Here is a 72,089-nt window from a genome sequence, read left to right as displayed (position 1 = left end):
AATGAAATCATCGACAAAATGTCATTAAAGAAGTTGATACTTCTCACACTGAGCAAACCAAAAAAATCTTATAAAATCCTTGTGTTTTTAAACATACTGTTGGCACTGAATTTTTGTAAATGTATGCCCTCCAAATAAAATTTCTGACATAAAAAAATACCTAAACAAAAAATTTGAGTACTGACTGTGTTAGTTAATGCAAAAGAAAATACAAGGTAGATGATCTAGGGATTTCCTTTTGCTTCCCATTTTATTCATTAAATTTCCACTTTTTTCCATCCATCGATCATCTGGTAGCACTCTTGCTTCTGAATCTCAAGGTTCTGAATCATAAGGTTCTGGGTTCAAGTCTCACTCCAAAGGCAAAATTTTCCCATTGGCATGTGGGGGCGGGCAAGTGTCCCAACATCACTGCACGCCATCACAGCTATATTAATTAATGGGCCACTGAAGGCCCTTGAGGCGCCAACTGATGGTGATTTACCAGAGCTCGTGCGATCTTTGGGTCAGCGCATGGGCGCAACGGGCAGACGGGTAGGACACATTTGTATAAACCTCATCCACGGGTGGGAGAAGAGAGCTTAGTGGGGTCATGAGTGTGCTCTGTCAAATATTGATTTTTCAAAGTTATTGATACTTGCCTGTGTGATCTGCAATACTTCAAAACGCATTCCAGCTGCTTGGACTGGACTCAGAACCTTCAGATCAGCACTCTGCAGTGGGGAATCTTTTTTGCACCTGCAGGTTTCAGAAAGCCTTCCCTTAGCCTGGGAATGGGAGTTGAACTTTCCACTGGCGGCACCTCCTCTGAGGAAGAAGGGAGGGATATAAGGGGGAGGAGGCCAGGAGTGCACATTCAGCCTCCAGGAGAGCCACCTATGGGAGGACAGGCGCAGGCAGAAGGGGCCAATAGGTAGCCCAAGGTGGAAGGGGTCGCAGAAGATGCCACTATCCTGCTGCCAGGATATATAGGTGGCAAAACAGCTCCCTCAATATGTCTGAGGTGCAGTGCTGAAGGAGGCTCCATCTCTCAAGGGAGACAGTCAACTATATCTGTCAGATGATTGGGCCTAAGATCTCCACAAACTGTGTGGGTGGACACCCAATGCCAGTGGCTCTGAAGATCACAGCTACCCTCAACTTCTATGCCTCTGGCTCCTTCCAGGGGTCGGTGGGTGATCTTTGCGGTGTCTCCCAATCAGCTGTCCACACTTGCATCAAGCAGGTTACAGATGCTCTGTTAAGGCAGGCATTGACCTTCATCCACTACCATTGGGACCAGGCAAGCCAGACACAGTGAGCCAGAGGCTTCACGGCCATTGCTGGCTTCCCCCATGTCCAGGATGCAATAGACTGTACACATGTGGTCATCAAGGCGCCAGCAGGTGAGCCCGGTGCCTTCGTCAACAGGAAGGGCTTCCACTCCATGAACGTGCAGATACTGTGTGATCACAGGATGCTGATTCTACAAGTTTGTGCAAGGTACCAGGCAGCTCCCATGATGCCTACATCCTCAGACACTCCCAGGTGCTGAGCTCTTCAATGCTCCAGCCTGGTTTGATGGATGGCTACTGGGTGACAAGGGCTGTCCCTTCAGAAGGTGGCTCATGATACCTCTCTGCCATCCAAGAACAGAAGCTGAACAGCGGTACAATAGGAGCCACATCGCCACAAGGACTATGGTGGAGAAAACCATCGGTCTTCGCAAAATGCGCTTCCGATGTCTGGACTGCTCAGGGGGCGCACTCCAGTACCTCCCAGATCGCATGTCACTGATAGTGGTTGCAGGCTGTGCTCTCCACAATCTTGCACTGGAAAGGGGGGACACAGTGGATGATGAAGACATCAGCCCTGTGGCTGTGGCTGCACACGATGAGTCCAGCAGTGAGTCCGAGGATGAGCATGCACAGGGAGATGTTGAGAGGGTAGACACTGACCCGGGCGTACACCAGGGAGGCAAGGACAACCGAGAGGCTTTAATCAAATGAACCTACAACTAGCACACCGCATATGGACCTCCAGGATAAGCCTGGGTTGTAGGCTCCACACTCGATACCTGAGTGCAAAATCTGCCTGGATTAGAACATTAACTAAGGGCCTTGTTAATAAAGCTGAATGTCCCACAAATCACTCATAACATTATTGGTAATTATCCACCTGCAGAAGAAAAGAGGAACCCTCAGCCATGGTCACATGTCTAAATTTAATATCACAACCAAAGGATCTTAAGAAAACAAAATGACAAAGCTGTTAAACATCACACCAACTCATAATGACCTCATCTCGGGCCAACACAAAAGCACCAGTGATAAACCTGTGGTGTGCCTAAGGTGCCTTATGTTTACGTTTCCGGGTAATACATCTTGGTGCTGCCCCCTTGCTGGGAATGGCATCTGAGACAGCCTGCAGACTCTGCTGTCCTGTTGACCTCGATGACCTTGGTGATCGTCCTCTGGCCCATGGAGCCTGTGCTGGCCCCACCTGGTAAGGAGCTGCCAGTTTCGCAGCTGGCGTCTCCCCAGTCATTGCAGCCTCATCGGATGCAACGGTCACTGGTGGAGGGGCGGAGGAGCTGCCACCCTCATCCGGAGCACCATGAGAGGAGCCTGCAGAGACAGCAGGCAGCTGCTACGCTGACGTGAAGTCGCTTCAGACCTCCCTGCTCACCGTAGATGGATGGGCAATGAGCTGGGAAATTTGGTGCCCTGACCATTTCCCACACTGACACTGACCAGCTGAGGTCAATGCCAATGTGAGGGTCTCATGGGTCTCCTGGAGGAGCCTCTCCACTCTCTCCATGGAGGACACATGACGCTCAGCCATGAGGCTCATTGCATCGGTGATGGTCCGTGTGGACTCCTCCAGCATGGACACCAACCCAAGCATAGCCTCATGTATCACACCCAGATGCTCCCAAACACCCGGCCGCATTTCCTGCGTTTGCTGCATCGCGGACGACACCAGAGGCACATCGTCAGCCACCAACTGAGCATTTGCCTGGCCCCCTGCAGTCCTCTGACTGCTGGCGCCATGGGCACTCTCTGTCTCTGCCAGCTCTTCCAGCAACTGTGAAGTGCCCTCACTGCTGTGCCTGGGACACTAGTCGATGTTCTAATTCCCACCGAGGTGCTAGTATCTGCGCTGGTGCCTGCCTGGTAGAGATGGTGTGATGCTGGTGAGTCCGAGACTTCAGGGACCTCAGGTGTGAGAGGGAGCCCCTGCTGCTGCTCCTCCCGGCCCTGCTCCACTGATGCTGAAAGGAAGAACAAGGACATTGGATCAGTTAACGTGGAGACAACATCAATGTGCATCCCTGTTCCCCGGATCATGATTCACTCATGATCAATGGTCAAGCCATGTTGCAAACTTCAATCACTGGACATTCAGCACTGCCATGGCTGTTGGGAGGATAATGGAGATCTTACTACTGGGCTAACATAACTGCCCATGGCACCCCAGCCTCACCGACACCGGTGGACCTGGGCACATGGCGCCTCTCCAGATCTAGGGCCTCCTGCTTGAAGTGGCTGAGAATCACCACCTGGGCCGGCCCTCCACCAATCCTCACCCACTCGGCTGCATTACGTGCATTCTTCTCCTGAAAAGGAGAGAATAGCATTGATTCGTGCTAATTGTACCTGGACTCTCTTTGCAGATGGCCCACCCCAACCAGAGTGGAACATTGCAGGGCTCCAGGGTCTTCTCACCCCGCTGCTGCCGAACACTCACACAAAGATGCTAGGCCTGTTTCCCCCCACTGCCCCACCTTGCTGCCTACATCCCATTTGGCACTACGCGGTCTAACCTTCCATAGAGTGGAGGCGCAAGCACGTGGAGCACAGAGAACAGCAGATTGATCAGTGTCCATCACCCTGACTTTGCAGTTCCTCCAGGTTGCCCCCAAAACAGTAATGTGGGTCTCAGTGTACCATATGTTGCGGGTGCAGAACCCAGCTCTTCACCAACCTCTCAGGGTGACCTCGGCATGGGAAGTATCTGCTAGCCCACCCAGTGAAGGACACATGCCGTCAATGATTCAATGCAATCACTACACTCAGACTTGGGGGGTGGGGCGCCAGGGCGGAAAGCCTACCTGCTGGGCTAAGTGACCAATGCCAACATGGTACTCACTCTTGCCGAGCGCAACAGGTTGTTTAAGGGCTTGTGACACTGGGTCCAGGTGTGTCGCACCACGTCATGAGAGCTCGCAACCTCCACCACCTCCTCCAAGGCACATTTGGTCATGTAGGGTTGGGGGGGGCCTCCTCCTCCTGCCCTCGGGTTTGAGGACTTCCCACCCATGCTACCACCTCCTTGAGGAGGGCAGCAAGGCAATCGTCAGAAAAACAAGGGGCACAGTGCCCACCTGCCCTACCCTCCTGCCTGGCCTGCTCACCAGCAGCACTCTGGGGACCCTTCCACTGGCCATGATTCGCAGCCTTTAAAAGGCTGCAGGAGCTTTTTAAGGCAGGCTGCCAGGTCGCCATTGGACCCGGTGGTTGTTGCAGTCCTGTCACTGCCCGCCCACTCCCGCTGTTCTCGGGAGCCACGATTCACACTGGCCAGGCCTTAATTGGCCTGCCTGCGTAAAATGGCGGCATGGACCCGATTGCTGGCAGCAATCGAGTCCACTCCTGCTCCATCCATCAACAGGCAGAAAATTCTGTCCCAGGACTTAAGCACAAAAATCAAGGCTGACATTTCTGCACTGAATACTATTCCAACAGTACCGAGGAAGCACTACACTGTCAGAGGTGCTGTCTTTCACATGAGACATTAAACCAAGGCTGTCCTGTCTGCTTGAGTGAATGTAAAGGCCCAGTGGCACTATTTCTAAGAAGAGCAGGGGAGTTCTCTTTGGCATTCTAGATTTATCCCTCAATCAATGTCACAAAAAGGAATAGAGAATCTGGTCATTATCATTTTGCTGTTTGTGGGAGTTCACTGGGTGCAATTGGACAGCTGTGTTTCCTACATTATAATAGTGACTAGACTTCCAAAGTACTTCATTGGCTGTAAAATGCTTTGAGATGTCCGGTGGTCTTATTAAAATGCTACATAAATGCAGTCTTTCTAACTAATTGAATATGAGAGAAATGAGGCTATTTGGCTTTCACAAGTGTACAATCTCCCCATCTTCCTCTTAACTATAGCCAGGGCATTGATATTGGTTCAGTAAACCTCAACATGATAATTTTATATCAAAGCCATTCACTGCAATATAAATCATTTTGATAAGGGTGATTGATCACAAATACTAGAGATGCACTTGCTGGGCTGGTTCAGATACAAGTGGAACCACACAAGGGTAATCTCCAGGAGGTGGACAATGGAGAAAAGTGAATGGAGGTATGGTCGGCCGTATCAAGCACTGCAGGGGGGTCCAAGAAGACACAGTGACAGAGGATGTTATTCATGACTTTGGTCAAGTACTTAATACTGTGAGTAGGGTTGAAACTGACTGAATTCAACAGAGTTTAGTAATATCAAGGATAGGTATAGAAATGCAAGTTTGGCGTTGTCATCATCAAAGGTCCCTTTCAGAAGTTTAAGATTGATACCCACACAACCTGGGAGAAGCTAATGAATGAACTGTGAAAATTGGGAAACCTGTCCCTTTAAAAGACTTTTAAACAGCAACACACAATTTTCTTTCCATTCTCCATGAGAAAGTTCGATCAAAGTGTCATTTCAATTTTTCTTCTCCTACAATCAAATCAGTTGCATTGCTCAATTCTAGATAAATTAATTCTGTAAAAAGTAGGCTAGGATTGCTAAGAGTCGAGTCCTGAGTGAACAATTTTATGAGTTTTTTAAAGATTTTTGACAAGTTATTCTTCTTCAGCAATTGTTTTACGTTGTGTGCAAATGCAGAATGGCAAGTTACCATTTCAGGTATAAAACCTGTGTTCCCTGAGAAAGTTTCACAAGCTGGATGCTAACATATGTTATAAAATAGTGTCAATCTGTATCACCAAGTGTATTAGGCAAATATTGCTTGTTAACAGTGGAATAGCTTCATTACATTACTGGAGCTATTTTAACCCTCATTTGGGATTACTTATTTAAAATTGAAACAGCTACATTTTATCTACACATCCTAGGTGGTAATCTAATAGAACAGATAGGTCACTCCTTGTAGAACCCACCTGATTTTCATTTGAGTGCGGCATGAAAATGGGGCATGATCTACAGTAGATGGTGATCAAGTCTTCTGAAATCTTGATTATTGTTACCAATAATTTTCAGTTTAGGGAAAACATTTTCAGAGCTAATCAACAATAAGCCCACCAGATCTTTAAAGGTGGAACCAAAGATACTTTGACAAGTAATGATACAATTCCACTACAATGCCTACAACAGAACTTGTTCTGTTAATATGCCATGGTCAGCCATAGTTGCAGTTAAACGTTTAACTTTGACAACATGGGTTGGATTTAACATTCCCCTGCCGGTGGATTTAAAGATGGATAGGCACGTTAAATCTGCAGGGTGACCTGCTCACTGCCTATCCACCCACTCCTGACCTCACTGCAATTATACCAGCAGCAGTGGAGGGAGGTGGTGTTGGGTGGCCTGTCCACATGAGCCAATTGAGACAAGTTTAAGACTGGTACCCATTGGGCAATTAATTCCTCATCCTGTTGCCACTGGAATTTAACTGGTAGCAGGGGAGGCCCACACCAAGCGCATAGGTTGGTGGTGGGAGAAACAGGGTACTTCCTTAACATCTCCCATTTGTTATTTAAAATAAACAGGCAACCTTCATTACAATAGAGGACTAAGGAATATTGTAAGGATGTGTTAAGTGACCATGTGCTAATACTGTTGATGGTAATTTGCACAGGTTCTGTGCTGTAAATTCTGTTATATTGTTAAATTATTGGAAAAGAGTCAAGAACTATATTGTAATGCACATACATACATAAGTATCCAGATTGCTACTTCACTCTCTATTGTGTAGGCCTATGTTCCCAACTAACAATGCATCACTCCACAGAAGATGTTGAGATGTGTGAAATACATTCAATGTCAGCTCCTGTATGTGTTTAAAATAGTGTGATTATTTGAACTTTTGAGGACCAGAAGGTATTACAGATTCTATATAACTGTAGAATAGTTTAATTTCCTGACTCATGTAGACATACAACACTTTTTGGATGTACTGAAATAGGTTATTGATTTTTTTAAAAAATCAGAATCATTAATCTCCAACATTCCACTGATATTTTCTGATTTCATTACTTACTGTACTTGCACTCAAGAAATATAGCTGCAATACTTGATAATTACACACAGTAGGGTACCACAAATAGCAATGTGATGCATGATCACTTCATCTGTTTTGTTGATGAGATCAATTGAACAATAAACATTGACCAAGACACCAAGCAAACTAACCTGCTTTCCTTCATTCTATCCAACTGAGAGTAGGAAGACATTTAGTTGAAGACTGCACCTTTAACAGTAGAATGTTACCTCTGCTCTGCAATGAAAAGGCTGGTACCGATAAAAAGGCCTTAAATTTTTGACCACAGCACATTACTAATATTCAAATTATAGCCAAAAATCTGTTCTTATGATCCACAACTGAATATCAGTAATGCATTTGGTTGCCTTGCCCTTGATGAATAAACTTGCCATACTTGAGTTTTAAAAATTGGCAGGGATTGAAATCTCTGCACTTTAATTTTAACATACAGCTGGTTGTGATGCTGGTCTGATCAAATTCCTAAGTGAAGTGTATAGTGTTTTTGACTTCACTTCTGTTTGGTCGGCTACATATGATGTTTACTGCCCATAAATTGGACTGTGGAATTCTCCAAGCAAATTTGGATTGGGTGAGGATTCCTGAACTTCTTATTCTTACTTAAATCAAATAGGAGGTTTTGCTACTTACTTTGTTGTCAGTACTGTGACACTTCAATTTAAACTGGAGTCAAAATAGAATTGATACGATTTATTGTGTCCTTTTGCATTAGCAATATTCTTGACTGCATTTGAAACAAAATGTAGGCAGGTGTAAACTAAGATCACATGGATTTTAGCTTTGTTCAAATTCTCCTATGCTCCAAGAAGAAGCATTTTAATCCCACATTTTTTTACATGAACCATGAAACCAGAGAGCAAATTTAATAGATAAAAATGTGGAATAGTCCATTGGATTGTGGCTATTAGCTATGACTTAACATTATCTACAATTATGTAAGGATATTTGTGGGTGAGAATTTTAACTTGGAGAGTTTCCCATAAGCGGGTTTGGGCAGGTGCCAAACTACGTAAAGGCACCGATTTGAGGCTGGAGCTATTTTATCTCCTGAGACTCAGTTATTGATATGGGGTAAGATGCAGTCAGCTGGTTAATGGCTGATGAAGTTTGGAAAGTTTTGACATCTCCCAGTTGCCACTTAGGGAGATAACAGAAGGGGTTTTTAGAAGGGTCACTTTACTAGGAAAGGGGAAAGGATGCAGCCTGGGGAGCAGAATCTTGATTTTCCTACGGGATCCACAGGGTCCTCCTGATGCCACAAAGGTGAGTTTAAGACTTACCTTTTAGGGCCTCTGTTTCTTCCTTGACACATTCAATAGAGCAGGGTAGCTGGTAGCTCAGTTGACATTTAAAATGCCCCCAGGGTTCTCTGCATCATAGGACCCAGATTCACATTTATTAATGAGGCTTCTGCCAGAGCCAAGCAGACACCTCAATCACCTACAAAAAGGACACAGTTAAATCAGCAGCAGGGGTGAATAGTGTGTAAATAGGGCAGCAGTTTTAACTATGCAGCTATCCTGTTTCCACCAATTGGGGTGGGTGAAAAGTGTCCATTCAGTCCCCATATATTAAAAGTATTTAGTTCTTATTAGAAGTCAGCTGTCTCTGGGAATTATTTATCCCTGTAGATATAGGATTTTGAGAGAAAGACTAAGTTACAAATCTTCTTTGCCACAGATGGTCCTTGCAGCCCTCACCAAAAAGTCTTCAAAGTCATCTGTAGCAGATGTTTTTTATTTCCAATATGCAAATTGTTTATTGCAAGCAGGTTATCCATCATATGTAAACTGATTTCTTAAGTGCACTATTACATTAGCTTTCATTGGTCTTGATCACCTTCGACTGAAGTGAGAACTTATGAATAGTAACATCAAGCTGAAGTAATGCAAACTGTCTTTTTATGGTAGCCATTTCTCCACAGGGAGTTTTGTTTTGTCATTGGCAACAACTAGTTCCTTTCTTTACAAGGTAATTAAGAGTAATGAAGCAGTTGTTGAGTTGCTGTGGGCTGCTTGTTTGTATGCAGCCTTGGACAGATTTCAGGAGTTAAAAATAGGGATGTCCTTGCAAAGCTGATGGCCTCCGACATTAGATACATAACCAGCAGGCTATTATACGCTTAATTCCTTTTTTTTTCATCAGGCTGACACATGTAGCACTGGCATGAGGGATGTCTTGTTCGAGCTGAGCCAGAAACTGAGAAAAGTCTGAGATTGCAAAATAACCTTGCCACAGGGCTGGGACCTACGTGACGGAAATGTTTCCATTCCTGTCTTCATTTTGGTTACATTGCTCGTTCTAATTTTTGGCTTGTAAGGTGCTCAGAACAAAAACACACATATTGCTTCATTAGTTAATTGTGCAGCAAACAGCTATTTAGAGATGAGCAGTGAAGACCATTTGTTTGATGGCTTCATGCTTTCTTGCTGTATGTTACAGCCTAATGATGGTAGTAATGGGGGGGGGGTGGGGTGGGGGGAGACCTACCAGAGTCATCAGTCAAATTAACACTTTGAATTATTTATTGCCCTGATTCAAAGTATAAACTTGTTCTGGACTGCCAGATGAGGCAGCTTTTGATGCCTTAAAGCATTGGTTCAAATCTGAACCTGAGATAGTAATTATTTTGCAACAAAAGCACAGGGCCCTGAAAATGTGATTTAATGTGAAGAAACACTTCACTTGTGTCTAAATGTAATATGTAAACACTTGAGTATCTGAGTTCTGACTGAAAGTAAATCACACACTTTTCTCAGGAAGCTTATATGTTGATATTTTGCTTCTTATTATGAAAATCTAAAATCAACATGGACTTGCCTCAAACACAGCTATACCAGAGATTATCATCAATACAAATGATCAGGATATATTAAGGTATATTTTCTGACTAGCAATATTTTAGCACAAATACTGAATACACTTGTGTACCAAAGTTCAAATAAAATGGTTAACATTTGTGTCCAAACAGCACAGGGAAGAATTTGGTGTAAACATATTATGGATTTATTCTAAAGTAATGCCAGTCAAGAAATATGGTTACCTTTAACTAACTCCACACAATTCTTTAGACAAATGAAAACAAATACTTAAATTTATATCCCGCCTTTAACATAATGGGCTGAAACTTCCGGTTGGTGTGCGGTGGCGGTCTGACACGCCGATGCGTAAAATGATGTTGGGCATGCCTCCCGATGTCGTCGCGTCTCATCTCGATATTTTGTTTGGCAGGCGCATGCCAGAGGTGGCTGCACGCCCACTGAAATGTCAACGGCCTATTAAGGCCATTAAAAAAGTAATTAAACTAGTTAGGAACGCTGGCCTCCGTGCCCGCCCTGCCCACTCCTGCCCAATGTGCCCACCATAGGAAAAATTCTCCTCAATGAAAAATCCCAAGGCACTTCACAGGAGTATTATAAAAAAAAATTTGACAACGAGGTACATAAGGAGATGTTTGGTGAAACATTAAATTAAATTTATCCCAGTAAAGCAAATTATTGCAAAACAATCTTACTAAAGATAAGTGTTAGATTTGGCCTTCGGATTTTCAAATCATGATATAACTGCTGGACCAGGGGAATGCCTTAAAAAAGAACACCTTTCAGTTTCCGAACAAGATAGTTCAGTAGCAGCAGTTTATGGCCCACACAAGCCTCCTCCAATCCTACTTCATCTAAACCTATCTGCATAACCTTCTATTCCTTTCTCCCTCATGTATTTATCTCGCTTCACCTTTTAAATGCATCTATGCTATTTGCCTCAACTACTTATAGTTATTGAAATGAAGTATGATGTAGCATGAATGCTAATAATTTTCTAGCACTGCTCTTCTTATTAAGTCCCAGTGGAGCCTCAGACCATCAAGCATGTACAGCAGAAACCCCTGTCTGTGTGTTGTACTTGACTATAGCCCAGTTAAGTTTACAGAAAGCCTTTCTGCAAGGCAAAGCTGCCTGCTTTAGTAAAAATTTTACCCCTTACAGAACATTTAGTGTTGGTGGATAGTGAGCCTGTTGCTAAACACACATTTAGAGCCTGAAATTCCCAGGGCTTTGCTCCACCACTAAAAGTTTGGCAGGATGGGATTTCTGGCTGCCAATGCCTCCGAACCCATTTCACATCCTGGAATAGAGGATATTTCATTATGGCTCTGGACACTTACATCATGTGCAATAGTACCAGCTGCCTACCTCTGCTGGGAAAGGTGGAGGGATAGGAAATTCACTACAACCTTTGAACCCCCACTTCTGGCAGATAGAAACATAGATTATAGAAACTAGGGCCAGAATTTTCCCGTCGGCAATTTGGGGGCGGGGTCCCCACACCGATGGGAAAATGATGTGGGATGACGTTGAGAGGAACCCCCAATGTCATCCCGGTCCCTTTAAATTTTCAGGAAGGCGGGCGGACAGTGAAATCAGCTGTTCACCCGCTGACCTGTCAATGGCCAATTAAGGTCATTGACAGAATAATTAAGATAATTAAAGACCCTGCCCGTCCAACCTTAAGGCTGGCAGGCAGGCCAGGAGCCCCAGCGGGCTTCTGATAAAACATGAAACCTCATCCACTGGCGGGATGAGGTTTCATGTCCGTTTTTAAAAAGTGTAATAAAGGTTCTGTGTTTCTTATTAACATGTCCCATCTCGTGTAACATTGTCACATGAGGGGGGCATGTTAATAATTTTAATATTTTTCTATTTTTGGAGTTTTTTTTACCTATCACTAATCTCCCTGAGACAGCACTTGGTCTCAGGGAGCAGTGTGCTCTTTCACACGCATGCGTAAAAGAGCGCACTTTGACAGATGGAGAATCCCTCTCCCCCCCACACAGGAAGCACATAGCGCTTTCTGTCGGGCAGGCCACTGGGCAGGCTGTAATTGGCCCACCCACTCAAAATGGTGGCGGGCCCCATTTCGCTGGCGGAGTTCCGCTGCCCGCCGCCGCCGAGCCAGTGGGGCCCCCCCCTACCCACCAATGGCAAAATTCTGCCCTAGGAGCAGGAAAAGGCCATTCGGCCCTTTGAGCCTGCTCCACCATTCATTATGATCATGGCTGTTCATCCAACTCAATAGCCTGCTCATGCTTTCTCCCCATATCCTTTGATCCCATTTCGACCCAAGAGCTATATCTAACTCCTTCCTGAAAACATACAATGTTTTAGCCTCAACTACTTTCTGTGGTAGCAAATTCCACAGGCTCACCACTCTCTGGGTGAAGAAATTTCTCCTCATCTCACTCATAAATGATCTACCCCGTATCCTCAGACTGTGACCCTTGGTTCTGGACTCCTCCACCATCAGGAACATCCTTCCTGCATCTACCCTGTCTAGTCCTGTTAGAATTTTATAGATTTCTATGAGATCGCCACTCATTCTTCTGAACTCCAGCAAATATAGAGCTAACTGACTCAATCTCTCCTCATACGTCAGTCTTGCCATCCCAGGAATCAGTCTGGTAAACTTTCGCTGTGCTCCCTCTATAGCAAGAACACCCTTCCTCAGGTAAGGAGACCAAAACTGCACACAATATTCCAGGTGTAGTCTCACCAAGGGCCTGTGCAATTGCAGCAAGACATCTCTGCTCCTGTACTCAAATATTCTGGCTATGAAGGCCAACATACCATTTGCCTTCTTTACCGCCTGCTGCACCTGCATGCTTACCTTCAACGACTGGTGTACGAGGAAACCCAGGTCTTATTGCACAAGCCCCTCTCTCAATTTATAGCCATTCAGATAATAATCTGCCTTCCTGTTTTTGCTACCAAAATGGATAACCTAATATTTATCCACATTATAATGCACCTGCCATGCATTTGCCCACTCACTCAGCTTGTCCAAATCACACTGAAGCATCTCTGCATCCTCCTCACAGCTCACCCTCCCACCCAGCTTTGTGTCATCTGCAAATTTGGAGATATTACATTTAGTTCCCTCATCTAAATCATTAATATATATTGTGAATAACTGGGGTCCCAGAACCGATCCCTGTGGTACCCCACTAGTCAGATTGCAGCAACAATAAAACAGTGTAATTGTGTATTGCCCCAAATACCACTCACTGTGTCCCATAAGCCCAGAATAGTCTCCGTGTAAAATTCAATAATGTTAATTTTACTTTATTTTCCCTTATGTGCTTTTGGTAACATCTGTATTGACAAGACTTTGAACTCCTGGACACACAAAGGAATTCACAGTACTTATTGCTGATGCTAATGCAGGGAAGTTTTTTTTCTGTAAAATATATGCAGTTTATTGAATAGGAATAACCTATTAATGGTCCAAAAAGATTCCCTCCATTTATTGCTCCAGACATTTCATGTATTTCTTTATCCCCATGTATCCCTCTGTTCGGTCTATATACCTTTCGTTGTTCCTCTCAAAGCGTCTGGTGTGCATCCTCCTTTAGATCTAACTTCTATCACTTCTTTTCTCCTGGTGATATACATCCTGTGTTTTTAGGCTATTTTTCTTAGTCAAGTGACTTCAATAACGGTGTATCATCAGCACCATCTGTAAAATAGGTAGAAACATAATAAATATTGATGTTAAATCATGATTTCAGACATCTGCCTTTTTAACATTAATGAGCTTCTGGAGTCTGAAGAAAAACTTTCAGAGGTTGCCATCTGGTATGTCTTCCTAGTATTTTTCAATATCAGATTCCATGAATTTTAAGGAAGGATCCTTCTGATTTCTGAGTTTTAACAAGGAACAAGAGCTATTCTAGCATTAAGGCTTATACAAAAGAATGTCACATCATAACAAATAGGACTTAGGTCTCATGTTTTAAAGCAGTCCTGTTGTTGGTAATTCCCCTATAAGCAAGGAAGTTTCCGATGAATGTGCAGACTTTTTTGCAACTCAAATGAGAGTGTATACTTGCTTGCCAGAGCTGACAACAAGCTGTTCAACTTGGCAAGACTGCACAACAAGACCAAAGTGTGTAATGTCCTCGTCCATTCATTGCTGTTTGCTGCATACCTGGAATGAGCGGGTTGTCTTATGAGGAAAGGTTGGACAGACTGGGCTTGTTTCCACTGGAGTTTAGAAGAGTGAATGGTGATTTGATTGAAGTATATAAGATCCTGAATGGCCTTGACAAGGTTGAAAGATTGTTTCCTCTTGTGGGCGAGTCCAGAACTTGGGGGCACTGTTTTAAAATTTGGTGTCACCCTTTCAAGCACAGAGATGAAGAGAAAATTTTCTCTCAGAGAGTTGTGCGACTTTGAATTCTCTGCCGCAGAGGGTGGTGATGGTGGTGACATTGAATATTTTTTAAGGCAGAGGTAGATAGATTCTTGTTAGGCAAGGGAATAAAAGGTAATTGGGCGTAGATGGGATTGTGGAAATTAAAACACAAGAAGATCAGCCATGATCTTATTGAATGGCGGAGCAGGCCTGAGGGGCCAAATGGTCTACTCCTTTTCCTATTTCTTGTGTTTGCTGATGACACAGAAGCTCACTTGCAACAGTTTGTAGATCGATTCCCCCAGACTTGCAAGGAGTTTGGACATATGAACAGTGTCATGAAGACCAAAGTTATGGGCCAGGACGTAGAGACTCCACCTTCCATCAACATTGACAACCTCACTCTGGAGGTTGTTGACAGCTTCACATTCTTAGGTCAACCATTACCAACAATCTGTCCCTCAATCAGCACCAGGTTTGCCAGGACCGCAGCTGTCATGTCAAAGTTGAGAGGTTGAGTGTGGACTTACAACAAACTAACCGAAAATACAAATCTCCTCGTGTACCAGGCTTGTGTTCTCTGCACCGTCCTTTACAGTAGCAAAAGCATGGGCAACTTTTGCAAGCCAAGAAAAGTGGCCGAACATCTTACACCCCCCTGCCTCAGGCAAATTTTGGGCAACTCCTGGAGTGCCGAATATATAAGTTTACCAGCATGCGGGGATCCCCAGCGTGTGTGCTGTCTTGATTCAGCGGCAACGCTGATGGCTGGGTCATGTGCACATGCCCAAAGAAATGCTCTATCGCTCTATGGCGAGCCTACTATCAGCACAAGGCCAACAGGTCACCCATGTCTGTGATGCAAGGACACCTGTAAGCGAGACCTCAAGCTGACCTGGGTCGGTGTCGATGCATGGAAAGTCCTCGTTGCTGACTGAAGTGCCTGAAGACAAACTGTCAAAAAAGTGTGTGGAAAAAGCAGAGGACAATAGAAATGACAAGATGGCAGAAAAGAGAGCCTGCCAGAAGGAAAACAACATCAATCAACTTCGGACCAATGACATTCATCTTTGCCAGCTGCAGAAGGAACAATCACTTGTGAATTGGCCTCTATAGCCACAACAAATGATGTCCAATCCAGAAGCGATTTACACCCTGTGCAGAGTCCACCATCTCCTAGACAGACGGATGCCGAAGAAGAAAATGATGCAGTGAGCAAAGGGACCTGTTCTTTTACTTGGGATTATTCTTCAGGTAAGTTTGAATCAAGCCCTTCACACCAGATTTGCATACATGATAGAGAAGAAATTGAACTGAGCCCTTTTTAAAGAGAATCCTTTTTCAAATTTTTAAAAGGTCGAAGTAATATTGAACATTTGAATAATAGTTTTGTATTTGGCAATCGACAAACATTTCCGGATCATCATTGTATTGGATGTGAAGATCTTAGGAACATCCTGAAGGTATGACAATATGGCAAGACGTTATATAAGCTTACTTTCTTTCTTGTTTTCTTGCGGAGCGATTAGAATGTCTTTGTGAGCTGGAGAGGTGGAGCACTGACTGGGTAGCTTTTGTGTCAATGAAAGTATGATTGGTCTGCTGATAATTCAAATCTTACTTTGCTTTCTTTTTAAAGTTGTAAGTGCATTAATTGTGAAGCTTAAAATTGCTTAAACCTAACCAGAATACATCATTTTCCATATAGAAACTCATTTTTTTTCTGCATGAGCAAGTCCTGTACTCCACCTAGAAATACAAAAATTGAATTTTCCCTTCAGCCGTTCATGCACCTATGTATTTTTATTATTCCCCTAATACTAGTGAAGCAATACTGGGTATAATTCTTGCTTAAACAAATCATTTTATGGGCAGTCATAAAGTCATAATGGCACAGAAGGAGGCCATTCGGCCCATCAAGCTCATGGTGGCTCTCTATAGAGCAATCTGTTCCTCCACTCTATCCTGCTGGCAGTGCAAGTTTATTTCCTTCAACAGTCCAAACATTTGCATTTTGAAATCACTGTCATAGGCAGTGAGTTCCAGATCATTTCCATTCATGGTAAAAAAGCTCTTCCTCACATTGTAGTGATTTTAATCTTTCTAATTTGTTGTTATCAATATCAGTCAATTAAAATCTGATTAAACACAACATGCATACTTGCTACATAGCAAAAACCTATGGCCACACCAAGTGGCAAGTCATAGTCCAGGTCGGGCAAGACCACTGGCATAAGCAATCAGCTCTTTAGTTAAGCTGAAAAAAAGAGACATGTTGTCGAAGATTTTTGTCTTGCGCTCATTAGGACTGAGGCAGAGGCCAAATTTCAAAGGGAATAACAATTCATATTACATGAGAAAAGAGTGTTGATTAGTTGGCAAGTTGACTCTGATTGGTCAAGGCATTACTATGGAGAATGCATCAGTGAACTATATTACCCCATGCATTTGATAATTCAAAAGAAGCACAATTCCTGGGCATGGTGCTTTTTCCTGCAGAAGGGAAGTCCCTGCATATGAATATATATAGCTTCTAGCATGGATAAGTGAGCCACATCGCGAGCCCATCTAATAATCTTAAATTTGTTGTTAGTGTAACTCATAGCATACTCAGGATTGCTCAGCCAGTGCTGCTCAATGCAGAATCATATCTAATGTTGGACATTATGTTCTGAGTTTCAAAGCATGGGCTGGTTGAGCATGGTCAATACACAGTCTATTGTGAACAGCCAAAGAGACATACTGTTTGATTCAATCTGCTAACCATTGGGACATACAGCATCACATCAGGACTGAAATTCATATATCACACTACTCATTTGCGTGGTAGGCAGAACATCTTTTTGCCTCGATGGCAGCATCTGCTAGTGGTAAATACCACACATGTTGCTACTACATAGTAGCAGCTTGAAACAACCAGCTTCATATGTTGCTCAAATTTTTGTGATAACTTCCATGGTAATTTGAGGTAGACTGGGAACTTTTCAGGTTCAAACGAAATGACTTTAGGCCCCTTTGTGGCTATGTGTGATACGCAGTGAGCAATGATCTCATCATTATCCTGCAGGATAGCTTTGATGCACTCTGTTTCAATATCAAGCTTGCCCAGTGAGCAAATGGCTCGGGCCCTATTTAGATAATTGCTAATAAAGGCAATTTTAAAGCGGGTGGAGCTGTAGGAATCCAGCATGTATAATGATCAGTGAGAACCCATCAGTGGATTTCTCAATTAGCACACTGAGGAAAGGAAGCTCATAAGGCTGCCCCATTTCAAAGGTGAATTTAAGCTTGGAATGGAGCGCATTAGAATGGTTAAGAAAATACTTACACACAGCTGCAAATTCAAGTACAGCAGACTTATTGGCATCTATACATCAGAAGTATCCAAGGGGTAGGAGGTTAGGAGCCATTCTACCGAAAACGGGTTTCTCGTGAAACTGACAAAAATGTTCATGAGAGCTGGTTCTAGAGGGGATGCCCTGGCACCACCATCAATTTGGGCATACGTGGTGTCATCAAAGCTGAACGCAACTGTGTGAGTTGTTAAGTTTGTAAGTTCAATGAATACAGATTTACTACATAGTGACGCATCTAGATTGCAATGCCATAGTGATGAGGCACAAATGTCTATGGCTTCCTTGAGCAACACATTAGTAATAGGCTAGGAATGTTGAATGAGCACATAGACACATCATAGCTATCCATATGCAGGTCACATATTGTCTTCATGAAGGTGAAGAAATCCATGTATGTTTAAAATTCACTCATCACTGTTGTAGCAACTCATTCAACTATTTGACCAACTCATGTTATGCAGAACCAGTCAGAGATAAAATAGGGCATAATGGGACATCACTTTTGTGTGTCTTGGGCAGCTCATACATAAGTGGACGCAGTGAATCATGAGGATGAATCCTATTGTATATGCCACAAGGCAGCACTTACCTTTTTGCAAATCTAATAAATATTTTTGTAACTTGTTTTCAAGCATAGCTGTGTGGTCATGCATAGCGATGGGTCCAATGGATACAAATTTGGATGCATCATTAAGAATGGGGTATGCATTTTGTGAATATAGTCACATTTGTTAAGGATGACCATTCCATTCCCTTTGTCAGGCTTGCAAATATGCATGTCTAGGTTAGCCTTGAGGCCTCGCAATGCCACCAAGCACTTGCTCTGCATGTGAAAATCGGACAAGTTATTGGGTATCCTGCAATATGCATGCACTAGATCAGCTAGGCATCAGATCATGTACATTCCAAAAGCAAGGAGTTTGTCCCTGTATACAACTTCAGCTTTGGTATTCATATGTCCAACATCAAAATGGAAGAGGTATTTGCAAAGTTTGAACTCTTCTATTCTCAGCTATCCCATCACAAGCAAATATCCAATGACAATGCTGAATCCTTGAAAGTACCCCTGACCCTCATCCCTGGAACCATATTTTCTGTACCCTTTCAAAAACCCTCACGTCCTTCCTAAAGTGTGGTGAGAAGAACTGAATGAAATACTCCAGTTGTGACCTAACCTAAGTTTCTAAACGTACCGCATAACTCCACTGCTTTTCAACTCAGTACATCCATTTACATACATACATATGAACATAAAAGTAGGCCATTTGGCCACTTGAGCCTGGACTGCCATTTAGTAAGATCATGGGCAGAATCTTCTGGTTGGCGTGCGGGGGCAGGCCCTAATGCCGATGCGTAAAACGACACACGGTGACGTCAAGCGTACGTCCTGACGTCACCGCGCATCATTGCAATTTTCGGTTCGGCGGGCGCGCACTGGAGTTGGCTGTGTGCCCGCAAAACTGTCAAGGACCTATTAAGGCTATTTATCAACTAATTGAAGTGCTTGTCAGGGCTGCCTGTCCAACCTTAAGGTTGGCGGGCAGGCAAAGAGCCCAGGCGGCCTTTGCATTTTTCATGGAACATCATCCATGGGCGGGATGAGGGTCATGAAGGGTTTATAACTTTAATAAAATTTTTTATTAAAATTCATAGACATGTCCCAGCTCAGGGGACATGTCTGAATAATTTTTAAAATTTTTTTTTCCATTTTTCACAGTCAAATTAATCTCCCTGAGGCAGCTCTGAGGTCTGGGTAAAGATATGTAGGGATCCACTAGCTGCACCCATATGAACAGGTGAAGCATAGCCACTTACACTGCAGTCTACCCCAGCAATCCCAGTGGTTACCTAACAGGATATTAGCTCTTAGGTTTTATAGTGATATGCCCCAGGGCTAATGGTGATACGTTTGGCACATGCAGTAATGAATTATGTATATGCTCAGATTTTAAGTGATCATTCACCAGAAATGCGTGCTTAGTAAAGGTGATCTTTTATTACTGGAATTTTCTATGATCAATTTGATGCTTTTTCTTGGTTTTAACTGTCAATAAAGAAATAATTTCCTGCAGTTATGTAATTAGATTAGATGAGTGTTCAATCAGCCATGATCGTATTGAGAGGCAGAGCAGGCTCAATGGGCTGAATTGCCTTCTCCTGTTCCTATGTCCCTAGGCCTATATAGTTGTTCATCTAAGTTTCACTTCATTTGCCAAAACACAAAACAGACAAAGTTTCATAAAATTTCAAATATATCAAGCAGGATAGTCTTCTCAACACTCTTTCGATCTCAGAGATATCAGCTTCTACCACAATTAATATAATGATAGTGCTTTCAATGCTCTAGCTTGAGATGGTAATAGTGTAGAGAATAGCGTAAAATAGTATAGAGATTTAGATCACATCTATCTGTCTCCATTTTATCTACATGTGGACCGAAGGGTTTTACTAAGGTTAATTTCTTGGGCCAGTATAGGTCCAAACAAAAACAAAAAATGCTGGTAAAGCTCAGCAGGTCTGACAGCATCTGTGAAGAGAAAGAGAGAGTTAATGTTTTGAGTTTGTATGACTCTTCGTTAGAGTCGTCATACAAACTCAAAACGTTAACTCTGTCTTTCTATCCACAGATGCTGTCAGACCTGCTGAGCTTTTCCAGCATTTTTTATTTTTGTTTCAGATTTTCAGCATCCGCGGTATTTTGCCTTAATCTAAGGTCGGAACAATCATAGCTTTACTGCCTCAAAGTTACCCGATAGTAATAAACAGGAAAGAACATTAATATTTGTTTTAACATCCAAATACAAAATTATGCCATACTAAAGTAATATATTTATATCTATTAATCTTTCTCCATATTGGATATATAGATTGATGCAAGTTAATTACATGGAACTACATAATAATTACAGCATAGAAGCAAACTGTTTGGCCCAAGCTGTCCATGTTAATATAAAAAAATAGGAAATGCTGGAAATAGTTAACAGGTCATGCAACATTTGTGGAGAAAGGAACAAAGTTAACTTTTCAGGTCAATGACAGTCTATATTGATGTTTATCCTCCATGTGAACAGTGGTCTTAATGCCACCCACCTTTATTTGCTTTTCTTCAACTACTACCTAACCTATTCTCTAGGGTATACATGGGATTTTTCAGTCAGCGTGCGGGGATGGGCCCGACACGCAGACATGTAAAATGACGCGCAATGACCTCGGGCATGCATCCTGACGTCATCATGCAGCCCCTCAATATTTCGTTCGGCGGGCGCGGAGTCGGCTGTGTGCCCACCAATATGTAGATGGCCTATTAAGGCCATTAAGAAAGTAATTCATCTATTTTTATGCTGCCCATCCAACCTTAAGGCTGGCAGGCAGGCAAAAAGGCCAAGTGGCCTTCGTGATTTTTAGGAAACCTCATCCATGAGTGAGATAAGGTTTTCTAAAGCGTTTATTAAATAAATAAAAAAATTTGCCTAAAAATATAAAAACATGTCCCACCTCATGGGGCACAGTCACATGAGGGCATATGTGTAAATACATTATTAAACCATTTATTTAATTGTTTCAACATCGATTCAATCTCCCTAAGGCAGCTCTGTGCCTCAGGGAGATTGAAGCCCTGTTTCTCGTGCATGTGCGCGAAAGAGCGCTGGCCCTGACTCTCCTCCTCCCCCCGTCCGCACAGGTAGCACTGAGCACTACAGCTGGCGTATTACACTGGGTGGGCCTTAATTGGCCCACCATGTACAATAGCGTTGCAGAGCCGATCGCAGGCGGCGATCAGCTCCACGGCCGTCCCCGCCCGCTCCCGCTGAGCCCATCTGCAGCCTGAAAAGTTCAGGGCCAGGACCGCATTCCCCATCCTTGCAATGCTCTGTGTTAAGCAGTTTCACCTGCTGTCTGCCCTAAACCCCTTCCATTTAACCTTAGCCCTACATTTTCTTTCAGTCTAGACTTCTTAACCCATGTACCTATTTCCCTTTTAAAAATTGTTTACTTGACTCAGTGGTAGCACTCTCACCTGAGTCTGAAGGCTGTAGTTTTAAATCTTGAACGCAGAATTTAGGCTGAAAAACTAGTGCTACACCATTGGAAGATTGCGATATTATAGGGAAATGTTATGGAGTTGCCATCTTCCAGATGAGATTTTAAACTGAGGTCCACTCTCTGATGGGCATAAAGGATCACATGGCACTATTTTTAAGTGTCCTGGCGAATACTTACCTCTTAGCCAACATTACTGAAATGGATTATCTGGCCATTATCACATAGTTGTTTGTGAGACTTTGCTGTGTGTGAGATTTCGCTGTGTGCAAGACTATGTTGTGTGCAAGTTGGCTGCCATGATTCCCACATTATAAAGTTGACAATACGACAAAGTCCTTTGGGATTTCCTGAGGTCATGAAGGATGCTAAATAATATGTAAGCCTATCTTTTTTTCTCCCTGTGGTGGCTCCTGCTGAGCTTCCACTGGATTCATACCAGATATTTTTTGCCAAGTATTTTACAGCAAACGATAAGAAGCTTACATAGTATTGAGCAATTGTGTGCCTTTCTCATATTAAAAGGCAGATAACCCAGCCCAGCTGTTTCTAAGCAATGCATGTTATCCCAGTAATATGTATTAAGTGGCTTATCAATTTGTTTCCATCTCTGGAACAGATGAATAACACAAAATAAATAAGAAGGAAGATTGAAAGGATCAAAAGTTTCCACAGCCAATGTAAGCAGCATTAACCTGGTGATCCCTACTATTAAAAAAAACCCATTTTTTAAAAGTTGCAATATTATGTAGATGGCGTAGCTGTATAACATGTTAAGTGCACTTTTAACTTTTTGACACATCTGTTCAGAACATGAAGGAAAGATAATCATATTTCCTGTATTTACCATTTTTCTAAAAGATCTTCTAAATTCTCTTAAAACACAGAACCTTACCAGTGATCATCAGCTATATAGTTATAGGTATAAAATACTTTGAGGCTTCGACCTTGACTTTTCCTCTCCAGCCCCTAAAGAAGCAGGGGCATTACTAACATGTGGAACTCAGTACAAATATTCAATGAAGATGCATAATGAAAGTTAGATGGGTTCTTGGCAGTCTAACACCAGCAACTTTAAAAACTGTTCTAGTGCTCTTCCTATGATAAATCCACAGATGAAGGAAACTTAACATCATATCTCATATGATTTGGCTATGTTCACCAATGCAGCAGTATTCAAACTGATAATTAGGCTACTTTGCTGATGCATGATAGAGCCAGATTTTGAAAGAGCCAAAAGTGATAATACATTCAGAGTTCACGACTGGATGTTGTAGAGGCCCCACAACTTCTAAAGTGATGTGACATCTGTGTGCACTAATCTGAAAGTAGTGGTGTGCCAGTTAACGCTACACCGAGGGTTTGCTACTTCAAGGGGCGTGTAAGGAACCAGCATGAATTTGTGCTAATTTTAACCCTTAATTGTTTGTCTATTGTATCATTTTTTGATACGATAGACAAACAATTGAGGGTTAAAATTACTTTAAAGCAAAGTTAAACCACTAGGAAACTGAAATCCTCTATGTGGAATTTAAATTATGCCTAAACCAATAAAAGGCATACTCCCGAAGTGCAGCAGTGGAGAAATAGGCTTTAATAGGGTGCATCTCTCTTATAAATTTGCCCCCCACTTACTTATCCATTGACATCTCAGCCCCTGCTGACAATTATGAGACTGCAGCTCATCTTCATGGCTGCTCTGCACCTTAAATGGCCCTTCACTGCTGTTGTGGTACCAACAACAACACTACTGGATTCTTTCCAGTGACACTGATGAGCATCACATTGGCAGTGAAAATCCCACCTCATGCCATGCATAATTAACAACTTTTGACTCAGGAAAATGGTTTGGGACTTTGGGTAGGTTTTATGCCTTGTGTAAATGAGTTTGTTAGCCAACCAAACTCTAACGCCTTCTTATGTTCTCATCAATTGCTGCTTGCAATCAATAATGGGGAGAGACTGATGTAAGAATAAACAGTGATGGTTTATTGAGACATATGGCAGAGCAGCAGATCATACATGCTCACTCAGAAACCTCCAGAACTAGACTTACAGTTCCCAGTTGCCCACACTGTACAGTGAGTTGTCAGTGCTGTCACATGATCAGTACACTTGCATTATCTTAAAGGGACAAAGTACCTCACTTTACCACAGTAGGGTGATGTCATGAGGCAGAATTCCTGCCCTGCCAGCATACCACAATGCCTAGGGAAGTCTAGGCCTGTAACAACTCAACTGAAGAAATTTTAAAATTGTAGACTTGGTGTCCTGAAAATGCAGCTGCATCAGACATTAGTAAAGAAAGAAAGAAAGATTTGCATATATGTAATGTCTTTCATGACCTCAGAATGTCCCAAAGTGGCTTACAGGCAATCAAGTACTTTTGAAGCAAAAGCAGAAAGTGCTGGAAAAGCTTAGCAGGTCTAACAGCATCTGTGGAGAGAGTAACAGAGTGACATTTCAAGTCTGTATGACCTTTCTTCAGACCCTCCTTCTTGCTCTGAAGAAGCGTCATATAGACTCGAAACATTGGGCAGAATTTTCGGGTCAGCGAGCAGGGGTGGCGCCAGCTCGCTGACACATAAAATGGTGTGCTGTGATATCAGGCATGCGTCCCGATGTCACCGCGCGTCATTTAGATTTCCAGCTGTCGACTGCACGCCCACCAAACAGTCAAAGGCTTATTAAGGCCTGTTAAAAACTAATTAAAACAGTTAAGTGAGCTGCACGTCCAACCTTAATGTTGGCGGCAGGCGAAGAGCCCAGGCAGCGTTCGCATTTTTCATGGAATCTCATCCACGGGTGGGATGAGGTTTCTTGAAGTTTTTATAAGTTAAATAAAGCTTTTGATTAATGCTCCTTGACATGTCCCAGTTGATGTGACACTGTCACATGAGACGACATGTCTTAAAATATTTTCTTTCCTCTATTTAGCTTTTAAAAATTTTAACCAATCTCCCTGAAGCAGCTCCGTGCCCCAGGGAGAAAACTGCAATCTTTTGCACGCATGCATGAAAGAGGGCAGGCCCCCATCTCAGGATATCCCCCCACTGCCTGCACAGGGAGCAGTCAGCGCTTCCGGGCGTGTGTCCCAATGTGCGGGCCTTAATTGACCTGCCCACATAAAATGGTGGCACGGATCCGATTGGGGGCGCCAATTGGGTTCATGCCTGCTCCCGCCCGCCCCCGCACAACCCCCCCGAAGGGGGCAAAATTCTAACCATTAACTCTATTTTTCTCTCTCTACAGATGCTGTTAGACCCGCTGAGTTTTTCCAGCATTTTCTGCTATTGTTTCAGATTTCCAGCATCCACAGTATTTTGCTTTTTTCTAAGTAAAGGCCAGAAATTTCCCCTCGTCGGTGCGGTTTTGCTGGGGCGGGCGGAAGCGGGCGTGAACGCAGTCGGCGCCCCCGATTGGGTCCATGCCGCTATTTTACATGGGCAGACCAATTAAGGCTCACCCAGCGTGACGCGCGTCAGGAAATGTTGAGCTCCCTGTATGGGAGGTGCCTCAGGGAGATTTGTTTAAGTTATGGAAATTTGAATAAAGGTGGGGAAAAAAAATTTAAGGACATGCCCCCTCATGTGAAACTGTCACATGAGCTGGGACATGTCCATTGCTTATGTCAAAAATTTTTATTTAAATAATAAACCCTTCATGAAACCTCATCCCGCTCGTGGATGAGGTTTCATGAAAATGCGAAGGCTGCTTGGGCTCTTCGCCTGCCCACCAACCTTAAGGTTGGACGGGCAGCTCAGTTAATTACTTTATTTACTTTTTAACAGGCCTTAATAGGCCTTTGACAGTTCAGTGGGCACACAGCTGACTCGGCTGCACACCTGCCGAACTGAGCATCTGAATGACGGGTGGTGACATTGGGACGCCTGCCCAATGTCACTGGGTGTCGTTTTACATGTCGACGGATGGAACCTGCCCCCTGCTCACCGACGGGAAAATGCTGCCATTCAAGTTTGGCCACTGAGGTAATATAGGAAACATGACAGTCAATTTGGGCACAGCAATGTAAAACTAGGGGGAGAATTTTCTCCCCGTTGGGTGGGCGGGCTAGCCAGGAGCGGGCGCGGGGGGATGAGGAGCTGATCGCTGCCCGCGATCGGCTGTGTGCCGCCATTTTGCGTGGGCTCAGCGCTTCCTGGGCAGGCAGCGGGAGGTAGGAGAGTCCGAGCCTGCGCTCTTTCGCAGAAATCTCTCTGAGGCACGGAGCTGCCTCAGGGATATTAAGTTCAGTTATAAAGATTGCAAAAACAAAATAAAATAATTCAGACATGTCCCCTCATGTGAAAGTGTCACATGAGCTGGGACATGTTTATGAATTTTCATGAAAAATTTTATTTAATTAATAAACATTTCATGAAACCTCATCCCGCCCATGGATAAGGTTTCATGATAAATGTGAAGGCCGCCTGGGCTCTTTACCTGCCCGCCAAACTTAAGGTTGGATGTGCAGCCCTGACAATCTCTTTAATTAGTTTATTAATGGCCTTAACAGGCCAGTGACAGTTCAGCGGGCATGCACCTGACTCCAGTGCATGCCCGCCGAACTGAAGATCAAAATGATGCGCGGTGAGGTTGGGACGCACAGCCGTCATTTTACATGTCAGCGTGTGGGGCCCGCCCCTGCACACCAAACAGAAGATTCTGCCCTAGGTGTTGGTTGAGGGATAAATAGTGGTTAAGACATCCCTGCTCTTCTTTGAAATAGTGCCATGGAATCTTCTACATCCAGCTGGGGCCTCAGTTTAATGGTTTATCCAAGAAATGTCACCTCCTATAATGTAGCACTCCAAGGAATGGCGTTTGAACACAGAACCCTACCACTGATAGTCAGCTATATAGTTAAAGGTGTAAAATGCTGCTTTGAGCCTTTGATCTTGACTTTTTCTCTCCAGCCTCCAAAGAAACAGGGACACGATTAATGTGTGGAACTCAGTACAAATATTCAATGAAGATGCATAATGAAAGTTAGATGGGTTCTTGGCAGTCTAACACCAGCAAGTTTAAAAACTGTTCTAGTGCTCTTCCAATAATAAATCCACAGATGAAGGAAACTTAACTTCTTATCTCATATGATTTGGCTATGTTCACCAATGCAGCAGTGTTCAAACTAATTAGGCTATTTTACTGATGCATGATGGAGCCAGGTTTTGCAAGAGCCAAGAGTGATAATACATTCAGAGTTCATGACTGGATGTTGCAGAGGCCCCACAACTTCCATAGTGCAACATATGCTTATCTGAAAGTTGTCGTGGGCCAGCCAACACTACTCCGAGGGTTTGCGACTTCAAAGGGCATGTAAGGAACCAGCTCAAATTTGGGCAAAAAGTTTGCTAGTTCCAAATTAATTACATTTTAAAATGTTCCAGGTTCCAGGTGTAAGATGCCTCCTCTCAATACAGGAATACGCCAATACCATTTTTAAAAGTTAAAATTGATTTTTTTAAAAATTAACCCTTTTAAATGTCCAATAAATCTTATTAAAAAGTTAAATACATGACTTTTTAGCATGATTTATCAGACTTCTTAAACTACCATTTTCAAAATAAATTATCTGATCAAAATTATTGTACTTTAAAAAAAGTTTAAATGTTTAATTTGGGAAAAAAACACTTTTTCAATCTTGTAAAACCATGATTTTCAACCATGGGAAAGAAATGCCTGCCATTTTCGCTTGCTCTAGCCTGTGCTGCTGGGCCTCACTACAGCACATACCAGGAGGGAACCCTCCCTCGAGGCAGCTGAAATTCTCGCCACCAGAGATGAAGATTTGAGGTTGTGCAGAGATTTATTTGATGTCAGCGATGCCGCTGCACTGCTGATTGCAAAATCTGGGCAAGGTGGTAATGAAATTACCTTCATGACACATTTTAATAACCTGTTACTATGTAATTTAAAAAAAACATTTTCTTGCCAATTTTCTCAACTAGTTGTTCAATCTTCCTGTCCTTCATGTTTTCTATTCTGTGGAAAGGTGTCATCGCGTTGAAGTCAATCTTATTCTCACTTGTTATCTACACCTAACTTGAAGAATTAGTGGATGGTGAATAGGGATTTTCCGTATTCAAATACAGGGCACTGAGGCTAATTGTAACACTTCCAGCTGCCACCCCAACTGATACCAGCTTAGCAAACAGAAATCTTTCTGAGCAATTTTAAAAAACAAATCACTTCAAGCCTTTACAAGTTAAACAGTCAAAATATTTACTTTAGGAGAATAGAATATCTTCTTTTAGGTTTAGCTTTGTGTTTTATCTGTCCATAACAGCAGTTCTTTTGCCATTGATTTAAAATCTTAATGTTATTTATTGTTGCTTTGCTTAACTGCTGAACTCTTGTTTCATGTGGAATGACCCTACAGGTCCAGTGTCTAGAGTAATAAGGTGAATGCTTCCTGTCACAATGAGCTGACAGGACTCACTTCCACACTAATAAAATGAAACCCAGTTTAATAAAGCACTCCTTCCACATTGAACTTATCTGTACTTGTTCCTGGCAATGTTAGGGTCAAAGGAAGATCAAGTCATGGCTGTGGTAAATCAACCTCTCAAAACAAATCACTGGACACTAAAATCAGAACAGTTGCATGGGGGGACCTCTGTGACCCCTGTTTTCCCAGACAGAAACATCTGACCTGGTAGTGAAATTTATCACAACATTTCAATTAAACCCTGGCAGTCATATAGTCAGCACTCTGCCCTGGTTTGCTCTGACCTCGTTCTGCTAAAGGGGGTCAGGTGCTGTTATTACTGACTTTCCTATGAGCAAGTACCAGGTACTGGGAGCAGTAGGTCTTCCTATTGCTTTGCTGTAATCTTCATCCAGGTTTAATGAAGTGGACCTCAGAGATAGTGAAAGAATGAGAATAATCTCTGCTTGGAAAGCAAACCAATATGCTTAGGGTATATGTCCTTTGCAGTTTTTTCAAGTCATTTTGTCCTTCAAACTTCTGAATATTTCTGAAGCTGAATAGTTGATGTTAATAACAAATTATTAAAGCAATCACATGTTTCTGGTGAATGTTAATTGAGTTTTTATGTATTTAATATTTTTGTGACTTTTCACACAGATGGAGGTATGAACACACACGGAATCAAATTTCAGTCATATTAAATTTTATGTGAATAAAGTTCAACAGACACATATCTATTTAAAATTAATGCAAATACAAATGAAATCAATACCTTGTTTTATAGATTGAATTAATTCCATGCAGTTAAGACTAATTATAATTGGAATTGAAGTTATCATTTTCCCTCCATTATCAAAGATTATCATTTCTTCCATACGTTATGCATTCTATCCTGGTTGTGAGTCCAAATGCAGATCTGCATGGCTTTCCACAGTGTGGGCTAGGATGAATTGTCTGATATTGTTGGGGCTGCTCAGTCTTTCTAGCTTGCCTTTTGTCCTTGGCTGCCTGTATTCTTTGCTGTTTGAAGGAAACAATGTCACTACTTGAGAATGTTCACCAGGTGGCTCTTTCTTGAACATTTTTCTCCCAGGGTCTATGATGGGCATGCCACGTTTCCTGAGGTTTGCTTTCAAAGAATCCTTGAACCTTAATCTCAGTTACCTCACAGGCAGTGCCTAACTTTTAGTTGTTAATACATGATCGCCTTTTTACCGTTAGTCAGACATACTACATGTCCACTGCATCTGGGTTGGACTCTGATGATGAGTGCTTCAATTCCAGACATTTCTGCTCTTTGAAGTACCTCAGTGTTGGGTACTTTGTCCTCCCATTTGATATCCATGATGTTCCAAATGCATCTCATGTGGAACATGTCCAGCTGCTTAATATGTCCAGTGTAGATAGTCCATAACTTGCAGGCATATAGGAGGATAGGTATTACCACAACTTTGTACACAGCAAGTTCTAGTTGTAAGTTTGATACCTCATTCACTCAACAGTATTTTGCATAAATGAGCAAATGCTGATCTTTATCAATTTTATTTTCCACCTCATTGTCAATAGAGATATTTCTGGAGTTTGTGCTTTTGAGATAGATGAATTTATCTGTAGCTTTCAGGGTTGTGTCTTTGATACTTGTAGTAGGTGGGTGCTAGTCAGAATTTGATGGTGGTTGGTGGAGTATCTTGGTCTCCCTTAAGCTGGTGGTTAACCCATGGTCATCAGATGCTTTTTAAAATCAGTCCATGATCCGTTGAAGACCATACTCAAGTATGACAAGAGGGCACAGTCATTGGCAAACAGCAATTCCCATATCATCAACTCTGATAATGTCACAGAGGACTTCAATCACCTCAGGTTAAAGAGATTGCCATCTGATGGCCAGAGTCACTGATCCCTTTGACGTAACAAGTGGTGCATTGCAGATGTGTATCATGACACCTGTGCTCTTCAGTATAGTACTTGCTGCCATGCTTTCCAGTGCATTTTATGGCAATTTTGAATTTGAAGTAATTCCACTGCAAATGCATTTTGATGCTTTTATGTTAAGGTAGTGACAATAAAATCACAGAGTCACAGGATGGTTATAGTACAGAAGGAGGCCATTTGGCCTTTTGTGCCTGTGCTGGTTAATCGATGGAGCAATTCACCTAGTGCCACTCCCCTGCCTTCTCCAGGACATAGCCCTGCACGTTCTTCATTTTCAGGTAATAATCCAACTCCCTCTTGAATGCCTCAACTGAACCTCCCTCCATTCTAGATTTAATCACTCACTGTGTGAAAAAAGTTTTTCCTCATTTTGCCATTGCTTCTTTCACTAACTACCTTAAATTTGTGCCCTCTGGTTCTCAATCCTTCCACCAATGAGAACAGTTTTTCCCTACCTACTCTGTCCATGACAGAGTAGATTCTCATGATTTTGAATGCCTCTATCAAACCTCCTTTCAACTTCCTCTTCTCTAAGGAAAAGAGTCCCAACTTCTTGAATCTATCTACATAACTGAAGTTCCTCATCCCTGGAACCATTCTCTTGAATATTATCTGCATTCTCTCTAACACCTTCACATCCTTCCTAAAGTGTGGGGCCCAGAACTGGCCACAATGCTCCAATTGTGACCGAACCATTGTTCTATACAAATTTAGCATAACTTCCATACTAGTGTGCTCTCTGGCCCTATTTATCAAGTTTAGGATGCTGAATGCTTTATTAACCACTCTCCCAATCTGTCCTGTCACTTTCAATGACTTATGCACATACATACCCAGGTCTTTCTGCTCCATCAGCCCCTTTAGAATTGTTCCCTTTATTTATATTGTCTTTCCACATTCTTCCTACCAAAATAACACTTGACACTTCACAGAATCACAGAATTGTTATGGTGTAGGAGGAGGCCATTTGGCCCATCATGTCTGCACGGTTCTCTGAGCATTTGAACTGAGTGCCAGTCTCCTGCATTTTCCCCGTAACCCTGCACATTGTTTCTATTTAAATAAGCATCCAATGTCTTCTTGAATGCTTCAATTGAACCTGCTTCCAACATACTTCCAGGCGGTACTTTCCAAACCCTAACTACTCGCTATGTGAAAAAATGTTTTCTCACCTTGCATGTGCTTCTTTTGCAAAACACTTGAAAACTGTGCCCTCTGCTTCTCAATCTATTTACGAGCAGGTCCTCCCTATCTACTCTGTCCAGTCCCCTCATGATGTTGAAAATTTCTATCAAGTCTCCTCTTAGCCTTCTCCTCTCTGAGGAAAACAGTCCCAACTTCTCCAATCTTTCCTCATTACTGAAGTGACTCATCCCTGGAGCCATTCTAATAAACCTGTTCTGTACTCCCTCCAATGAGTTCACATCCTTCCTATGGTGTGGCACCCAGAACTGTACACAATACTCCAGCTGAGGTCTAATCAGTGTCTTATATAAGTTCATCATAACCTCCCTGCTCTTGTACGCTATGTCCCTATTAATGAAGCCAAGAATACTGTATGCTTTAGAAACAACTCTCTCTACCTGCCTTGCCAACTTTAATGACTTATGTGCATATACACCAAAGTCTTTCTGTTCTTGCACACCCTTTAGAATAATCTTCTTTATGTTATACTGTCTCTCCATGTTCTTTGTACCAAAGTGTATTACCTCACACTTCTCTGTGTTGAACTTCATCTGCCACCTATCTGCCCTCTCCACCAATCTGTCAAAGTCTTTTTGAAGTTCTACACAGTCCTCCTCACAGTTTACAATCCTCCCAAGTTTTGTGTCATCCACAAACTTTAAAATTGTCCCCTGCATACCAAGATCTAGATCATTTATATGTATCAGGAAAAGCAAGGGTCTCAATACCCAAGGTCCCAGGGGTCCCTGAGGAACTCCACAACAAACCTTCTTCCAGTCTGAAAAATACTCATTAAACATTACCAAAAATACCTGGAAAAACTCAGCAGGTCTGACAGCATCTGCAGAGAGGAATACAGTTAACATTTCGAGTCTGAATGACTCTTCATTAGAACTAAGGAAAATTAGAAAACAGGTGAAATGGTGAAATATAAGCTGGTTTAAGGGTGGGGGGGGGTGCGGGGTGTGGTGGTGGTGGGACAGGTAGAGCTGGATAGAGGGCCAGTGAAAGGTGAAGATTGCCAAAAGATGTCATAGACAAAAGGACAAAGAGGTGTTGATGGTGGTGATATTAAACATTACTATCTGTTTCTCAGCCAATGTTGTATCAACATTGCTACTGTTCCTTTTATTCCATGACCTATAACTTTCCTCACAAGCCTGTTGTGTGGCATTGTATTGAATGCCTTTTGGAAGTCCATATACACCGCATCAACAGCCTTGAGCTCATCAATCATCTCTGTTACCTCTTCAAAAAACTCCAGAAAGTTAGTTAGATATGATTTCCCTTTAACAAATCCATGCTGACTCTTCTGAATCAATCCATATTTTTCCACATGGCTGTTAATTCTATCCTGAATGATTGATTCTAGAAGCTTCCCCACCATCAAATTTAAAATGGCTGGCCTGTAATTGCAGGACAGATCTTTACAACTTTTTTTGAAGGTGGGCGTAAATGTTTGCAATTCTCCAGTCCTCCAGCAACCTCCCAACCCACACCAAAATCCAGGTAACATTGAAAGCTTATTGCCAGTGCCTCTGCAATTCCCACTTCTCTGCATTAAGTTTCATCTGCCACTTGTCCAGCCATTCCATCAAAACCTATCCATGTCCTTTATATGTTCAGCACCAACTTCCTTACAGTTCACAATGCTTCCAAGTTTTGTATCCTGTGCAAATTTTGTAATTGTGCCCTGTGCACCAAGGTCTACGTCTTTAATATATATCAGGAACAGCAAGGGTCCTTAGACTGGCCAGCGGGGAACTCCACCACAAACCTTCCTCCAGCCCAAAAAAACATTCATTAACCACTAATCCTTGTTTCATGTCACTCAGCCAATTTTGTATCCATGGGCTGGATTTTACGCTTCCTGCCCGCAGATTAAAAAGCAGGAGGCTCATAAAGTCCAGTGCGTGGCATGCCTGCTGCCTAACCAACTGCCCCCCACCTGTCTCAAATTAATGGCCCCTAAAGGGCCTCATCCCACCCCTGCCTCTATTTTGCCCACAGCAGGGGCAGGCCCATGCCATGTGAGAAGCCCAGCGGCTTTAGCTGTGCAGGTTGATGTCGGGCCAGGGTCCCCTGTGTCTTTTGGAGGTACCTCTCCCATCAAGATCATCCTTCACCCTTACTGATCTCCCCACTGTGGCCTCTCAAACCAAGTCCCCCAACCCCTCAGCCCCTTCACCAGGGCCTGCTAGCCTGCCCCCAGGCAATACTGTACCCCAGACTTACCTGAATTCCAAGATACGATTCATTGGGACTGCCTGTAATCCTTGCAATAGCCATTGGTCTCATCTGGCACTACTGTGACTATCTGACTGGCTTTTTAAGGTGGAACTTACTCTCGAGATAAGGGCAGAAGTCTCACCTTTAAACAATTAGTGATGGTCCCAGCGTTAAATTGCTGAGAGGCAACCATCACAATGGTGGGCAGGCTTGTCAGTGACTTTTTAGCTAGGTGCTCAGAGACCACGTGCCCCTATGAAATCAAGTCCCATGATGCTACCGTCCTTTCTCTACCATGAGCTCTACCTTTGTTCACAAGTCTGTTGTGTGGCACTTTAGCAAATGCCTTTTGGAAGACCAATCATGAGCATTACCCTTATCAAACCTCTCTGTTATATCATTAGAAAACTCCAGCAAATTAGTTAAACATGATTTGCCCTTAACAATTCATGCTGACTTTCCTAGGTTAACTGCATTTTCCCAAGTGGGTATTAATTTTGTCTTGAATTATTGTTTCTAGGAACTCCCCCAACACTGAGGATAAACTGACTGGTCTGTAGTTGCTGGGCTTAACTTTACACCATTTAATCAACACTGTGTAACAGTTGCTATTCTCCAGTCGTCTGGCACCACCTTGCTTCTAAGGAAGATTGGAAAATTATGGCCAGTGCCTCTGCAGTTTCTACTCTCACTTTCCTCAGTATCCTTGGATGCATCCCATCCATTCCTAGTGTCTTATCAAATTTTAACTACAGACAGCCTATCCAATACCACCTCCTGATCAACTTTAAATCTTTGGATGTCGGAATTACATCCTCTTCCACCATGATGTGCATAACAACTTGTTCCTTGGTAAAGAGAGGTGCAAAGTATTCATTTAATACCTCAGCAATGCCCTCTGCCTCCATACAAAACCCCCTTTTGGTCTCTAATCGGCCCCACTCCTCTTTTTACCACTCTTTTACTATTTATATGCCTATAGAGGATTTTTTGATTCCCCATTTATGTTAGATGCCAATCTCTTCTCATACTCGCTCTTTGCTCCTCTTATTTGCTTTCTCAGTTCCCCTCTGAACCTTTGTTTTGGTTGTATTATCCACCTGACATCTGTCATAAGCACACTTTTTCTCTTCATCTTAATCCCTATACCCATTTTCATCTAAAGAGCTCAGGATTTGTTTGCCCTGCCTTTCCCCTTCATGGGAATATAACTTGACTCTACTGAACTATCTCTTCTTTACAGGCAGCCCAAAGTTCAGACACCATTTTGCCTGCCAACTGTTGATTCCAATTTATCTGGGTCAAATCCATTCTTTCCTCACTGAAGTTGGCTTTGCCCCAGTTAATTATTCTTATTCTGGATTGTTCGTTGTCCTTTCAGGCCAACCTAAACCTAATGATGCAATGATCACTGTCGCTAAATGGATTTAAGTTTTTAGTCAAAGTGAATTTGATGATATCTGTGATCAGGACTAAAGCTGCAAAATATGTTGGAAGATATGTTTAAAAATTATTCATTGTTATCATTTTCAGATACGTATCAATATTTCTCATGAAAATTCACGTCAGTTTTCTGCCTCTAAAGCATCTTGGATTTTTTTTTCATGGGATCCAGGCATCACTGGCAAGACAGCATTTGTTTCCCATCTCTAATTTCCCTTTAACCGAGTGACTTGCTAAGCCAGTTCAGACAGCATTTAACAGTCAACCACATTCTGTGGGTTTGGAGTCACATGTAGGCCAGACCAGGTAAGGATGGCAGATTTCCTTCGCTGAAGGACATTAGTGAACCAGACAAATTTTTACAACATTCGATAATTGTTTCATTACTGAGGCTAACTTTTGTTAAATTCCAGATTTATTAATTGAATTGAAATTCCACCAGCTATCATGGTGGGATTTGAATCTTTGTCCCCCGTGTATTAGACTGGCCTTCCAGATTGCTAGTTCAGTGATAGAACCACAATGCTGCCGACAGCATATTGCTGTTGAGAGATGTTTATGAATTTTTAGTATTAATTCATGAAGCTATGAGTAAATTATTGAGTAAAATGAGTGAATATTAACCCATCTTTTGGGTTTAAATAAAAAGTGGAGTTCAAATGAATTGACCTTGAGATTGTAGCTCCATTTGTAAATACAAGTTACCATGCACAAAAAGAATGGTCTAAAATTACCTTGGACCTGCCCCCACTCTGCAGCTGTAACTTTGTCAGACTTGCATTAGAAACCCTGTTATGTGCATAAACAGAGCTGTGATGTTAAGGTGACAGTGTAATTGTAACTCTAAAGACATTCCAGGCCGCTGTGTCCATACAGCTTAGGCATTTGGGGTTCTATTGTATATATAACAGGACAGTAACAAACTTTTACATATCTTCTTAGGCTAATTGTATTTTTTAGAGCAATGGATAAGTCGACTGACATTTGAACCACAAGTACCAGCAGACCTTGCTTTTCTTTGTCAAAACCATTCATTATTTTAAGATTGCCCTGAAAAGCAAAGTTAATCCCCAGCTTCTTCTCTTCCCTATCCCTCTTTCCTATCCCTCCACCACCCAACAAGTGCAAAAATGCATGAGCCCCAGCTATGCCTGGCTCTTTATGGGGTATGTGGAACATTCCTTGTTCCAGTCCTACTCCGGCCCCCTCCCACAACTCTTTCTCTGGTACATCGATGATTACTTCGGTGCTGCTTCATGCTCTCGTCTGGACCTGGAAAAACTTATTAATTTTGCTTCCAATTTCCACCCCTCCATCATTTTCAAATGGTCCATCTCTGACACTTCCATTCCCTTCCTTGACCTCTCTGTCTCAATTTCTGGTGATAGACTGTCCACCAATATCCATTACAAGCCTACCGACTCCCACAGCTACCTCGACAACAGCTCCTCACACCCCGCTTCCTGTAAGGACTCCATCCCATTCTCTCAGTTCCTTTGCCTCCGCCGCATCTGTTCTGATGATGCCACTTTCAAAAACAGTTCCTCTGACATGTCCTCCTTTTTCCTTAACCGAGGTTTTCCACCCATGGAGGTTGACAGGGCCCTCAACCACGTCCGGCCCATCTCCCGCGCATCTGCCCTCACACCTTCTTCTCCCTCCCAGAAACATGATAATGTCCCCCTTGTCCTCACTTATCACCCCACCAGCCTCCGCATTCAAAGGATCATCCTCCGCCATTTCCACCAACTCCAGCATGAGGCCACCACCAAACACATTTTCCCTTCACCCCCCCCGGCGGCATTCCGCAGGGATTGTTCCCTCCAGGACACCCTGGTCCACTCCTCCATCACCCCTTACACCTCAACCCCCTCCCACGGCACCTTCCCATGCAACCGCAGAAGATGCAACACCTGCCCCTTTACTTCCCCTCTCATCACCGTCCAAGAGCCCAAACATTCCCTTCAAGTGAAGCAGCAATTCACTAGCACTTCCCTCAAATTAGCCTACTGCATGCGTTGCTCCCAATGCGGTTTCCTCTACATTGGAGAGACCAAACGCAGACTGGGTGACCGCTTTGCATAACACCTTCGGTCTGTCCGCAAGCATTACCCAGACCTCCCTGTCGCTTGCCATTTCAACACTCCACCCTGCTCTCATGTTCACATGTCCGTCCTTGGCTTGCTGCATTGTTCCAGTGAAGCTCAACGCAAACTGGAGGAACAGCACCTCATCTTCTGACTAGACACTTTACAGCCTTCCAGACTGAATATTGAGTTCAACAACTTTAGATCATGAACTCTATCTTCCATCCCCACCCACTTTCCGATTTTTCCCCTCCTTTTTGTTTTCTCCAATAATTTATATAGATTTTTCTTTTCCCACCTACTTCCATTATTTTTAAGTGTATTTCCATCCATTGTTTTATCTCTACCTTTTAGCCTATTTCGATCCCTTCCCCCCACCCCCACTAGGGCTAGCTGTACCTTGCTCATCCTGCTTTCTACCCTTAATTAGCACATTCCTTTAGATAATCTCACCACCTTCAACACCTTTTTGTCCTTTTGTTTGTGACATCTTTTGGTTATGTCCACCTATCACTGGCCCTCTATCCAGCTCTTCTTGTCCCACCCTCCCCCACTCCCCTTAAACCAGTTTATATTTCACCTCTCTTCTATTTTTACTTAGTTCTGTTGAAGGGTCCTCTCCACAGATGCTGCCAGACCTGCTGAGTTTTTCCAGGTATTTTTGTTTTTGTTTTGCATTTCCAGCATCTGCAGTTTTTTGCTTTTATCTAAGTGCAAAAATTCATGGGCTTCTTTGTCACTAAAGTTGAGACCACCCATTCAGTTGTCTCTGCTGCTTCCCTTGTTCACCTAGTCAAACATTCCCTTAGGCTTTCTTCTTCTATAGCCCTGAATTCTTATTTTTCTTCCATTTCTCTATCTCCCCTTATCTACGTATATCCAATCCATGAGAACCACCTTCTGTTCCCTTTATCTCCTTTCTGCTAAATGGCTGACCATCCAACCTCCCTTTCTGGTGCCCATGCTACTTGTTTTCGGAAATGGTTACCCATCCGTTTCAAATCTATTGTCATCACAATCTCCTCAAAACAATTCACTTTTGCCTCACTCTCCTTGCAGACTTCTGTGTGATTTACAACTATTTCCTCTCCAAAATCCTACAATGCATTGTTTTCACTCAAATTAACATCCATCCTTCCTCTGACCAAGTTTCCACCCTACCATGTAAGTCAAATGGCCCTACCACAATCACAAATTAAATCTCTGTGACAACAGTTTCCCAAATTATTATTTCCCAAATCTCTCTATAGCCTTGGTCATGGTTGACTACAGCAATTTCCTCTTTTGTTTAACATTCATGGCCCAGTTCAATGGGACTGCACTCACCTAGATCACCTTTTTCAGAGGATCTCCAGTAATAGCTTCCCTTCTTGTACCCATACTGTTATTTCCAGAACTCCCCATGATTCTATCCTTGCACCCCTCCTCCTCCTCAACTATATAATGTTAAAGGAACATTCACGAGACCATATATAAAAGAAAAACTAGCCAGTTTGTGGTTTTATTTGGGCAAGAAGTCAGCATCAAATCACAAAGCCGGAGACCATCACTCTGAGCAGCAACTGGGGACAGAGTGTTGTCTGTTCCTCCTGATCACACAAGGAAAATAAATGAAACATTTAAAAACATCGGGGGGAGGGTTGCGCGGGGGCGGGTGCGGGTGGACGCATAACCGCTCGGCGTCCCTGATCGAGTCTGCGCCATCATGTGTGGGCGGGTGGGGGGGGCGTTCCTGGAGTCGGAAGTGCTCATGCGCACAAAAGAATACAGAAATCTTCCTGAGGTACGGAGCTGCCTCAGGGAGATAACTTTTACGTTTTAAAAATTTCAGTAAAGAAAAAAAATTTAAGACATGTTCCCTCAAGTGACAGCTTCACATGAGCTGGGACATGTCAATGAACTTTAATGGAAAAATTTATTTCATTTAAAAGTCCTTCATGAAATCTCATCCCGCCCGTGGATGAGGTTCCATGAAAAATGCGAAGGCTGCCTGGGCTCTTCACCTGCCCACCAATCTTAAGGTTGGACAGGCTGCTTTCTTAATAGGCTTAATTAGTTAATTAATGACCTTAACAGGCCTTTGGCAGTTCAGCAGATGCGCAGCCAAGGCGGCTGCACACCCGCCAAACTGAAAATCTAAATGACGCACAGTGACATCGGGACACACGCCCAATGTCACCCTATGTTATTTTATGCCCCCGCTCACCAAGCTGAAAATTCTCCCCCATGTTTTAACACAAGGCACACTCAAATCTTCCTGAGGTACGGAGATGACACAGGGAGATAACTTTTAAGTTTTAAAAATTTCAGTAAAGAAAAAAAACAGCATTCCTATAATATCCCAATGTTCTACACCATTCAGTTTACCAGGGTGTTTTTAAAAATTATTTTTAGATGTAGTATGCATTTTGTCTTGTCTCTTTGAAAGATACAATTTGCATTACTTCTCAAATGTTTTTCCTCCACTCTCAGAGAGAGTATTTAGCAAAATCCCAAAGAGCCATTCCCTCATCAATCAATAATGGGGGAGGTAGTGGCATAGTGGTATCATTGCTAACAAGTATTCCATGAAACCCAAGGTAAAGCTTTAGGGACCTGAGTTTGAATCCCACCATGGCAGGTGGTGAAATTTGAATTCAATAAAAATCTGGAATTACAAGTTGTCTGATAACCAGGAAACCATTGCCGATTGTTGTAAAAACCCATCTGGTTCAGTAATATCCTTTAGGGAAAGAAATCTGGCCTACATGTGACTTCAGACCCACAGTAATGTGGTGGACTCTTAAATGCCCTCTGAACAGGGGCAATAAATGCTGGCCTAGACAGTGATGCCCACATCTCATAAGCAGGTTATATAGTTTGTTATATTGATACTGTCTGGTGGAGAGACTAAGGATGCAGAGAGGTGGGGGCATACAGCTGTAGCCTGCTCAGACCACCATGGTCAAAATATGTTTCTAGTAGAATAACAGAGGTTAATATGGATCCTTTTAAAAAATCATGTTTATCATACAATTTTTTTTTAATGAGCTGCTGAATGGATGATTCACTAACCTTTAGAGTAACTTGTCTTTACCTGCCATATTATTCTGTGCATTTTGTTACCAATGTGAAAGAGCAAATGAAAACAAATCCTGTTGCTGCAAAATAATTAATGCTGATTCATCACGAGTCAGGAAAAAACAACCATTGTGCCCACAAATTCCCACACCCTCTGTTGTTTTGACAGAGCCAAAAAATATAACAAAATGTTCCACCTACAGATCAATTTAGTACAGGTTTTGTGCTGCTGATAATATCTGATGTGTGGAATCGGAGCTTTCCTTTTCCTTATAGCTTGTCTCTCCCTGTTTAAAAAAAATAAATAGGTACAGCTCACGACATGACGAAGCCAAAAACCTTGATGTATTTAACCTTGCAAGGTGCTGCAGTGTATCTAAACAAATAAAGGAAGTTGGTGCCCTCAGCACAGGCAACCAAGCTGTCAGTTATCAGACTCTGAGTCCTATTTTCAGATGGGCCAGGAACCTTTCACGCCATGTCAGTACCCCGAGTCAGGCTTGGTCATTTCCTTTTCTACAAACCAGATCCTTTTCTGTCATCAGGCATTGGGACATTCCCATGGCTCTTTGACAGAAAACTTGCAATATCCAATGGGAGGTGGAGTCCACCAATGATTTCATCCATTCAATATATCGCCTTCTCTTACAGAGACTTTCCAAAGATGCTGAAAGACATTATGCTATGTTATTTTTATCCACAGCATGTTCTCAGTAAATTGACAAGAAATGCTTATGTAGGGGAATCTGCATATCTAATGTGGAAATAAGTCAGCATACTATTTTATTACTGCTGAGTTTTTCAATAATCACATCTGCATCATAAATGAACGTGCACATCAAAAATTTCACAAGAACACAAGACAAATTGCAGTTAAAAACTTAATAGCATAAACAATATAAAGCTAACTTTTAAAACTATTTCTTCATTCATGTGATCAGGGCATTGCTCTGAAGGCTGGCACTTATTGCAATCCCAAATTTCCCTTCATAGCGGTGAGCAGCATAGATGAACTGTTACAGTCCGTGTGGTGAAGGTATGCCCAAAGAGCTGTTAGCTAGGGAATTCCAGAACTTTGAATCAGTGACCATGAAGGAATGGTGATATATTTCAAAGTTAGGATGATGTGTGACTTGGGAACCTGGGGCTGGTGGTGCGCACATGTGCTTGCTGCCCGTGTCCTTCTGGGTGCTAAAGGCTGCGGGTTTGGAAGGCGCATTCGAAGGAGCCTTGGTGAATTGCTGCAGTGCACCTTGTAAATGGTACACACTGCTGCCACTGTGCACTGGAGGTGGAGGGAATGAATGTTTAAGATGGTGGATGAGGTGTCAATCAAGCAGGCTGCTTTGTCCTTGAGTGTTGGAGTTTCATTCATCCAAGCAAATCATACTGCTGATTTGTGCCTTGTAGCTAGTGAAAAAACTTTGGCAAGTCAGGAGGTGAGTCATTTACCTAGAATTTCCAACCTCTGGCCTGTTCTTGTAGCAGTATTTATGCAGCCAGACTGGTTAAAGTTCTGGTTAATGGTGACACCCCAGGATGTTATCGGTGGGGGATTCGATGAAAGAAGTGCCACTGAATGTCAATGGGAGATTTTTGAACTCTCTTTTGTTGGGGATGATCATTGCCTGGCATTTGAGTGGTGCAGATGTTATTTGTCACTTGTCTACAAAATCTGAATGTTGTCCAGTTCTTGCTGCATGCAGACATAGACTGCTATAGTATCTGAGGAGCTGTGTACAGAACTGAATTCTGTGCAATCATCAGTCAACATCCCCACTCTGACCTCATGATGGAGGTCAGAGCGAAGCAGCTGAAGATGGTTGGAAATCTACTCTAGGATACTATCCTAAATAGCTCCTGCAGCAATGTCCGGGGGCTGAAGTGGGGGTCTCTAATAACCAAAATCATAATACTTGGTATTTCCAAGTCGGGATGCTGAGTGGCTGGGAGGGGAATTCCAGGTGGTGGTGTTCCCATCTATCTGCTGCCCTTGTCCTTCTAGATGGTAGTGGTTGTGGGTTTGAAAGTTGCTATTAAAGGAGCCTTGGTGAATTTCTACTGTGCATTCTGTAATGCACACTGCTATTACCGTGCATTGGTGTTGGAGGCAGTGAATGTTTGTGGATGTGGTGCCAATCAAGTGGGCTGCTTTGTTCTGGATGGTGTCAAGCTTCTTGAGTGTTACAGGAGCTGCACTTATCCAGGCAAGTGGAGAGTATTTCATCACACTCCTGATTTGTGCCTTGTGGATGGTGGACAGCCTTTGGGGAGTCAGGAGGTGAGTTACTCATTGCACGATTCCTAGCCTCTGACCCGCTCTTGTAGCTACAGTACTTATATGGCTAGTCCAGTTCAGTTTATTGTCAATGATAATCCCCCAGGATGTTGATAGTAGGGGATTCATTGATGGTAATGCCATTGAACATAAAGAGGTGAAGGTGATTGTCTCTTGTTGTGGATGGTCATTGCCTAACACTTGTGTGGCACAAATGTTACTTGCCACTTCTCAGCCCAAGTCTGGATATTGTACAGGGATATGGACTGCTTCAACAACTGAGAAGCCATAAATGTTGCTGAATTTGGTGCAATCATCAACAAATGTCCCCACTTCTGACGTTATGATGGAAGGAAGGTCATTGATAATGCAACTGAAGATGGTTGGGCCGAGGATACTACCCTGAGGATCTCCTGCAGTGATGTCCAGGGACTGAGATGATTGATCCCCAACAACCACAACCATCTTCCTTTGTGCTAGGTATAACTGGAACTCTCTCTCTAGCAGCATTGTGGGTGTACCTACACCACATGGAATGCAGCAGTTTAATAAGGCACCACCACTTCTCAAGGGCAATTAGGGATCGCCTTTCCAGCAATGCCCACATCCCATTAATGAAGTTTTTAAAAAGCAGAGAGTTTTCCCCCTGATTCCCATAGACTCCAGTTTTGCTATGGCTACTTGATGTCAACTCGGTCAAATGTTGCCTTGATGTCAAGGGCAGTCAGTCTTGCCTCAACTTTGTCCTAGGTTTGAGTCCAACACAAGCAGTGCCTCACTGAGTTCAACTTTACTGGGGTTCCTTGATGCCACACTTATTCAAAGGTTGCCTTGATTTCAATGTTTGATTTCAATTTCCACCACATAACTGAAAAATCATCTTTTTGTCCATGTTTGAACTTAAGGTTGTAATGAAATCTGGAATGGAGTGGTCCAGGTGGCACCCAAACCTCATTGGTGAGCAGGGATTTGGTGAATAAGTGTCATTAACATCCACTATTACTGTGTACAGTTCTGGTCACCATATTGTAGGAGGGATGATGATACCAAAGAAATAGAGAAGTGATTTATGAGGATGTTGCCAGGGCTGCAAAATTTTAGCTATGAGGAAAAATTGAATAGGTCGGTGTGGTTTTCTTCGGAACAGAACAGGCTGAGAGGGCATTTAATTGAAGTGTGTAAAACCATAAGAGCCTAAATAGAATGGATTGGAAGGACCTGTTTCCCTTGACAAAGTTGTCAGTATCCAGGGGGCATAAACTTAAAGTAATTGGTAAAAGGATTAGAGAGAAGTTAGGGAGAAATATTTTCACCCAGAGAATGCTGGGGAACTCACTGATTGGAAGTGTGGTAGAGAAAGTAACACTCACGGCCTTTAAAAGTACTCAGATATGTACTTAAAGTGCCGTAACCTACAAGTCTATGTACCGTGATCTGGAAAGCGGGATTAGGCTGGATGGCTTTTTTAGCCAGCACAGACATGGTGGAATGAATGGCCTTCTTTGCTGCTGCAAATTTTTATGATGTTATGATCACTCAATCATCAGGCTAATGATTGAAACTAGTGAAGCCAATGAACAGCAGGTCATTCAGTAATTAGCCATATTGAATTTGTCTTTTTTTGTAGACGGTGTTTTCATGGGCAATTTTACACTTTGTGGGCTAAATGGCAGTGTTTTAGCTATTAATAGAACAGCTTGGCTTGAGGCACACAAAGTATGTATTGGAAAGGCGGCATGTTGTCAGGGCCCATAAACTATTCCATATCAAGTGACTTAGATGGAGTGTGGAGTGAATTGAATTGGCTGAAGACTTCTGTCTGTGACAATGAGGATCTCAGGAGGTGGCCTTGATAGATCATCCACTTGGCATTTCTGACTGATGATGGTTGTGAATGCTTCAGCCTTGTCGTTTGTATTGACATGCTGGGTTCCGCCACATTTGTGGGTGTTGGATATTCATGGAGCCTCCTCTTCCCACTACTTGTTTAATTGACCACTACCATTCATAATTGGATGTGGCATGACTGCAGAGCATTGATTTGAACAGTTGCTTATGGAGTCACTTAACTCTGTAGCATGCTGCTTCCGCTGTTTAGCACGCGTGCAGTTAATAACTGAATTAATATTAGGAAACAGTATTTGATTTAATACATAGAACAGTTTGTGAAGATCAGTGAAAATATATTAAATGTCTTGGTTGAAGAAGATTTGCACTTTGCAATAATTATTTAAGGAATATTATTAAGATTACATAAAACAATGAGGCCGGATTTTCCTCTAATTAGTAGGTTGGCGGCAGAGTGGGATTTTTACCCACCCATGTGGTCTCGGCACCAGTTCACTGCTTTTGTGCAGGGCAGTCCAAATTATATATGCTGGATGATTTTAGGCTTATTAAATTGCTGTTCATTGGCTTTACTACGGATGGGAGGGAGAAAAGTCTAATTATGCTGCAATGTTTAAAACCCTGCAGCTGATTAAAGAGCTGCATAAACCTGTTTTGTGATAGTTAAAAAGCGGCTGAAGGAGGTGCAGCTTCAGAGGGGTCAGATGCAGGAAAGGCTGTCAGGTTTACTGATACATTTGTTCTATTCACTGAAGTGTGGACTAGAAGGAGTTGGACATCTAGGTATTGAGAACAGGAATTCCCATAATAGATGAGTGCAAGCATTATGGAGAGAGGTTTTTGAAGCACTTAGCACAGCCACCAGGATCTCACATAAAGTCATGCAGAAAGATGATTAGTGACCTCACAAGGTCAGCAAGGGAAGTGAAAGCACTATTCCCCATACACATCCTGTAAGAGCGATAGAGGGATAATTGTCCCCCTTACCCATTATTATTCCCTATTATTACGTTCTTGTGCCTACTCAATTCAGAAGAAAAAGGGTACTTTTCGCACGAAAGGTAATGGAAATTTGGAATGTTATTCCCCCCCAAATTTTTGGATATTGGTTTGATTGAAATTTTCAAGACTGAGATCAATAGATTTTTTGTTAGATAAGAGTAGCAAGAGATATAGATCAAAGGTTGATAAATGGAGTTGATGTACAGATCAGCGGTGATCTGAATGAATGGGGAACAGGTTCGTGGGGCTGATGATCTACTCCTGTTCCTACGGTGGACATTAAAAAAAAACCTCACATTTAACTGCTGCCTTTTATGAAGTCCCAAAGCACTTTCGAATAAATGAAGTGCTTTTGAAGCGTAATCACAATTGTAATGCAGGAAATGTGACAGCCAATTTGCATACAGCAAGGTCCCACAAACAGCAATGAGATATTGACCAGCTAATCTATTTTAGTAATATTGAAAAAGGGAGAAAAATTGACCAGAAAAGCTTCAGAATAGTATCATGGATCATTTACATCCACCTGAGAGGGCAGATGTGGCCTCCACCAAGGCATTGGAATAGGACTTGAACTAACAACCTTTTAAACTCTGAGACAATACCACATTTGAGCCACAGCTAACATTGGAAGATATAAAGGACATTCAGGAAACTCATCTCATCAGAAATACATGCATCAACACAAAATCTGAAGCAGATTTTCTTGCCTTTTTGCCTAAGCACCTTTCCTTTTGTTTTGCACTGAATGGCAGAACAGCAAATCATTTGGTTTAAAGCAATTGGGTTATTTTCCTTTTGGATTGTGTTCTATAGAGTAAGTGGCATGAAAGAAAATTAAACAGCAATAACAAAAGATACGTGAAATTAGTTTAAGTCTACTGCCCCATAATTCTGTGCCCTTTCAAAATATAGTTCTTCGTGCTCAAGATTGAAGTTTCCTCCTGGCCTCTGCCTTTAAAATAGATGTAATAGAAGTTTTCACAAAATAAAAACCCAGACAAACCTTGACAATGTACATTGACTGAAATTTTATTGGGCCATTTAAAATGGGGTGGGTGGGGGCCATAAAATGGGAGCAGACCACCTTTGGCTGGAATTCTGATGCCCTTGATGTGGCTTCTGGATTATAGCAGTAACAGAAACCATGGAAGGTGGACCTCTGACATTAAGATGGCAGGACACCAATTAAGGTACTTGAAAGTGCAATTAACTCCAATTTTATGGCGTATTTCCAATTTTATCAATGGCACAAGGGGACCATGAGGCTATGGAGCCCCACCTGATGAAGTGAGGCAGGAAGGAAATAGGGGCTAAGTAGAGGAGGCTATCCCCAGGAAAGAGTGTACCACTCTTTGCTGAACTTTCTCCAAATGTCCAAGCGACAGCGTCAGCAAAGATTGTAGTCTCTCAAGAAGCCATCGGGAGAACCAGAGTGTGGCGGTATGAAAGGTGGTACACAGAGTGAGCTGCAGATGTGGCAGAAGGTGACATAAAGGTACCAGTATTGAGAGGGCTTCGGGTCAGGGCCACATGGGGCGAGTGGCATTTGCTCCAAGGGAAGGACTCCGAGTCAGGCCTGGCTTGTGGGGGGACATCCTGATAAAAAGCATAGGAATCAGAGAGAGAGGTTGCCTAGCATGGACCTCATCCACCTGGGCCTTGTGGCCCTTGATGAAGGGCAGCCAGGAGTGAGAGAGGTCTGAGCATGGGTGGGGGCACATCATCAACTTCAGGATCAGCAAGTATGTCAGTGTCAGGGTAGGTAGACTGCAGAAGGACGCAGAGGAGTACACCAACAGGCAGCTGCTCATAGAGAAGGCTATCCCCAGGAAAGACTGTACCACTCTTTGCTGAACTTTCTCCAAGTGTCCAAGCGACAGTGTCAGCAAAGATTGTAGCTCTCGAGGGGGGCCATCATTGATCTCTGCACCATGCTGCAGGATGAGCTGAGACTCATAGGGTTGGTGGACACCTAATGGCGCTGAAGATCACTATGGCTGTAAACATCTACGCCTCCGGACAGACAGTTGGACTGAGAGGTCCATTGAATTCGGGACCATTGTTGGATTCTCCCAGGCGCAAGGTATCATTTACTACACAAATGTGGCCATCAAGGCTCCCACAGACCAGCTAGTGACCATCATCAATAGGAAGAGCTTCCATTCCATCAATGTCCAACTGATAGACGAGTACCAACAGCTGATCCCTCAGGTGTGTGCATGATTCCCATCAGGCAGCCACAGTGCCGACTTCAGAAGTCTCAGATGCCACAGCTTTTCCAGACCCTGTCTGCATTCGGGGATGGGTACTGAGAGACAAGGACTACCCACTAAAGACAAGGGTACTCACGCCTGTGAGGAACCCTTGCATGGATGCAGAGGAGAGATACAACACCTGCCACAGGTCAACCTGAGCAACTAAGGAGCAGAACATTGGATTCTGAAGATGCAATTCAGGTGCTTTAATCCAGTGTATGTCCTAATATGTCCAAGAAAGGCCTCGTGGATCATGGTGGCCTCCTCTGTACTGCACAACCTGAAGCTGCAGAGGGGAAAAGCCTTGAACAATGGGGGCATTGGTGATGGTGCTGCCTCCTCTGATGATGAGGGTGTGGAGGAGCCAGCTGACCAGATGATGCAGGATGAGGAACCACTTCTACCACAGGTAAGGTGCAATGAGATATGCACCAGGGAGGCCTGGGACGCCCTAGTACAGAACCATTTTCTGTAACCATTGTGCACTTTTAGAAACATTTCAACAAAACCTTACCTTTAATCAGTCCTGCAGTCCCCCTTTCATTCATCATTTCATCACCCAGCACCCAGAGTTCACAGAACACAGTGGCAATGCTGAGGAGGTGAAGGGATGGGGCACACTTCATCACCACCAGTTCATTGAGGGAGCAAGGGTGTAGATGAGATCTCCTGGAATAACTAGAATTAGAATGACAAGTGGCAACTGTGGGTGAATGATTTATTGAGTTACACAACAGAAACAAAACTTAACTAAATATTGTAATCACCCGGGTGGTCTCCTTAAGTCTCTTGTGAATGCCCCTGTGAGGTGTTATCTGTGTGCCTACAGCTGCAGTGAAGGCAGGCTCATGCTGCCCCCAGGCTTAGGATGACCTAAGCGGCCATCCTCTGGATACACAAGGCAGAGAGGGTCCTGACATTCTGAGGGTCTCCTGCACAGGTACAAAACTCTGTTGTTGTGGGTAAGTGAGGCACAGGTATCACTGACATAGGGGCTGAGGAGCCACTGTTCACACCAGGAGCATCCTGAGAGAAGCGCCACTGAAGCAGAAGGCAGCTGCTGCTCCTCTCCTGCATGGTGCACTTGTATCTTCCTGCTGACCTGAGAAGGTCAAGAACCTGCTGGAAATTCTAGGCACGTTATACACCTTTCGGCTTGCCATTACTGCATTGAACTCATTGTCAAGCCAAGGGTATGCAGGTCTACATGCATCTTCAGCATCCACTGAGGTGAGCTTCTGGATCTGGCTCTCAATGGGGTTTGCCAAACATCAGAGATATATCAGTGCTCATGAGCTGGATGGACCCGTAGTTTCTGGCAGTTCCGTTATATGTTTTCTCACTTCTTGCTGCAGTTGCCATGTTGCCGATGACTCCAAAGGCAAGTAATCAGTCTATGGCTCAGCATGGGCCTGCCCTCTCCCACACCTCTGCCTGTCAGTGGCCTTGGCCTTCACAGCTGCTGTCAGCTGCTTGGACACATCTGTGATATTTTGCAGCCCTGAATTTGCTCATGAACACAATTCTATTGAAGTGAGAGCATCGGTGCTGGTGGAGGGTGATGTGACACTGCACCCTCTGAGGACCCCTCTCCTCCTCAGAGGTTTCCAGCTGGCCCCCAGTCTCTTGAACCTTTCATGCCTGGGTTTGACACTGCTTTGCCTGAGAGAACATAAATGTAGGTAAATAAGAAATAGGAGCAGGAGTCCGTCATGTGGCCCCTCAAGCCTGCTCTGCCATTCAACTAGATCATGGCTGATCTTCTACCTCAATGTCATTTTTCTGCACAATACCATATCCTGTGGCATCTTAAATACCTAGCAATCTATTGAATTCTGTCTTGAACATACTCATTGACTGAGCCTCCACAGCCTTCTGGAATAGAAAATTCCAAACATTCACCACCCTCTGAGTGAAGAAATTCCCCCTCATCTCAGTCCTAAATGGCCTATTCTGAGACAGTGTCCCCTAGTTCTAGATTCCCGACCCCAGCCAGAGGAAATGTCCTTTCTGCATTTATCCTGCCAAGACCTGTAAGAAATTTGTATGTTTCAATTAGATTACCTCTAATACTTCTAAACATGTAAAGGTTAAGCGATTCCAAACCCTTTTTCCTCATTCCACCCAGACTTTCTATGCAGCTTCATGTGTCTGATGGTGTTGAGATGAGCACTGTGCCTTGTATGTGCCTTGTACATTCTCACTCATTCTCTCACCCTCTTGGGTTGGTACTCCTGGTCTCGCCAAAGGGAGAAGAGGTCTGGAACATTCGCCTTTGCAGATTGAATGATGTCATTGATATGCTTGCCGCATTGGATCCAGGTTCAGGAGGCGGTGATCACATGGCTGCTGACCCATTCTGTTGTCTCTATCCAGGCTTACTTGTTTGCTTGGCCAGGCGGGGCCATCTTGTCCCCCCTTCACCTATGGGGAAGATGACCTTCCGCCTCTCGCTTGCAGCCTGGAGGAGAACCTGCAAAGAGGCATCGCTGCACTGTGGTGCCATCTGGGGTCTTCTTTCTGCCATTGTCACTGTAGCCTTCTGGTGAGGCCCTTAGCTGGTTTAATTCTTCAGTCAAAGCAGCAACAGGCTGGCTCAAGGCTGCAGTAGCAGTGGAGCCCTTTGTTCAGGCCACAACAAATGCAGGGTTGAAAGCCCGTTAAATATGGCATCTGCAGCTACCGCAACATCAGCTGACATCGACCTCACTGCCTGCATTCCTACCTGGGCCTGGGATTGGACAGCCCTCGTGCTTTGCATTCATTAATTATTTGGCCACTGTGAAATCACGTGTGGTTGACTGCTTAATGACCAATAGAAACCGGCTTCCAGTGCCACCATCATGATGTTTGCCCTTCAGACAAAATTCATTGTTTAGTCAGTTAATCTGGTGATGGTACCAGCTTTCATAAAAAAGTGATTTGCTTTGAATTCTAGAAAGCAGCTGTACACGACTGTAATTTAAATACTATAACAATTTGGTTATAACATTGGTGAGAACCAAAAGGAACATGTCTACCAATAAAAAAAAGTAACATTTATTAATACAGAACTCGAGTATTGCTAAAAAAAGACATTTTGTTGAAGCTTTTCGTCTTGTACTCATCAGGACAATCACAAGAATACCAATGTCAGGGGAAGCAACAAATTTATGCTGTATGAGAAGAGAGTGCTGATTGATTGGCAAGTGAACTCTGATAGTCCTGATGAGTGCATGACAAAAAGCTTTGACAGAAGGTCTTTTTACAGAAATAACATTTATTTATTGTAACAGTAACATTGGAAGGAGTCTTTTCTTCAATCACTTGATCATTTAACTGCTATTTCTGTAACTTACCTCAGTAATTCTTGGAATGAGTCTCCTGGGGTCATTGATGATTACAGTGCACTCCAAAAATCTGGGTGATGCAGGAAGGTGGTAGAGAAAGGAACTAAAGAAGGGTGATCTTTAGAACATGTCATGGAGAAATGGTTGGAAAATTAAATGCAGTGGGTGGACAATGGCCTTGCCAGCATTGCTCACATCCCATAAATTATTTAAAAAACACAGAAATTTGAGTCCAGAGTGTCCACGTAATTTGCCATCCAGCAATTTTAATTTTGACGGATTTTAACATTAGATATTTTAATATTTTTTGACGCCAAGATTGTTGAGGGTGAATGGACTACAAGAAAGTTGTTTTATCGAATCAGGGTGCCTGTTTGCTTTGACACCAGGTTCCCTATGTCTTTTCATGTGTAGATGTTCTGAAAATTTCAAGTTACTCCAGCTCAAGTGGTTCCATTTATGTTATAATTGACTGGCCCTGCAAATTAATGTGAATTGCAGCTGCTGGTAGCATTGAAAGGGATGTAAATAATAACGAAAAATAATTTTCTATGTGCCAATGTTTCTTCTTCCTTCCCTATACACATTTCACAGTGAAATGCAATAATGTCTTTGTTGGAAAGTTTCACATTCAGGTCGACCAAAATGGCTGAATGAAGGTGTACATCTATTTACAGACAAAACACAACAGTGCACCAGCTGGTGCAAGCTTTAATATCAAATCTGGAGAAGTTTATTTGTTCAGTAATGGTGGCGCCTAACAACACTTCATTAATTGCCATTAGCAATGTCAGATTTTCCTCTGTCCCCTTTTTTACATGGAGACCCTTTTTAAAGAACACACAACATCTTTCTTTATGTATTCTCTTAAATGGTGGCATAATTAGAGAGATTTTTTTTATCATATACATCTGCTCCCATGTTTGCTGAAGAGAGAAAGCTAGATAAATTGGCACTTAGACCAGAGCACAATGGGCTGTAATGTGCCCCTTAATCTCAAATAAGGCTTTAGTTGTCATTTGTGGATGGTTGACAAAACCGACTTTCCTCCTGAAAATGACAGGTGGTTCACTTGTCTGTATGTTAGGGACAGAGCACCAACCTTTACTAGACATACAGATTTATTCAATAGCACAGTGATTTAGTATTGAGTTCTGAGCCTCATATTTCTTCTGCGGTTTTAGTTTAATTCCTAATAGGGCTGATCTCATACAGTTTCTTTTATAATGCTGACTCTATCGCATCAGCTGAATTCTAATTCAGCCTTTTTTTGATCATAAGACAGGTGAAGTTTAATATATTTCAATAAATCTCAGTGCTCCACGTCAGGGATCAATAAACCCTCCTCTCTTTTGGGTTATTAAATTGCATCTGTAACATTAGCCTCCTCTCTCTAATTGATTGTCTTTCACTGTGATAAGAAAATCAATGGCGATCGATAGCACTGACCTGTTTTTACCTAATAGATGTTTTCTCTTAATTGGCTGCCCGGGTGGTTTCACAGAGCTCAGTGTGTTTCCAGAAGTCAAATAGTATGTTGCAGCCCTTGTAAACTATTTTACCTTGTGCAAAAAATATTGATTTTATAATGCAATCCCCGGGAAAGAAAAATCAATAACAATCAGGGCTATAGGTTATGATTTCCAGGTATGTCAAAGGCTAGGGCAGCCTTTCTTTGCTAGCAATACCAGCTGTTATCAAATTAAATGCATCCTAAAAAAAATATTATAACATCTGGGCCAGCACTACCCAGAGTGCTGCAGCTGAGTTTCTAAAATAAAAGAAGCAACTTCTAAACTATATAAGGAGTAAATCTTTTTGTGACCAACCTAAATGGGGCAGCTTGTTAAAGTACCATAACTCTTAGCACTTATTCTCTTATGTTTAACATTTCTGTATTTAGTGCAATGAAAAATATGCCCCAAAACTGTTGTGTCCTGTTCATCGTTGTCAAGATAGAATATGAGATAGAATATGAGACTATTAGTCTAGTCAATCTAACCTTTTAGATGAAATGGTCACTAATCTGAAGGTCAATGCCATTCTCTAGGTAACATGCTGAAACGACAGTAGTAGCAACAGTGAACATATTAAATATCTCAGTGGGTCATTTCCCACCCCCACCCACCCCTAAAGGTATTTTGAAAAAAATGAAATTTGGTTTACAATTTCAATCTTAAGATTGTTCAAAAAACCTATTCTTAATGTCTAGATTACATAAATTACTTTTGAAAAGCTAAACAAAATTCATTTTAATTTTTCAATTCTGTGGTATTTTAATTGTGATGGGAAATTGGTCAAATTCCCCAATGCAGTGATTCATGAAACGATGAGATGTGAGCTTATAACCTTGTGTTATAGTACAATCCCACTATCTGTTTATTTTCTCATCATTGCAAAAGGCAACTTCTTTGTTCAAATCCATATAATTAATGATCTGAAATTTGATCTCACTTGGCAATTTTCTTATGCAGCAAATATTGAGTGGCCGGAGAAGTCAGGTGCTGTGCTCGCCCAAAGGAATCAATGTGGGGCCTATGCCATTTCTATGGTCTAGCCTAACTTAACCTTAATTCAGTGACCTGTCTGTGGAAGTTTGCTGATTCAAAATGTGCAAAATCTGATGCAGTGCTAAGGGTCTGCAGCACCGATGTGAAAAATGAAATCAGAAAAAATGGAAACATTCAGAAGGTCAGGCAGGACCTGTGGGAAGAGAAACAGAGTCAACAGGCAGAACTTTATGGGGTGGGTGAGAAGATTAAAATTTTTAAGTTTTTAAACCCAATCCCAAATTGCCTCCGAATCCCCTTTTCCAATTTTAATAGAGGCAGATTGGGCAGTAGATGATCAACCCACTCTCAGAAGGTGGGTTCATGACTAAAATCTTTGAAGGAGGCTGTGTGCCTCCATTTTAACTCCATTTTCATTTTTAACACATTGAGGGCCGGATTCCCAATTTGGGATTCCCAGCAAGTAAAAGGAAGCAAGAGGTTTGATTCAAGGGCTTTTATTAAATTGTTTATGGGCCTGGAAGAACAGGAGTGTTTCCCTTGGATCCAATGCTTTCCTCATCACAATCGAACCGTATGATCAGCAAACAGCCAGCACCATCACACCTACCCCACCCCAGACTCTCTAATTCAACCCTTCTCTTGAGGGATTTGGCCTAACACCCAATGTCCAACACACCACCATCACCTCCGCTCCCCCTCACCCCTCAGAATATCTAGCTTCCCCCTGAGGATATAGGAATCATGGCTGCTCCCCAGGTACTTTGCACAGGCCTGCAGGATGCACTGCTAGTGATTGTTAACTATCTGCATGCTGATTGAATGGTCGGCCTTCCTGTTATTAAGGGCCCCAGGCTGGCCTACTGGTGCCTTGATGGTGACATGGGTGCAGTCAATTTCACCCTTATTTGCACCCTTGGGAAACCTGTGATAGCTGCCAAGCATCTGGCTTATTCTGTTTGATTATTGTGTTGTGATCAGTGGTGATGGCTATGAATTGCCCTGCATGTCTAAACATGATATCTACAAACATCTTTATCCTGTGGTGTGATGCAGACTGCACTCAGGTCTCCAAATGCAGTTTGAAATGAGCCTAAGGCAAAAAAAAAATCAAAGCCACTGTGACTTTCAATGCCACTGGCATTGGATAGCTGCCACCACCACCGCCCCCATCACCCACCCCCCAACCCCCACACGGTTGGATGGATCTCCTTGGCCACCATGTCACGCAGAGAAGCCACAGTATGGAAAGCAAAAGACCAGAATTTCCTGCTCCCATTGGCAGCGGGCATGTTTGGTAGCGTGAGCGGACAACATGCTGACAGGGTTAAAAATTGGTTTCATGTTGTAAAACAAATTTGCGATCATCCGCTCCACCTGTCAATGGTGGGCTGCATTTCCTGCCACCACACGTCGGGAAGCTAATTTCAATACTTTACCATCTCATTATAAGCCCTGCTCACCAGAATCATCTCCCAACGCAACATGGCGAGCTGCATTTTGCTTGGGGTTTTGAGGTTTGTTTGTCTACCTTGCTTCGGGCAGCAACTGTGGTTATCAGCGCCAGGCTTCACAGGCAACACCACTTCAGTTTTAGGGGAGGTGCTCACAGGCAGGTCTCTACCTACCAGACTAGCCATAAGGTGGGGGTGGCTTTTCAATGGCTGCAGGGCCAGGACCTGCTAGGGGAAGAGGGAGAAATGGCCTCAGGCAAGGGAAGATGCTGCAGGGCGAGGGCTGTACTGGGGAAAGCTGGTATCCCAAAGTGTGTGTGGGGCACATATTGACCTTGCAAGTGGCCTCAAGATGCTGAGGGCTGAGGAGGCAGTCTCCAGAGGAGATGAGGCTAGATGGAGATGTGAGGGTGTGTGTGAGGGAGTGAGTAATGATGTCTGTTGGGCTGGCAGTGAGTGAAATGCTAATGAATGCGTGATGTCCTTGTGGATGTGTGAGTTTAGAGTGATCGAATGGTTGCCTTCCCTTGACGGCATGGATGAGATCATTCACCCTTTTTCTGCACTGGATGGCCACTGACCACCACTGCCACTGCCTCCCAAGCCAGAGTGATGAGATTGCTAGACGACCTACGGCCAGAGTGGGGTTGGAGGACATCATGGCAGGCCTGCAAAAGGCATCCAGTGACAGGTCACTGAGCTCTTCTTGACTTTCAGGGCCATGTCTTCACGGAGCTATCCTGGGCTGCAAACATTGAGAATTATGTGCATGGCTGCAGTTTGGATAAGGCACCTGAACTGAGGAAACGATGAGGTAATGTCGTGGTGGGCAATTCAGAGGTCGCCCGCAGTGAGACAGCATGTTTCCTGTGACTGCATAATTAATGAGGTGGGAAGGGGATAATACAGTGCGAAAACCCGCTATTGTGGCCAGCGGGTAAACGTTGTTATTCATGCTTGCTACTGCATTTAGTTCAAATCTGGGATGATTCTCCTCAGGTGCTATTACTCTGTCACCTGCAGATAAGTCATGGACTCCCTTTATATATAATTGACTTGGTATGGCTTCCACCCATGCCTCTGTGGTTGCTGCAGCCTACCCTTAGCAGCCTCTTGCCCCTCAGCAGATTGGACTTCTTCATGCACTCTCGTGTGGCTCCTGCCCCTGTTCATCTGGCCTTCTTCCTCTCCTTCTCATTCTCCTCCAGCTCTCCTCTTCACTGGAAGATGTATTTCCAGCTGAAAGAACTAAGCCCATTTTGCACAACGCAGCATTAAATCTATCAGTTTGCAGACAGCATAATACTTAAGACCCCTGATTATGTCCAAGGCTTCAGGAACTTCCAAGTGTAGCCAGTCAAAAGCCCATCAGCAGTCTCCCCTGCTGAAGTCAGGCACAGATCCAACTCCAGCCTTTATATCCACCCTTATAACCAACTATGAAAAAAAAAATAAGGTTACACCCGGTGTGTTGGCGTCATATTATTGCATAGTGGACATATTATTGCAGTCAGTTAGACTGCTAATGAGCTTAAATGATTGTTAATTGCTTGTTTCAAAATGGCGAGTAGACTCCCCATTTCAGACCCTGAGCGCCCACCGCATTATTGTCGACCAGCATAGTGACGTCAGGATTATGACCCAACGTCATCACACTAGATATTACTTCACTGAGACAAAAACAATCCCATTTTCACAAGGTGAAATTGGGCCCAGTGCTGTTGTTGCCAGAACCAGGCTGTTGTACAGAAAGAAAGTTAATAACATGAGCAGGACTACCAAGGTAAGGCTTTTATTCACAGCAGTCATACTCTCTGCACTGTCCTGGGTAGAATTTTGAGGTCGTCGGGCCACGCCCGCTCACAGGACATATACTTCTGCCCCTGGAGTACCCTACATTACCGCAACTAGATCAATCCTTTACTTCCCCGCTGCATCTCCTGAAGTCAGTATATGCAGAATTCTTTAATTAAAATCAGATGCAAACTTCTTCACCATTAGATTGGATGTGCTTTCCTGATGTACACATTTCTAACTGAATTTAATATAAAAGTTAAAAAGATGTAATTTGATTGTTTAAATCTTCCCTTTTCCTTTTAGGGACCACATTTCTGTTTAGAAAGAGTTTGTCAATTCTAATATATGCAAAAGTGTCGCTCCAGCCATTGTTACCTACAAAATGCAAAGGCCACTAGATTTTATTGAACATTTTAAAGATAATTTAAACTTCAAATATTGTTTGATGAAGAGCTTGTGATGCAGAGGTAGCACCCCTACCTCTCGGCTAGAAACTCTGGGTTTATGTCCCCTTTCAGGACTTGATGGCCATGGAAGGTGCGTTCATAATGTGGCCAAACAGGTTAATTATCAGCCTGAAATCCTTCCAACGTACCTGATGGCAGGTGGTTAGATCCAGGAGAGTTTCCTGGTTGGCCATACTGCAGAAGGCAACAGCATATCACTGCAGAACTAGACAGACTGTGAACATGGACCAATCCAATCGAAATACAAAGTTGCCAACGCAACACATACCTGAAGAGGAGGAAGAGCTCATGCATGGAATGGTATCGATTTAAAAATCAGAGCTAGGCATTTATGCACCATGACTTGGGGAGATGATGGCGTAGTGGTATTGTCGCTGGACTAGTAATCCAGAGACCCAGGGTAATGCTCTGGGGACCTGGGCTTGAATCCCGCCATAGCAGATGGTGGAATTTGAATTCAATAAGAATTTTCAATTAAAGGTCTAATGATGACCATGAAACCATTGTTGATTGCTGTTAAAACCCATCTGGTTCCCTAATGCCCTTTAGGGAAGGAAATCATCTGTCCTTATCTGGTCTGGCCCACATGTAACTCCAGATCCACAGCAATGTGGTTGACTCTTAACTGCCCTCTGAAATGGCCCAGCAAGCCACTCAGTTGTATCAAACTGCTACAAAGTCTCAAAAAAGGAATGAAACAGGACAGATCGACCTAGGCACCCGAAACAACAACGACAAACTCAGCCCTGTTGACCCGGCAAAGTCCTCCTTACTAACATCTGGGGGCTCATGACAAAATTGGGAGAGCTGTTTCACAGACTAGTCAAGCAACAGCCTGACATAGTCATCCTCACAAGAGCTGCCCTGGGAGTCCTCAACATCGACTCCGGACGGACCCCATGAAGTCTCATGGCATCAGGTCAAATATGAGCAAGGAAACCTCCTGCTGATTATCGCATACCACCCTCTCTCAGCTGAATCAGTGCTCCTCCATGTTGAACAACACTTGGAGGAAGCACTGAGGGTGGCAAGGATGCAGAATGTACTCTGGGTGGTTCGATGTCCATCACCAAGAGTGGCTCGGTGGCACTACTAATGACTGAGCTGGCCAAATCCTAAAGGACATAGCTGCTAGACTGGGTCTGCGGTAGTTGGTGAGAACCAACAAAAGGAAAAAGTACTTGACCTCATCCTCACCAACCTGCCTGCTGCAGATTCACCTGTCCGCAACAGTATCGGTAGGAGTGACCACTACACAGTTCTTATGGAGACAAAGTCCCGCCTTCACATTGAAGATACCCTCCATCGTGTTGTGTGGCACGACCACCATGCTAAATGGGATAGGTTTCAAACAGATCTAGCAACTCAAGGCTGGGCATCCATGAGGCGCAGTGGACCATCAGCAGCAGCAGAATTGTACTCAAACAAAATCTGTAACCTCATGACCTGGCATATTCCCCACTCTACTATTACCATCAAGCCAGGGTATCAACTCTGGTTCAAAGAAGAGTGCAGGAGGGCATGCCAGGAGCAGCACTGGCATATCTAAAAATCAGGTTTCAACCTGGTGAAGCTACAAGACAGGACTACTTGGGTGCCAAACAGCATAAGCAGCAAGTACTTGAAAGATCCCACACCAATGGATCAGATCTAAGCTGTGCAGTCCTGCCACATCCAGTCGTGAATGCTGATGGGCAATTAAACAACTCACTGGAGGAGGAAGCTCCACAAATATCCCCATCCTCAATGATGGGGAAGCCCAGCACATCAATGAAAAAAATAAGGCTGAAGCATTTCTCACAATCTTCAACCAGAAGAGCCAAGTGTATGATCCATCTCGGCCGCTTCTGGAGGTTCCCAGCATCACAGATGCCAATCTTCAGCCAATTCGATTCCCTCCACATGATATCAAGAAATACCAGTGCTGAAGGCACTGGATGCTGCAAAGCCCTGACAATATTCTGGCGATAAAATCAAAGGCTTGTGCTCCAGAACTTGCCATGCCCCTAGCCAAGCTGTTCCAGTACAGCTACAACACTGGCATCTGTCTGGTAATGTGGAAAATTGCCCAGGTATGTCCTATACACAAATATCAGGACAAATCCAACCCAGCCACTTACCGCCCCATCAGTCTGCTCTCCATCATCAGCAAAGTAATGGAAGGAATCAACAGTGTTATCATTGACATCCAGCTTGGGTTCCGCCAGGGCCACTCAGCAAATGACCTCATTGCTGCCTTGGTTCAAACATGGACAAAAGAGCTGAACTCCCGAGGTGAGGTGACAGTTGACATCAAGACAGCATTTGACCGAGTGTGGCATCAAGGAGCACTAGCAAAACTGGAGTTAACGGGAATGAGGAGGAAAACTCTCCACTGGTTAGAGTCATACCTAGCACAAAGGAAGATGACTATGATTATTGGAAGTCAATCATCTCAGCTCCAGGACATGGCTGCAGGAGTTGCTCAGGGTCCAACTATCTTCAGCTGTTTCATCAATGACCTTCCATCATAAGGTCAGAATTGGGGGTGTTCACTGATGATTGCACAATGTTCAGCACCATTCGTGACTCCTCAAATACTGAAGCAGTCCATGTCCAAATGCAGCAAGAACTGGACAATAGCCTTGGGCTGACAAGTGACAAGTAACATTTGCGCCACACAAGTGCCAGGCAATGACCATCTCCAACAAGAGAGAATCTAGCCATCGCCCCTTGACGTTGGTCAAAGGCATTACCATCACTGAACACCCTGGGAGTTACCATTGACCAGAAGCTGAAATGGATTAGCCTTTTAAAGACTGTGGCTACAAGAGTAGGTCAGAGGCTATGAATCCTGCAATGAGTAACTCACCTCCTGACTCCTCAAAGCCTGTCCACCATCTATAAGGCACAAATCAGGAGTGTGATAGAATCTTCCCCATTTTCCTGGATGGATGTAGCTCCCAGAACACTCAAGAAGCTTGACACCATCCAGGATTGATTGATTGGCACCACATCTACAAATGTTCACTCCCTCCACCATCGACGCACAGTAGCAGCACTGTATACCATCTACAAGATGCACTGCAGGAATTCACCAAGGCTCCTTAGACAGCACCTTCCAAACCCATGACTACTACCACCTAGAAGTGCAGCAGATAGATGGGAACACCACCAATTGGAATTTCCCCTCCAAGTCACTCACCATCCTGACTTGGAAATGTATCGCCTTTCCCTCACTGTTGCTGGGTCAAAATCCTGGAACTCCCTCCCTAACAGCACTCTAGGTGGTTCAAGAAGGCAGCTCACCACCACCTTCTCAAGGGAAACTAGGGATGGGCAATAAATGCTGGCCCAACCAGCAAAACCCACATCCCATGAATAAATTTTTAAAAACTTCTGATCATCAACAATTAGACAGCAAAGTTAGCCCATTTAAAACTTGATAAAATTGGCAAGCTATATCGCAGGAAATAGCTGATAAATAGCTATAGAGTTGACATTCATTTGGAGGTAATATCAGTAGATGAAGGTAGAATTGTTTTATGTTTTAGTCGTGTCACAGAATGATTTATAAATAGTTAAAATCCATTTTTGAAGGGTGTAATTCTGATATTAGACAAAGAGTAGTTTGACTAAAAAAGGATTGACATATCAATGTCAGGGTAAATTTTCTTTATCATCACCTGATTTCAATGTGAAAAATGTCGGGTGGGGTGGAATAATGGGCTACAAATTCATCGTCACCCATTTTGTGCTACTAGTGAAGGCCAATTTCACCCTCAAGGACCTTTCAGCAACAGTTATTGGGTAGTGATGGGAATTAAAATCCTGGATAAGTCTGTCCCACCTGAACCAAGGAATGATGGGATGTATCATAGCACTCTTGGCCATACTCCAGCTGAGGCCATGTACCATCAGCGTAGCCAGAGTGTTTTCTCATCTGTAGCTTTTTCACACCAGCTGGTATGTTGAGCAACTAAGAAAACTGCAAAAACCCAACATTTTTAATTGCTTTTTGCCCATTTGTTCTTCATCTGTGTGCATGCACCCTGTCATTCTTGTTGCACCAGTCATCTGAAGTATTCACAACTCCATGTGGGCAATGCAACTAAAATCTCTACAGAATTGCAGTGGAAGTGAATATTTGACTGGCTTGTTTAGCAGCTCTTTTATTGCAAAATTATTCATCCATTGAAGAAAGCAATATATTGGACTGAAATCTTTCAACTTGTTCTTCAATATTGTCACCTGTTCAGCTGGTCAATTGAAAGTAAAAAGGAATTTATTACTAATCACATCAAAAGCATCATCATCTACATGAAGCGATCAGTTAACTGTTTTTCTCTAAATATATATGAATACTTCATGTGGCGATTTTGGCTTGGAGCTTTGCACCATGTTGTGAAGAAGAATATAGATAATTCCTGAATCTGCACAGAAAAATTGTTCATTCTGAAGTGGTCCATAATTATCTTCAGAATAAGCTGTGAGTGGTTTTATTGATTAATTTTGCATTTGTGTGTCTATGTTTGTGCTTACAATGCTTTACACAATAAGTCATCAATTTCATCTGTCCTAGAAAGAGGTGGCATTGAGGAAAGTGCTTTCTATAGTAAGGGAAGGCAATTATCAGTAAGAAGAGACGGTGGGTCCCTCTTGCACGGTCCTAATTTATTTGCTTACGCACATTTAATATGGATCTTATGAGTGGAGGGAAGAAAGGGACTTAAAGAAAGAAATAGCTTGCATTTTTAGAGCTGGCAACTGCATTGTGACAGTTGGCATACCAAAACTGATTGGAACAGTTGATATAGGAATTTACAATTGCAAATATTGACACAAAAATGCAATCAAAGATTGGAAGCAAGGCTTGTGATTGGGCATGCATGACTCATACAAGGCTTTAGATAATGTATAATTATAATAGAGCTCAAATCCTACTGACTTAGAACTTATACAAATGCCGGAGTCCATTTGCAAGTCATCTCAAGCATTGACTTTATCATAGTTTGCAGGGTCAGGGGAAGTGAACAGTTTTAAATATCTCATATACCAATAGGGATACGTGCCCACACAGACAAACATATGAACTAGGAGCCAGAGTAGGCCATTCAGCCCTTCAAGCCTGCTCCAATATTCAATAAGGTCATGGCTGATCAGATTGTAACCTCCCACCTGCCCCCGATAGCCTTTCCCCCTCTTGTTAATCAAGAATCTAAATAGCTCTGCTTTAAAACATTCAAAGACCCTGCTTCCACTGCCTTTTGAGGAAAAGAGCTCCAAAGACACAGGACTCACTGAGCGAAAAAAAGTTTCGTCATCTCTGTCTTAAACGAGTGACCTCTGGAGGGCCTCGGCCTGCTTTGGATGCCCTGTTCTGGACCAGCTGCGCCCTCCTTGGCATGTTGAGCTGGAGCTATGGGGGTCACGGGAAGAGTGGTTTTGGGTCAGCTGGACATCTCTGTGGTCACCTGGGTGGATGGCCCTGAGATGGTGAGCTCCTGGTCTGTCTCCCTATGGGTGCCCAAGGGAGCCTGGCTGATTCCTTGAGGAGAAGGGGAAGCTAGAGTGAGATTGAGCTGCCCACACATCTCTCGCATTGACTCTGCTGGAGGCAAACTATTTCATCAGCGATGGAGTTCGGCCACGCAACAGTGCAGGACCAATGTCCTGGACCAAAGTCTCCATGGTGGCCACCACCTTGCCAGTGTTGACATCCATGCATTGGTATGCCGATGGACTCCTCCATTGTGACTTGCAATATGAAGAATGCAGCAGATATCCCTTCCTGATGTTCCCGAGCTTGCCTTTGCAGCTCTAGCAACTGAAGTATGACCGAGTCCAAAGGCTCGTCATCGCACTCGGACTCAGCAGATTTCTGGCTTCAAATGCCTTCTGAAAGTCCAAAATGCTTCTGGAACAGCATTATCCCCAACAACCTCTCTGTTACTTCAGCAAAAAACTCGAGCAAATTGGTTAAGCACAATTTGCCCTTAACAAATCCATGCTGGCTTTCCTTAATTAAGCAACATTTTCTCATGTGACTATTGATTTTGCCCCAAATTATCATTTCTAGAAGTTTCCCCACCACTCAAGTTAAACTGACTGATCTGTAGTTGCTGGGCTTATCCTTAGACTTTTTTTTCAACAAGGGTGTAACACTTATAATTCTCCGTTTCCCTGGCACCAGCCCTAAGTCGAAGGAAGATTGGAAAATTATGGCCAATGCCTCTGCCATTTCCACTCTCACTTCCCTCAGTATCCTCAGGTGCATTTCTTTCAGCTCTGCTGCCTTATCAACTGTTAATACAGACAGACTATCCAATAGCTCCTCCTTATAAATGTTAAACACTTCAGCTGCCTGAACTACCTCCTCTTTCATCATGACCTGTGCAGCATCTTCTTCCTTGATAAAGACAGATGCAAAATATTCATTTAATCCCACAGCCATGTCCTTTACCTCCATGGGTAAATCCTCATTTTGGTCCCTAATCTGCCCAATTCCTTCCTTTACCTTCCTTTTACTATTTATATGTCTATAAAAGCCTTTTAGATTCCTTTTTATGTTAGCTGCTAGTCCCTTTTAATGCTCTCCCTTTGCTTATCTTGTTCATTTTTTCACTCCTCCTCTATATTCAGCCTGGTATTTGGTTGTATTGTCCACCTGACATCTGTCATAAGCACACATTTTCTTCTTCGTCTTAATCTCTATCTCTTTTTTCATCGTGAGAGCTCTGGATTTGTTTGCACTGCCTTTCCACTTCATGAGGATATACATTGACCATGCCCAAATTATCTTTTCTTTAAAGATAGCTAATTGATCATATATCATTTTGCCCACCAATCTTTGATTCCAATTGATCTAAGCCAGATCCATTCTCACCCCACTGAAGTTGTCTTTTCCCCCTTTAATTACTCTTATGCTGGATTTGAGCCCCTATTTTTCACACCTGGTTTCATTCAATGTATTGGTCCAGTGATTTATCTCCAGGCTGGTGATGTGGGAACTGCTGGCCCCTACCCCCGCCAGCTATCTCATGTGCCAGAAGGCTTGAAAGAACAAGGCCAAGGCGCTGATCTTACAAAGCTAGATGTTTCAAAATCTCCTGTAAGCAACTGTTGGCCATTTTCTGGAATGTTTTATCAGTAACTGTATGAATTCCATTAATGAAGTTAATGACCTTGTACAATCCCAAAAAGCTGACATTGAAGAGGTGCACCACCAAATCCAATATGCTAGCTCAGCCTATGACAAATATTACATATTTTTGTCACTGTCTCAACCCCTTCCAGGCGCATCCAGCCTCATTAATAATGCATCCACGGGAAACATGCCAGATTGCTGGTGGGGCAGCCAATGAGTCGGCTAGCCCGGCATCACCTCAGGCCTTCTGTAAACCCGATGCTATAATTAAGACAGCAGAAAGTCAGCACTCTTCAAGGGATAGGAAGCTGCTAGGAACTGGTGGCTGCCAAGAGGAGGAAACATGCTGCCTCCAAATTTAGTGATGCCTCTCTTGAGCGCCTACTGGATGCAGTGGAGGCCCGCTACAAATTCCATAACCCCCACTCTGGGTGAGGACCAACAAGCAAGGTCACCAATCCAGATGGGAGGTGATGGCAACAGTGGTCAGTGCCAATGCCCTGCAAAAGAGGACAGCATCCCAGTGTTGTAAAAAAATAAAACGTCTCCCCCATTCTATCAGGGTAAGTCATTCTTCTCATCACTCTCAACTCACACATTCACAGAACATTTTGATTCTTGACACTTGATTTGGTGTACTGGTGATGAAGTCATGCAGGTAGAAATTGGATTATGCTATTCTGATCCTATGCAGGAATACAATGAGAAAGGTTGCAAAACCAGAGACATTGGTCCTCCAGCCTCAGATATTTATTATCAGTGTGCTCTAGTTGCTAGCTGCATCCAGAAAACGGGCAGATTCCGGCTTTAAGGGGGGCAGGACAACCCCCAATATTGGATACCAGCCCTCACTTTAGATAGTCCCCTCCTGACCTCTCACTCAAGTCTCCAATAACTGCATAAGCCTTCAATTCTCCCTCTGATTGACGGCTACCATGACCTCTCATGCCTGCCTGATCTTCCCCCCGCCCAGCCTTCAAACCTTCCACCAACTCTAGTCCCTCAACCTCAACCCCACTCCTCTTCCAGGCTGGGGATTGCTTCCCTTCCTGATTGATCCCCAAACCCCTGGATTTGACCATCGCCCCATCCTCACCATCTGGGTGGGCAAGCTGTTGGTGATGTTACATGCACACTGTGGGGTTAAATCTCCATCGCATGCAGGGAGAGCTCAGTTTCCAAGTTCCCCACACTTTACTGATGCCCCCCCCCACCCAACCCCCTCCAAGCCACCAATACGGCTTGAATTTTAATCATCAGGGCAATAGCAGGAGTTGGGAAAATTCTGGCTTCACAAACTCACCTTGGGAGAAAGTACCCAGAAAGACATGATTTTCATTATGGGGGTTGGGAGGAGTGCGGCTGTGGGCTTCACTCAGGCCAGCAGATCCAGGTTAGAGGTTAGAGGCAGTATGAGAGTCTGTAGGGTGGCAAGGTGGACTGTTTAAAAGGTCAACCAGGGTGCTGTGAGACTTCGTCCCAATTATAATGAAAAAAGCAAGGCTCCCTTGCCCTCACCCCTCACACCCCTTCACCACCACCGCACCCCCCCACACACACACTGCCCATTCCCCATCCATGCCAAGAATACATAATGATCCCTGCTGTCAACTGCACAAGGTTAAAAGATTTCAAGTGCTTGCAGTTTCTGCTATTGATACTTTAAAGAGCCTGGGTGATTGACAATTTAATTGCCCTGTAGTGAAAGGACTTGCTTTAAGTTAATGGAAAGTAATAACTGAATGACTTTTTTGAAAAAAGCTTTTTTTTTGAAAATCCTGCAGTCACTGTCAGGTTCATTGATTCTATGCAGTGTAGAGTGGATCAATGGGCATGGGATTGCCACTGCTTGGCTTGGGGGACATGAGGGTCCAAGAGAGTAGTTGGTGGGCATAGCCTAGCATAGGAAGCATGAGGGACCATGGGGTTGGTGTGATCATACCCTGGCATGCGGGAGCAAAAGAAAGACTTTTTGAACTTGTCTTTCAAAAGGTTCACTCATGCAGACTATGGTTCATAATGCCTCTGGGTGGGGATGCTGTGGACCACAACCATGAACCATGAAAACCTTGTCCGACTCCATGAAAATTGAGGAGGACTAAGAAATGCTTATCACCAGGTCAGGAGTGCTGGGTGCAGGCTCATGACCCGAACCAGCCAGCACCTTTAAAACACACTTCTGAAAATTGGAAAGCTGTGGAATTGGATCAGGAATCTCAGAATCGTTTTTTAAAGTACTCCTGAGTCATCCCAACCTGGCGAAAATCCAGGCCAATGTTTCTTATGGAAGTTACCATTTGCTTGGACTGCAAGTGCCTGAAAATACTAATACTATAACCAGCAGCCTGTTCTACCTACTGAGGACATAAGCAGCTGTCCCCCACCACACCATAAAGTTAAAAGTGTTGCTCAGTGAAAGTTTCTGACATTGGATACATCTATAAGCAAAGTTATGATGCATTATTTTATATCCATTCCAAATGCCATCAAATTTAATTAAAAATAAAACATTTTTATTAGCACAGAATCTATTTACTGAGAAGTTACAGCAGCATCATGTACCTTCGTGTCACAATTATCCAGGATAGATGTTTCTTGACACACTTTTCTCAAAAAAACACACATTTGTAGCTCTAGCTTAGGTATTCGGTCAATACAGATAAACATGCTGTTAAATATCATTAATTACTTCTCATTATAAGTTCATAAATGGCAATATTGTGTATGATTTATAAGGTTTGCAATGTTTTCAGAGGAAGAAGCATTTGTTAGACCAGCCAGCTCTAATTTGTATTAAGAACTCCTGCTGTGAAGCCCTGGTGCAAATTTAATTTAAAATAATGTTTTTTTTTAAATGCTCAGTTGGAAGGTAAAAGCTTTAACCTCTGAGTGGTATTTTCCAACTTGCACATTTTAACTGCACATTAAAGGTATTTCATTTTAAGTTTTTTATTGCAGTGTGTAATACGCAGAGGGACTTTTTGATTTTTGTGCATATTATGCACCTAGTCTTGGAGTTATGTCCTGCAAAATTACTCCTCTGAATATGAATGATATGTCCTGCAAAATTACTCCTCTGAATATGAATGATAAATAAATCAAGCCATGCGAGTAGTGATGCTCTATAATTGGTGATTTTATCTTAAGAGGTTTCATATTAAAAGAGTTGATTATATTTATTCTCCTTGTTAGCTGCAACATATCAACTACAAGAGACTGCAGGGTTCTTGAGGCCTCGAAACGTCAACTGTGCTCTTCTCCACCGATGCTGCCAGACCTGCTGACTTTTTCCAGGTATTTCTGTTTTTGTTTTTGTTTTGGATTTCCAGCATCCTCAGCTCTTTGCTTTTATCTCTGATATAGGGAGTGATAAGGTATTGGAGGTGTTGGCAGGCTTAAAAGTGGACAAATCTCCAGGTCCAGATGATTTGTGTCCCAGACTGCTGAGGGAGGCAAGGGAGGAGATCGCAGGGGCTCTGACCCAAATTTTTAATTCTTATCTGGCCACCAGAGAGGTGCCAGAGATTTGGAGAACAGCTAATGTGGTTCCACTATTTAAGAAGTGTTGTAGATATAAGTCAGGGAACCTCAAGCCAGTGAGTCTCATGTCAGTGGTAGGGAAACTATTGGAGAAATTTCTAAAGCAGAGTACCTATCTCCACTTGGAGAGGCAAGGTTTGATAGCCAGCATGGCTTTGTCAGAGGGAGGTCATGCCTAACAAATTTGATTGAATTTTTTGAGGAGGTGACCAGGTGTGTAGATGAGGGTAGTGCAGTTGATGTAGTTTATATGGATTTCAGCAAAGCCTTTGACAAGCTCCCACATGGGAGACTTATAAGAAGGCAAATGGGATACAGGGTAATTTGATAAGATGGATTTAAAATTGGTTTAGTTGTAGGAGGCTGAGGGTGATGACAAAAGAATGCTTTAGTGACTAGAAGCCACAGGGATCTGTGCTCGGTCCCCTATTATTTGTCATTTATATAAACAACATAGATGACTATGTGGGGGGTAGGATTAGTAAGTTTGTGGATGACACAAAGATTGGTTGGGTAGTTAACAGTGAGGTTGAGTGTCTTGGGCTACAGGAAGATATAGCCGGGATAGTCAAATGGGCACATAAGTGGCAGATGGAATTTAACCCTGAAAAGTGTGAGGTGATATACTTTGGAAGGAGTAATTTGACAAGGAAGTATTCAATGAATGGCATGGCACTAGGAAGTTCTGAGGAACAAAGGGACCTTGGCATGTGTGTCCATAGGTCTCTGAAGGTGGAGGGGCATGTTAGTGGGGTGCTGAAAAAGGCATATGGGACACTTACCTTTATCAATCGAGGCATAGATTACAAAAGTAGGGAGGTCATTTTGGAGTTGTATAGAACCTTGGTGAGGCCACAGCTGGAGTACTGTGTGCAGTTCTGGTCGCCACATTATAGGAAGGATGTGATTGCACTGGAGGGGGTGCAGAGGAGATTCACCAGGATGTTGCCTGGGATGAAACATTTAAGTTATGAAGAGAGGTTGGATAGACTTGGGTTGTTTTCGTTGGAGCAGTGAAGACTGAGGGGGTGACCTGATCGAGGTGTACAAGATTATGAGGTGCATGGACAGGGTGGATATGGAGCAGCTGTTCCCCTTAGTTGAAGGTTCAGTCACAAAGGGGCATAAGTTCAAGGTGAGGGCCAGGAGGTTTAGGGGGAGATGTGAGGAAAAACGTTTTTACCCAGAGGGTGGTGACTGTCTGGAATGCACTGCCTGGGAGGGTGGTGGAGGTGGGTTGCCTCACATCCTTTAAAAAGTACCTGGGTGAGCACTTGGCATGTCATAACATTCAAGGCTATGGGCCAAATGCTGGTAAATGGGTTTAGGTAGGCAGGTGTTTCTCACGTGTCGGTGCAGACTTGATGGGCCGAAAGCCCTCTTCTGCACTGTGATTCTGTGATTCTGTGATTCTATTGCAATAGCTCCCTTAACAATATTTCAAATATTGCCTAGAAGGTTGAAATTTAGTTTTGCCCTGCCCAAGACCATCATCAAGCATACAGGAATGTAGATGGAAGTAGTCATTTAGTAATACAGAACTTGAGTACTGCTTAAAAAAAAGAAACATGCTAGCAAAGTTTTTCATCTTGCACTCAACAGGACAGATTCACAAGAATACCAGTAATAAAGGGAACAATAATTTATACTGCATAAGAAGAAAGTGTTCATTGGTTGGCAAGTGGACTTTGACTGGTGAAGACATTACCATGGAGAGTTGAACCAGGGAACAGGAAAATGCCATGCTTTTATTTAAATTCAAACCTGTTGTGTCAACTCTGGTCAAGGTATTGCCATGGGGAATGAACCAGGGAATGGTTGTCCACCAAGCATTTGTTTATTTTAAAAAGGTGTAATGCGTGGACATGCTCCTTCTGTCTACAAAGGAGAGGGCCCTATGTGTGAATATATGCAAGTTTCTAGCACACGTAAGTGAGCCATGCTGCGAGCCCAACTGATAGTCTTAAATTGGTTGTCAGTGTAGTTCTTAGTATAATCAGGATGTTAAGCAACTGCTGTCCAATCATGCAATCACGTCTAATGTTGGACACTATGTTTTGAATTTTGCAACCAGGGGCTGGCTGGGTACGGCCAGTACTTTGCATGCGGTGAACAGCTAAAGGGATGTGCTATTTGGTACAATCTGCCAGTCGTTGGGATGTATGGCCTACATATGTGGCATCACATTAGCACTGACATTCATATACCAAATTATTTATTTGTGTGATAGGCAGAACATCTTTTTGGATTGATGGCAGCATCCTGTTAGTGGGGAATACCATTCAGTTTGATACTGCATAATCATGATGCGAAACAACGAGTTTCACCTGTTGCTCAAATTTTTCAGACACCTCACCCTTCCATTTCAAAGGTGAATTTGAGTGCATGATGAAGCCCATCAAGGAAATGGTTCAGACTCACACATATAACCTAAGGACAGAAGATTCTGCCCCTTGGGAGCAGGAGTGAGCGATTCAGCCCCTCAAACTGAATCCCTCAATTTGAGATATGAAAGCTCCAATTATGCTAGTATTCACAGACATTTGGGGAAAGAGTTCCAGATTCCATGTTACTCATTAATTCAATGATTGTCTTCTCTTGAAAGGTGAAGATTCCTTATAGCCTGAAAATTACAGTGGAGGAGTTATGTTACTGTATTAACAGCTGATGTAATGACATCAAGATCTGTTATTTCATCAAAGGTGTTTATTTTAAGTAGGCTTGCGCCTCCACAAAATTGGAGAAGGAAATTTGATGGAAAAGTGTTAAATGTCAAATGATAACATTGCTCACAGCAATCAGTAGCTTTAATTCTTTGTTTAAAATGCTTTCGTTCATCTATGAAAGATTTCAGGTTTTGCATGATAGCTAAAATATTTCCTGAGCATTGTTTCCTTTGGGGAGAAATCTCTCCTGTGTATTCTTAACATGTTTAAAGCCATTCAAATGAAATTCTAACATGGAAAGGTCATCAACAGTGCTATCAAGCAGCACTTGTTTAGCAATAACCTGCTCACTGACGTTCAGTTTGGGTTCCACCAGGGTCACTCAGCTCCTGAACTCATTACAGCCTTGGTTCAAATTTGGACAAAGGATCTGAACTCACAAGGTGAGATGAGAGTGACTGCCCTTGACATCAAGGCAGCATTTGACCGAGTGTGGCATCAAGGAGCCCTAACAAAACTGGAGTCAATGGGAATCGGGGGAAAACTCTCCACTGGTTGGATTTATCCCCAGCACAAAGGAAATGATTGTGGTTGTTGGAGGTCAGTCATGTCAGCTCCAGGACATCACTGCAGGAGTCCGTCAGGGCAGTGTCCTCGCCCCAATCATCTTCAGCTGTTTCATCAATGACCTTCCTTCCATCATAAGGTCAGAAGTGGGGATGTTCGCTGATAATTGCACAATGTACAGCACCATTCGTGACTCCACAGAAACTGAAGCAGTTCATTCCAAATGCAGCAGGACCTGGACAATATCCAGGGTTGGGCTGACAAGTGGCAAGTAACATTTGCACGCACAAGTGCCAGGCAATGACCTTCTCCAACATGAGAGAATCTAACCATTGCCCTTTGACATTCAATGGCATTACTATCACTGAAACTGCCACTATCAGCATCTTGGGGATTTCCATTGACCAGAAACTGGACTGGAGTAGCCATATAAATAATGTGGCTACAAGATTAGATCAGAGACTAGGAATGCTGCGGCGAGTAACTCACCCCCTGACTCCCCAAAGCTTGTCCACCATCTACAAGGCACAAGTCAGGAGTGTGATGGAATACTCCCCACTTGCTTGGCTGTACAGCATCAACAACACTCAAGAAGCTGAACGCTATCCGGGACAAAGCAGCCCGCTTGATTAGCACCACATCCACAAACATTCACCCCCTCCACCACCGACGCACAGTAGCAGCAGTGTGTACCATCTACAAGATGCACAGCAGGAATTCAGCAAGGCAACTTCGACAGCACCTTCCAAACCCATGAGCCATACTATCTAGAAGGACCAGGGCAGCAAACAGATGGGAACAACGCCACCTGGAAGTTCCCCTCCAAGCTCCTCACCATCCTGACTTGGAAATATATTGTCATTCCTTCACTGTCGCTGGGTCAAAATCCTGCAACTCCCTCCCTAACAACGCTGTGGGTGTACTTGCACCACAGGGACTGCAGAGGTTCAAGAAGTCAGCTCACCACTGCCTTCTCAAGGGCAATTAGGGATGGGCAATAAATGCTGGCCCAGCCAACAACGC

This window comes from Carcharodon carcharias, chromosome 1 (genome assembly GCF_017639515.1).
Source record: "Carcharodon carcharias isolate sCarCar2 chromosome 1, sCarCar2.pri, whole genome shotgun sequence".
Taxonomy (NCBI): Eukaryota; Metazoa; Chordata; class Chondrichthyes; order Lamniformes; family Lamnidae; genus Carcharodon; species Carcharodon carcharias.
Note: the sequence above shows the minus strand (reverse complement) of the source record.